The following is a 72,089-nucleotide window of genomic DNA, read 5'->3' as shown; positions in this document are numbered from 1 at the left end:
CTTCAGAAAATACATTTTCTGCTTTATTAAGGTCCGGTTACAGCCAACTGAAGTTGGCTGTAATCACCAAACAGCCCCCTGTTTTCAGCCTTTAACATTCTAAAGCGAGTTATATTGGTTCCGTTAACATGCTTAGTGATCAAAAACATTTCTAGTACTCAATATTAACAAGTAAATCAGCAATAGTGATCAAAAACATTTCTAGTACTCAATATTAACAAGTAAATCAGCAAATAATCAGCAACATATCCAAACAACTTCATACTAACATTATTACATCATGTTTCATCTTTTTAATGTTCTTGTTTCTTTAGTGATTTGAACATACTAAACATACTACAACTTGTAACCAAGAAACAAGATGAACAAGGGTTTGTCAAGAGCTTACTACTAGCACAAGGCTAGGGTAGAATCTAGTGAGGATGATGAGAAAAAGATGATGGAAAAAGCAAGAACAAAGCCCTTTTTAAGCTCCACAAGCTTGCACTCTCTTGAATCACCTTAGATGCTAGAATGTAACTCAAAGATGGATGAATGTGGTGGACTTGGGGTGGTGATGGTGGCGGTTTGGGGGTGAGCCGAAAGAGGGAGAGAGAGGTGAGGGAGTGATGGTGATCTTTGAGTGTTTTAGTGAGAAAGATGATATGGTAAGATTTTATAAGGATTGCACCATACTTGTAATCTTTCATATCTAATATTTTGTATATAGGATCAAGCAAGTATCAAATCAAATATATGGAGATCTCATGAGATATGGTGATCTTGGTGGTGGGTCCCTTGGACCGATTTCTAGCATGGGGGGGGGGGTTAGTTGTCAAATTTCATGGTAGATGGTAAGTACTAGTTAATTTCCAAGTAGGTGTTTACATATGTTAGTTACTAGAGAATTTAGTGGGTGTTATGGTGTACGGGGACCATGACCAGCCCAAAAGTAATTAAATAATGTGTTTGACAAATATTTGGTGTCCCGGGTAAAGTCCGGTTGTTCGGTCGGATAATGTTCCGTTAAAGTGTTTAATTATTCCGTAAAGTGTCTTATATATATATATATATATATATATATATTTTTGTAACACAATTAATTCCTAACACTTAGGAAAATATTCAGGACCTTTTAGTAAATTTTCTGCACAAGACTAGTGTCTTAACAAGCACATGTAAGTATGTCACAGTAATCAGGAAACAGTTAAGTAATTCAACACATTCACCAAGCACTTTAATTATCATTAATAAATTGTACGGATACATGGAATTATGAGGGTTGTCACATTCTCCCCTTGTTAAGAAAATTTCGTCCTGAAATTTAGCATGTGGTTACTGAGGAAGCTAGTTAAGTTAAGTTGGTTTCCTGGTTTTCCTGGGGTGTCACATCATCCCCCCGTTGATTTGGAGTTTCGTCCCGAAATTCTGCAGTAGCTTCAGTCTCAGTAGTGGTCGCACTTTTCTTGAGTTTCATTTGGTCTTCTCGTTCCCAGGTATACTCTGGGCCACGACGGAAATCCCAACGGACTCGAACGAGAGGTATCCTGGTACGCTTGAGAATCTTAACATCTCGATCCGTAATCTCTACTGGTTCTTCGACGAATCGCAGCTGGTCGTCGATAGTGAGCTCCTTTAAGGAAACTATGAGGGTCTCATCTGACAGACACTTCTTCAGATTCGACACATGGAAAACGTTGTGGACTCCGCTGAGTTCGGCCTGTAGATTCAGCTTGTAGGCGACTTTGCCAATTTTCTCAATGATTTCGAACGGTCCGACATAACGCGGATTAAGGTTGCCTCGTTTGCCAAAACGAACTACACCTTTCCAATGTGAGACTTTGAGTAGCACCCGATCCCAAACCTGGAACTCGAGTGGTTTTTTTCTTTTCTCAGCATAGCTTTTCTGACGGTCACGAGCTGCCGCCATTCGCTGTCGTATCTGAGCAATCCTTTCTGTTGTATCTACTACGAGTTCTGGGTCAGTGATTTGACTGTCACCAACTTCTGCCCAACACAGAGGTGATCGGCATTTACGTCCGTACAATGCCTCAAACGGAGCGGCCTGGATGCTGGTGTGGTAGCTGTTGTTATACGAAAACTCCACTAACGGGAGATGCTTTTCCCAGCCGTTACCAAAGTCGATTACGCATGCCCTAAGCATGTCTTCAAGAGTTTGGATGGTGCATTCAGATTGCCCATCCGTCTGTGGATGATAAGCGGTGCTCATATCTAAACGTGAGCCAAAAGACTTGTGCATAGCTTGCCACAGTTCAGAAGTAAAACGTGCATCACGATCAGAAATGATGGAAGTTGGCACTCCGTGCCTTGATACCACTTCTTTTAGGTAGATGTCTGCTAGAGTAGAAAACTTATCCGTTTCCTTGATAGCCAGAAAATGTGCAAACTTGGTCAGTCGATCCACAATCACCCAAATGGTATCGTTTCCGCGTTGAGATCTGGGCAGGCCAGTAACGAAATCCATGGAAATTGGCTCCCATTTCCACTTAGGTATCTCTGGTTGCTGAAGTGGGCCTGATGGTTTCTGATATTCGACCTTGACCCTAGCACAAGTCAAGCATTTACTGACGTAGGTTGCTATGCTGACTTTCATACCAGGCCACCAGTATGTAGTCTTTAGGTCGTGGTACATCTTATCCGAACCAGGATGTACTGAATATCGAGACTTATGTGCTTCATCCATCACAAGCTCGCGTAAGCCTCCATAAAATGGAACCCAGATGCGTCCGTTAACATAGTAGGCGCCGTTTTCTTTTTGTTCTAGTCGTTGCCTCGATCCTCGTAAGGACTCATCCTTGCTGTTCTCTGCCTTCAATGCTTCAACCTGAGCATCGCAAATCTGAGCGGGAAGGTTAGATTGGATGGTAAGCTGTAACGCACGTACACGCTTAGGTATAGTATCCTTTCGACTGAGGACGTCAGCCACAACATTGACCTTGCCCGGATGGTACTTGATAGCGCATTCGTAATCATTCAAGAGCTCGACCCATCGACGTTGTCGCATGTTTAACTCCTTTTGCTTGAAGATATGCTCGAGACTCCTGTGATCGGTGTAAATGGTGCACTTGGTATCGTACAGGTAATGTCTCCATATCTTAAGCGCGAAAACAACTGCTCCCAGTTCCAAGTCGTGCGTAGTGTAGTTCCTTTCGTGAACTTTAAGTTGGCGCGATGTGTAAGCAATGACCTTGTCACGTTGCATTAACACGCAACCAAGTCCTTGGATGGAAGCGTCGCAATAAACCACAAAATCATATGTGCCTTCAGGCAATGAGAGGATAGGTGCGCTACAAAGCCTATCTTTCAAGTGTTGGAACGCAGATTCCCGTGCATCACCCCAGCGATAGGTGACACCCTTCTGAGTCAGTGAAGTGAGAGGTTGCGCCATCTTGGAGAAATCCTTGATGAATCTCCTGTAACACCCTGCCAATCCCAAGAATTGGCGGATTTCTGTTGGTGTGCGGGGTGCCGGCCAGTTCTTGATCGAGTCAACCTTGGATGGATCTACATGAATCCCATCGTTGTTTACTACATGGCCTAGAAAGTGGACTTCGCGAAGCCAGAAGTCACATTTCGAAAACTTGGCATACAACTGCTCTTTTCAAAGAAGTTCCAGAATAAGCCTTAGATGTTGCTCGTGTTCCTCCTGACTCTTAGAATAGATCAGGACGTCGTCGATGAACACTATGACAAACTTATCCAAGTAAGGCTTGCACACTCGGTTCATGAGATCCATGAAGACCGCAGGTGCATTCGCTAATCCAAAAGGCATAACCAGAAACTCATAATGGTTGTAACGAGTTCTGAATGCTGTTTTGGAGACGTCTTCCTCTCGGACTCTCAACTGATGGTAGCCCGATCTCAAATCAATCTTAAAGTAATAAATCGACCCTTGCAATTGGTCGAACAAATCATCAATGCGTGGAAGAGGATAATGATTCTTCACGGTCACCTTGTTGAGTTCGCGGTAGTCAATACACATTCTGAAGGTACCGTCTTTCTTCTTCACAAATAACATTGGAGCTCCCCAAGGCGAAGAGCTAGGTCGTATGAAACCCTTTTCCAGGAGTTCTTGTAGTTGCGTGGACAGTTCTTCAAGTTCTGACGGAGCAAGTTGATAAGGTGCACGAGCTATTGGTGCTGCTCCAGGAGCTAGCTCGATTTGAAACTCGACTTGTCGATGAGGCAGAAGACCAGGTAATTCCTCAGGAAATACATCACGCACAATAGGAATGTCTTCAATTCTCTTCCCTTCCATTGATGCGTCAGTAACGAGTGCTAGAATGGCAGTGTGGCCCTTTCGTAAACACTTCTGGGCCTTAAGGAAAGAGATAATGCCTACGACAGCACCACTCTTATCGCCATGAATCACGAGAGGTTCTTCACCAGAACGAGGAATGCGGACGATTTTCTCCTTGCAAATAATCTCCGCTTGATGATGAGATTGTGACACCCCAGGAAAACCAGGAAACCAACGCAACATAACTAGCTTCCTCAGTAACCACGTGCTAAATTTCGGGACGAAATTTTCTTAACAAGGGGAGAATGTGACAACCCTCAAAATTCTATGTATTCCATACAACTGTTTCCTGCTACTGTGTCATACTTACATGTGTGTGTTAACATACTAGTAGTATACAGAAAAGTTACTAAATAGTCCGGTATGCTTTCCTGAGTGTTAGGAATTAGTTGTGTTACAAAATATATGTATAAGACGCCTTACGGAATAATTAAACACTTTAACGAACCGGTATCTAACCGAACAACCGGACATTACCCGGGACACCAAAATATTGCTAGAAACATTGTTGTATTATTTTTGGACTAGTCATGATCCCCGTACACCATAACACCCACTAGAATATCCACTAACTAACACATGTAACCATATACTTGGATTTGAACTATTATTTACCCACTTACTATTACAAGTTACAATTAACCCCCCCCCCATCATAATTTTCGGCCCATATAGGGGACCCACACCGTAATCATGATTATTGCTTAAGCCAATAGTAACTTGCTTGTAATCTTGAACAAAATATTTACAAATCTCTATATTTATGAGTTCCAAGACACTAAATCATTACATATCCTTATCATATCTTCCCAAATCCACCCTACTCTCTCACTTCACTCCTCTCTCTCTCCCTCTCGGCCACCCACAACCGCCCCCATCACCACCACTAAACCACCATCATCTTCATCCTTTATTCAAGTCCCATTCAAGTGTAGAAGGTGGATACAAGGGACTTGCAACTTGTGGAGCTTCAAGGAGCTTTCTTTCTTGTTTGTTCATCACCATTTCTTCATCATCTTCACTAGATCCTACCCTAGCCTTGTGCTAAGTAGTAAGTTCCTTATGTCACCTTTGTACATCTCGTTTCATGATTAAAAGATGTAATATGTTAAATCTACAAGAACACTAAAAAGGGTTTAAACAAGAAGATGAAACATGATGTATTTATGATGTTATCTTGAGATGTTACTGATTTCTTGCTGATTTACTTGTTAATATTGATGTTTGATGTTTTTGTAATAGCTAAACATGTTAACGGAATCAATCGAACATGCACTAGAAAGTTAAAAGCTGAAACAGAATGCTGGTTGGTTTTTACAGCCAACTTCAGTTGGCTGTAACCAGACCATAACTTAACGAAAAATGTATCTTCTGAAGCCTAGACTTGTGTATTAGGAAATACGGTTCTAATGGCACTGGAATCGAAATTTTTGGACTTCGTTTACTATTTTTAAAGGGTCATTTTGTAACAGCAGCTCAAGCTGTATTTTTGCTGCTGAAAATAGGTGTTATATTTTTAGTCATAACTTGAGTTCTGTGTCGAATCAGCCCATGAAATCTGTACAGTAGATGGAAACTGATGTGTTAGTAATTGTCCCACTGGAATTTCGTCAATCCGACTTACAATGAATTTTTAATGAATTATTCCGTAGACTGCAGTCAGAAAAAGATAAATCTGAGTGCAGTCCGGTAAATAAATTTTTATAAAATATTGGTAATGAATTGGATCCCGAGATTTTTACACCATCTTCTGTAACAAGTTGGAAATTTTTGAAATAAGATAACTATTTTATTAAAATCCCCGAAAACAGCCCAGTTCTAAGTATAAAAGCTGAAACGACATAAGTAGTGATTTGCGTGTCTAAATGTCGGGTAGGTTATCCGAGAGTAATATAACATGTTATATGTCTATAAAAGTGTTATGTGCAATGTCGTATGTTTTTTTATGAGTGGGGAATAGATGGGAAGTTTATGTGGGCATAAACCGTTAAAGTGATGCATGTTATGTGTTAGATGCGTATAGGGATTTTGTGCTTATTTGAAGTCACTAATAAATTAAGTGGTAATCATACCAGGACGTGATTGACCGACCTTGACTGTTAGCTATCTTTGAGAATCTAACCGAGCAAACCGAGGTGAGTTCACACACTTCTAAGGTATGGGATTCCCGATGGTTTGGGAATGGGTTAAAGAATTTAAAACCAAATCTACATATCCTCCTTGGGTAGGATATGTACGGCCATCCTCCTTGGGTAGGATGCCGGTATTACTCCTGCGTATTCTCCTTGGGTAGAACTACGTACGTTCGTCCTCCTTGGGTAGGACAACAACCTTAAAACTTACTAGACAAAACTCTATCATAAGTCCCTCCTTTTTATATCGACTTAATCGCCGAGGCCAATGGCGAGCGGGTTATTAGTTAATAGCGCTATTAGGTTTAACAAACCTCACACCGTGCCAGTCGGACGGGCGTGTACTAATGGACTATGGCAAACCGTCAGTGATGATAGACACTGATGTAGGGCACAACTTATTTGCGTTAGTAGTCGATATGGTACAGTCTAGTGGTTCACATGGGGAAGCCCCCACTAATCATGGAAATGGTTTGGGTAATAAAGAATGAACTGGTTAATCTTACTTTCAACTACGGGGTAACCCCCATGGAAATTACGCCAACAAAAGACAAACCACGTTTTCGGAAACAAGTTAAAACTAAATAACCAAACGTGAACTCACTCAACTTTGTTGTTGACTCGTTGTTACATGCCTTACAGGTCGTTAAATGCTTGGAGCTTGCACGAGGAAGGAGTCGTTGTGGTGTACGGACTGTTATGTTCCGTGCTTAATATTTAAATCCTTATGAACTTATTAAACTTGCATTTTGGACTTTAAACTTATGGACTATGAACTTATATTTTGATATCACGTATTATGCTTTCGCTGTTTAATTTAAAACTTGGTTAACTGGCTTTTGGTCACTAATTGTATTGTGGTTGGTTTTATTTACTTAAATACGTTGTTCAGTATGATTGGTGGCTCGATCCTGGTCACGTCACGCCTCCAAGCGGTGGTACTCCGCATGGTGGATTTTGGGGGTGTGACAGATTGGTATTAGAGCCATTGGTTATAGTGAACTCGGTTTTAAAAAGAGAAAAGCTTTTTGATAAAACCAGACTATAACCTGTACAGTGCTCAACAATCCAAAACGACGCTTCGCTCCACGTGCAAGACTCGACACAATAGGTGGTATGGTTTATGTTATATTGTCGGTTAGATAGTTCACATTGTGCATTTAGTTACCGTGATAACTGCCATTTGAACTTTGTGTGCTTGCTCTCTTCTGTCATCTCACTCTTACGCACTTTTGCGACACTTCCCTCACTTATGTTGCTTCGTTATGAAGATCATGAACGGACGCGGAGGACGTATCAACCTAACTCAAGCCCAGTTGACAGCTTTGATCAACGAACGAGTTGCTGAGGCACTCGCAGCTGTTCCTACAGGAGGTATAACCTGCTATTTCGACCTATCCTAGGATGTTTAGATCCTACTCTCGCGAACCAACTCTTGTAGGGCTGTAAACGAACCGAACGAACACGAACAAGGCTATGTTCGTGTTCGTTCGTTAAGGAAATTTGGATGTTCGTGAACTGTTCGCGAACACATGACGAACAGAAGTTTGTGTTCGTGTTTGTTCGTTAAGGAATTTTGGTTGTTCGCGAACAGTTCGTGAACACTAACCACGAACGTAAACGAACACAAACAAACACAAATGAACTTTAATTTTGAAAATAAAAAAAAGGCACCCTTAATCTTAAACATTGTACACAACGAAAGTAGTTAAATATAACCATTTAAAGATTGAAGGGATGGATAATATTGGGTTCAATCGATTGGAGATAAGCAAGTAGCGTGATATCAAAAAAGGGAGAGGGCCAGAGAGAGGAAAATAATACATATGGGGAAAGTAAAAAATTAATAAAACATTAAAAACTTTTAGAAAAATAAACATAAAAAACCGAACACGAACAGACATAAACGAACGAACATAAACGAACATATTACCGAACGTTCACGAACACAGTCGAACGAACGAGACCTTTGTTCGTGTTCGTTCGTTAAGCTTATCGAACGAAATTTTTTGTTCGTGTTCGTTCGTTAAGCTAATTGAACGAACATAAGCGAACTTCCCGCCGAACGGTTCACGAACTGTTCACTGAACGTTCAGTTCGTTTACAGCCCTAAACTCTTGTGCTTAACCTTGTCTTTTATTCTCGCGCAATAGGTCAACATGCTCAGCCTCCTGTGTGTACGTTCAAAACATTCATGGACTGCCGACCTACTACTTTCAGCGGCACAGAAGGAGCTGTAGGCCTTCTTCACTGGTTCGAGAAGCTTGAGTCTGTTTTTGAGATGTGTGAATGCCCCGAAGATCGAAGGGTGAAATATGTTACTAGAACCCTCGAAGGAGCTGCATTAACCTGGTGGAAAGCACAGGTTCAATTGCTTGGGTTGGCGGTTGCTAACGCCACCCCATGGAACGGTTTCAAGGAACTGATTAGAGAAGAGTACTGCCGTCGTGACGACATCCACAAGCTGGAGGTAGAATTTTTCAATCTAAAGATGATGGGATCTGAAATTGAGGCATACACGAAGAGGTCAAATGAGCTAGCCATCTTGTGCCCTACTATGGTGGACCCTCCCTACAAACGCATTGAGCTGTACCTTAAGGGCTTGGTGCCAGAAATTCAAAGCCACGTAACCTCAGCTAACCTTGGCACTATACAACAAATCGTCAAGTTGGCTCATCGTCTCACTGATCAGGCAGTTGAGCAGAACAAACTGCCCAAACGTATTAGCGCCACTACTCCTGATGCTCCCAATGACAATAAGCGCAAGTGGGATGGAAATTTGGGCAAGGGTTCTACTTCGGCTCAATCTCAGCAGCGAAAGACAGACGAGTACAGGAGCCCCGGTCAGCAGCCTTCTGGGAATCAAGGTCAGGGTGGGTCACGAAGCCAATGATTGCAGGAGCCCACGTGCTGTGAACCAGAATCTCCAACAACAACAACAACAACAACAACAACAACAACAACAACAACAAGCTCCACAGAACCACCAGCAGCAGCATCAGCAGGGCAATAAAGGATGCTTTCAGTGTGGCGCTGAAGGCCACTTTAAGAGGAACTGCCCCCAACTGAACCAGAATCAGAACAACAACCAAAGGAATGGGAACCACAATGGAAACAACAACGGAGGCAACAACGGAGGGAACAATAATGGCAATGGCGCCCAGGGTCGGGTGTTCGTGATTGGTCAAGGAGAAGCAAGGAACGATCCCAACGTGGTAATAGGTAAGTTTCTTCTGGATGATTTCTTTGTTACTGTTTTATTTGATTCGGGTGCCGATACTAGCTACGTGTCCTTAAAAGTTAGCCAAATGCTTAAGCGCACTCCAACACTTTTGAACACCAAACACACGGTAGAAATAGCAAACGGTAAAAGTCTTGAAGCCACACACATAGTTAAGGGCTGTAACCTCGTCCTAGCTGGTCAGACCTTCTCCATCAATCTTATTCCTATCGTTCTGGGTAGTTTCGACGTTGTCATTGGAATGGATTGGTTATCTCGACACCAAGCGGAGATTATTTGCCAGGAGAAAATCGTTTGTATCCCTCGTTCTGGTAAAGAACCCCTAGTGATTCGTGGCGATATGAGTGGTGCTGTTGTAGGCATCATCTCTTTCCTTAAGGTCCAGAAGTGTTTGCGAAAGGGCCACACCGCTATCCTAGCCCTCGTTACTGATGCATCCGCGGAAGAAAGGAAGATAGAAGACATACCTATTGTACGTGACTATTCCGAGGTATTTCCTGAGGAATTACCTGGTCTCCCGCCTCATCGCCAAGTCGAGTTTCAAATCGAGCTAGCTCCTGGAGCAGCCCCAATAGCTCGTGCACCTTATCGACTTGCTCCGTCAGAACTTGAAGAGCTGTCCACGCAACTACAAGAACTCTTGGAAAAGGGTTTCATACGTCCTAGCTCTTCGCCTTGGGGAGCTCCAGTGTTATTCGTGAAGAAGAAGGACGGTACCTTCAGGATGTGTATAGACTATCGCGAACTTAACAAGGTGACTGTGAAGAATCGGTATCCTCTTCCACGCATTGACGATTTGTTCGACCAGTTGCAAGGATTGAGTTATTACTCTAAGATTGCTTTGAGATCGGGATACCATCAGCTGAGAGTCCGAGAGGAGGACGTCTCCAAAACAGCATTCAGAACTCGTTACGGCCATTACGAGTTTCTAGTTATGCCTTTCGGATTAACGAATGCACCTACACTCTTCATGGACCTCATGAACCGAGTGTGCAAACCTTACTTGGATAAGTTTGTCATAGTGTTCATCGACGACATCCTGATCTATTCGAAGAGTCAGGAAGAACACGAGCAACATCTGAGGCTTATTCTGGAACTTCTTCGAAAAGAGCAGTTGTATGCCAAGTTTTTGAAATGTGACTTTTGGCTTCGCGAGGTCCACTTTCTAGGCCATGTGGTAAACAAGGATGGGATCCATGTTGATCCATCCAAGGTTGACTCGATCAAGAACTGGCCTGCACCCCGCACACCAACAGAAATCCGCCAATTCTTGGGTTTGGTAGGATACTACCGAAGATTCATCAAATATTTCTCCAAGATTGCGCAACCTCTCACTTCACTGACTCAGAAGGGCGTCACCTATCGTTGGGGTGATGCACAGGAGTCCGCTTTTCAGCACCTAAAGGGGTGTAGCGCGCCTATCCTCTCATTGCCTGAAGGCACGGAAGATTTTGTGGTCTACTGCGATGCTTCCATCCAAGGACTTGGTTGTGTGTTTATACAACGAGACAAGGTCATTGCCTACGCATCACGCCAACTTAAAGTTCACGAAAGGAACTACACTACGCACGACTTGGAATTGGGAGCAGTTGTTTTCGCACTTAAGATATGGAGACATTACCTGTACGGTACCAAGTGCACCATTTACACCGATCACAGGAGTCTCGAGCATATCTTCAAGCAAAAGGAGTTAAACATGCGTCAACGCCGATGGGTCGACCTCTTGAACGATTATGAATGCGCTATCAAATACCATCCGGGCAAAGCCAATGTTGTGGCCGACGCCCTCAGCCGAAATGATACTATACCTAAGCGTGTACGTGCGTTACAGCTTACCATCCAATCTAACCTTCCGGCTCAGATTCGCGATGCTCAGATTGAAGCATTGAAAACAGAGAACATCAGGGCTGAGTCCCTACGAGGATCGAGGCAACGGCTAGAACAAAAGGAAACCGGCGCCTACTATGTTAACGGACGCATCTGGGTTCCACTTTATGGAGACTTACGTGAGCTTGTGATGGATGAAGCACATAAGTCTCTGTTGGGATTGAACCCTATCAGAGGAACAGATAATTAAAGCCAAAACTGGATCAGAACAGTGGATTCTGAATAAGCAGATGCTGATATACAAATCACTCCCCTTGAAAGTGATTACAACTACTGATGACCTCCTATCTGCTGATCTTACCAAACTGCTGACTCATAACTGCTGCTCAACTAAAGATCTGATGGAAGACTAAAGTCCTGCTGATTCAATCTACTGCCTTGAGTCAAGCACTGCTGATCCGGACAAGTGCTGCTGGGTTCACAGCAGTAGAAGGTTGCAGCAGCTGTTCTAAAGTCTGTTTTGTAATAGAATGTATTAGCAGTAGTTAACACAAGCAGTGTCTGTATAGATCAGAGGTTAGAGTTTGTTAGGAGGTTAGATGTCACTTTCATGGTGACGTCAGCAAAGATGCTCAGTAGTTTGCAAGTGCCTATAAATAGTTCAGTACTTTGTACTGTTCTATTAGCTCTTTACATCATTCGTCTTCTTTGCACGAACAAACTACTGAGCTCGGGCTGAGGGGGAGTTTGCATTCATACATCTATCTTTGTAATCGTTGTTGAAATTAAATTCAATCATTCGGTTCATTGTGTAAAAGATGTTTGATTAAAGTATTACTCTCATTTGATTGTATGTAAAGTTTGTTTTCATTTTAATTCCGATGCACAACTCATCCATTTTCATCTTAATTTCAAACACAAAATACAATCAAAAAGAAACTCAGATCCATCAATTGGTATCAGAGCTTGGACAGTCAAATTTGATTTAACAATCATTTTGACGTAAATAGTTCAGCTCAAAACAGTTGATACTGATCGTTTGTTCGTCATTGAAAAACAGAGTAAGGATTAATCACCACTAAAACAAGATTGACGTCACAATCTCAGGACGATAAAAACAACATTGGTTCTCTCTTTAAACCACCTATGCTAAAAAGAAATGAGTACAACATCTGGCAGAGGAGGATGGGTCACATCCTCGCTCAACAAAGCACAGGTTGTTGGAAGTCTGTCATCTTTGGTCCTCATGTTCCTACAGTGCGAAGCGCTGAAGATGCTAAAAAACAAGTTCCAAAACCTGTTGAAAATTATACTGAAATGGATTATCAAAAGTTTGAACTAGATGCTAAAGCATTTAGTATCATAGCATCAGCGCTGCCCAACGAAATATATGCTGGATTGTTACATTGTGACAATGCCAAAGAGTTGTGGGACGCGCTTAAGGAACAGTTTGGAGGTACCGAAGAGGTCATAGAAAACAATAGGGAAATCCTGAACCAACAGTATGAAACATTTTGTCATGTTAAAGGTGAATCATCGACGCAACAATTTGAGCGGTTCAGTTGTCTCATCAGTGAACTGAGGCTTGTTAAAACCACTTTTACAAACTCAACTCAAAACAGTAGGTTCCTCAGGTCACTGCCAGATAAATGGGACACAATAGTGTTTGTCACCCGAAATTCACCTGAGTTCAAGGATCTGACCTTGACCCAACTCCATGGTCGACTCCTGACCTACGAAAGGGAGTTGAACCAGAAAAGGAAGTTACAAGAGTCAGGGAAAACCGTTGATGATTATTCATTCGGTAACACTGCTCTTCTGGGTCAAGAAGAATCTGGTGGTAATGGTAAGGATCAGGGTTATGATCACTTCATTGACATAACTGCTGGTGCAAATTTTAACAACTCTGATCCTCACTCTACAGGTTATGCATTCACTGCAAATGAAAACCAGATGTCAGACAATTTAAGCTTTGAACTAAATGATCTACAGCATTTTGACCCCACTGATCTAGAGGAAATGGACATCCTGCACCAACTGGCCTTGCTAAGTGTTAGAACTAGCAAGTTTTATAAAAGAACAGGGCGAAAATTCCCAGGGTTGCATGGGAATCTAAGGGTTGGGTTGGATAAATCGAAAATCAAGTGCTATAAGTGTAACAGGTTAGGACATTTTGCTAGAGAGTGTAGGAGTCAAACAACTGGTCCCATAATCACTCACCCTAGTTCAAATCCTATACCTCAAAATCAAAACACTGTGCACTATGCCCAATATGCCCCAGCAGCACATGTGAACACTACTCACTATGCTGTTGCTCCTGTGCCAGTGCATTATGTCTAAACAGCTGCTCCACAGATTCAATATGTTCAAACCCCTGCTCCCCAGGCACAAGTGCAACCTGCACCACAAACCACTGCTCCAGTAGCAACACAACCAGATCAACAAAGTTTCTTTACTCAAGAGTTTGTTGACTGGAGCAGTATGCCTGAAGACCTCAGTGATGAAAACTTTGCACTCTATGCTTCTAATGTTTCTTCTCATGATGAATTTTCTTTAATGGCATTAGAGTAAATACAGGAGGGTGTTGAATCTGAAGAGAAACAGCTGGTCTCTGAAACAGTGGATGAGGTGATTGAAGCAGTGGTTACTGTTGTGGCTAATGAAGTACTGTTGGAGGAAAGTTCAGGTACTCAGTGTGATTGTGCAATGATGGCTGCTGCCAAGGTATCACCTCAAGTTCTAGAAAAACTATGTTCTGACAATTGCATTATTGCTTTTGCTAACATCAAAGAGGTGAATGAAAACCTTAGGAACAAAATCTTAACTGATGAAGTCAAATTTGAAAGATCTTTAAAAGAACTTAAAAATAAATTGGCTGAAAAAGAGAAAGAGATTAGCAGCATGAAAGAAGAGCAAAGCATAACCAAAACCCAACTCCAAACTATGGTAGAAAAATACCAAGTTTGCAAAAAGGAGTTAGAATCCACCCAGATCACATGTGAGAAATGGGTGGAATCATGCAAAGGGTATGAGGTTATGCTTGAGAAACAGATAAAAAGCAATGTGAAATTTGGGGTTGGTTATAGAAAACATGATGATGAAAACACTGCTTTTGACAAATCTGTTTCAACCACTGATGTAACTGCTGAGTACATCCCCACAAACAAGAATGGCCAAGAAGTGAAAATCACTGACAAACTTGGTAACAAAATCACACTTGACAGACCAATGGGCCCCTCTGCTTTTGAGGAGGTTGAAAATCATCAATTTAAACCAAAATGGTCTGATGAGTGTGATATTCTTGAAAATTTCAAGCCAATGGACTTTACATCAACTGATGGTGTTAAAGCTCCAAAAGCTAAACCTCTTAAGGACATCCCAGCAGTGGTCAAAACCTCTGCTGCAAAGGAGTCTGAAAAGAGGAAGAAGAAAGAAAAAATTGATAACTTGTTTTGTGAATTTTGTGAGAAAAGGAACCATCTAACAAAATATTGTTTCCACTTAAAAGCTTATGATATAAACAAAACAAGTGTCATAGTTTCAGCTAAAAGCTGCATTGTTTGTGGTAAAACAAACCACAAAACTCAAGCATGTGTGTATCTGAAAAACTTTGACATCAAAAAGAATGAGTACCTTGCTAAAACATCCTTGAGTCCATCAGCATCACCATCTGTCAAATTCACAAAGAAACAACCACTGTTTGTGCCAGTTCAAACAGCTGTCACAAAACAGTTGAACCAAACATCTGTTAAAAGAAATGTTCAGGTTACTGATGCACCTCCTGCCAATCAGTTCAGAAAAGGCAAGGAAAAACAGTCTTACCAAAGGATTCCACACGTTTATGAGGTCTACAAAAAGCCCTCTAAACCCAGAGTGAATAGGCATCCTTTCGGTTACCAGCAGGTGATTGGGCAAGACCCTCAACAGTGGTTAGCAAGGAACAGTACTAAAACTGTCCAAACCCCTGACTTAACCACTGTCCATCACACTGCATCCATGCCAGACACTGTTGAGACTCCATCCAAAGCCCTGCTGGCTTTGGAGTCCTTAATGAACTAATCCTTTTACTTCATGTGCAGGGAGCTTCTGCATGCTTTGATAGTCTTTGGTATGTAGATAGTGGAGGCTCCAGGCACATGACAGGATGTAAAGCCCTCCTCAAAGACTTTAAAATCCATGGTGGGGGTGATATATCCTTTGGAAATAATAGTAAAGGGAAGGTTCTGGGGTCTGGAACAGTGCAATCTGGCAATGTAAAATTTGAAAATGTCAATCTAATAGACAATCTAAAATTCAACCTTCTGAGTGTATCTCAAATGAGTAACAAAGGGTTTGGGTCATTCTTCACAAAAGATTGTTGTAGGATTGTTGGACCAGAAATGGTCAAAAAGATTGAAGCAATAATCAAAAATGGTCAAACTAAACTTGTTGCTCAAAGAAGTGGCAATGTTTATGTTGTTGACATGTCAAAAGAGTGTCCCAGAGCTGATGCCTTTCTGTTCTCAGCTGCCTCTAACAAAGAGACAGAACTTTGGCACAAAAGACTGGGGCACACAAATCTTAAGACAATAACAGAAATTTCAAAAAATGGTTTGGTGAGAGGCCTACCACAAAAATTGTTTTCATGTCCTGAACATTGCATTTCCTGTTTAAAAGGAAAATAGCATAAAAGTTCCTACAAGTCCATTGAAGAGTCCAAAACAACCCAGTGTTTGCAAATGCCACACATGGATTTGTTTGGCCCAGTTCAAGTCATGAGCCTCAAAAAGAAAAGATATTGTTTAGTTATAGTTGATGACTTTTCTAGGTTTACATGGACCTTCTTTTTGCACTCTAAAGATGAAACTGCAGGCATTTTGCAAGACTTTGTGACATAGGTTGAAAAGCAATTTGACCTTCCAGTGAAAAGCTTTAGGAGTGACAATGGCACAGAATTTAAAAATAGGGAGTTGGATGCCTTCTGTGTGAAGAAAGGGATTGTAAGGCAGTACAGCATCCCTAGAACACCAGAGCAAAATGGGGTTGTTGAAAGAAAGAACAGAACTTTGATTGAGGTTGCCAGAACCATGCTTGCAGATTCAGGTTTGCCATTAACTTTCTGGGCAGAGGCAGTAAACACTGCTTGCTATGTCCAGAACAGAGTTTTAATAAACCCCAGGCAAAAAGACTGCCTATGAAATTCTGTATAAAATCAAACCACTAATCTCATACTTTAAGGTATTTGGCTGCCCATGCTTTATTTTGAATTTAAAAGATTCCATTTCAAAATTTGCAGCCAAAATTGATTGTGGTTATTTTCTGGGATACTCAACCACTGCCAAGGCCTACAAAGTGTTCAATGCACGGACCAAGGTAGTGGAGGAGACTTTGGATGTAAAGTTCAATGAACTTTCATCAATGAAAATCCCAGCAAATCCTGCTGAACTGTTTGATCTTGAAAAATTCACTTTTGAAAATACTGCTGTCAAGACTAACAGTGCAGGTCCATCAGAGGATACAACACCAGACTATGGGTATGAAGTCATCATCCCTCAAAGGTCTGCCACAAAGGGAAAAGCACCAGTTGTTCAAAACAGCTGCCAAAGCTCAACCACTGCTATATCAACAGTTGTTGACCAAAGTAGCCCATTCACCACTGCTTCCACATCCTCAAACACTGCTGACAAAAGTCCTCAAACAGTGGATAAAAGTCAGCAGTGGTCCACTTCATTACCACCCATTCCACCACCTTTTGAAGCCACTGCTGGGTCATCAAAGTCATCAGCAGTGGTTAGCTCAGATGATACACATTTACAGCCTTCACCAACAAATGCCATCATACCATACCAAGGAGATTTAATCTTCTTGAGATCTCATCCATCTGATCAAATCATTGGCAACATCAATGAAGGGGTGCTCACAAGAAGCCAAACCCAAAACATTTGTCTTTTTGCTGGTTTTCTATCACTTCATCAGCCAGTCAAGTACCAAGAGGCACTAAAAGACAACAGCTGGGTAGAAGCCATGCAAGAGGAGCTCCAACAGTTTAAGAGACAACAAGTATGGGAGCTTGTACCACTGCCAAAAGAGGTTAGTCCCATTGGCACAAAGTGGGTCTTCAAGAACAAAACAGATGAAAGGGGCATTGTTGTCAAGAACAAAGCCAGGCTTGTGGTTCAAGGCTACAGACAGGAAGAGGGGATTGATTATGATGAAACATTCGCCCCTGTTGCAAGATTGGAAGCTATCAGACTGTTCCTGGCCTTTGCTGTCAACCACAACATGAAGGTGTTTCAGATGGATATCAAAAGTGCTTTCCTCTATGGTACATTTCAAGAAGAGGTATATGTATGTCAACCTCCAGGCTTTGAGGATCCATTTTATCCTGATCATGTCTACAGGCTAAACAAAGCCTTGTATGGCCTGAAACAAGCACCTAGAGCCTGGTATGAAACTCTTTCCAACTTTCTACTCTCAAATGGTTTCAAAAGAGGTACCATTGATAAAACACTGTTTCTTAAATGGAGAGGGAAAGATTTAATGATTGCCCAAATTTATGTGGATGACATTATTTTTGGAAGCACATGTACCAAAATGTGTGAAGAGTTTAGAGAACTCATGACAGCTGAGTTTGAAATGAGTGCAATGGGTGAGCTGCAATGCTTTCTTGGTCTCCAAGTACAGCAGTTGCAAAATGGAACTTTCATTCATCAAAGCAAATATGCTAAAGAACTTTTAACCAAATTTGATATGAATGATTGTAAACCATGCAGCACACCCATGGCCACAAATAAGCTGGTCATGTTTGATGAAAAGGATGAGCTGATTGACCAAACACTCTATAGAAGCATGATTGGGTCCTTATTGTACCTAACTGCATCTAGACCAGACATCATGTTTGCAACATGTGTCTGTGCAAGAAGTCAATCAGCTCCCAGAAAATCAAATCTCATTGCTGTAAAAAGGATTCTCGGATACATAAAAGGTGCTCCCACACTTGGTATCTGGTATCCAGCTAATGGGAATATCAAGCTTTCAGGTTTTTCAGACAGTGACTTTGCTGGATGTCACACCACAAGGAAGTCCACTTCAGGAGGGTGCCAGTTTCTAGGTGATTGCTTAGTCTCTTGGCAAAGCAAAAAGCAAGCAGCAGTTTCAACATCCACTGCTGAGGCTGAATACATTGTTGCTGCAAGCTGCACAGCCCAACTCATGTGGCTTCAAAATCAGTTACTGGATTTTGGTATCACTGCCTTAAAGACACCACTCATGTTGGACAGCCAGGCAGCAGAAAATATCATCAAAAATCCAGTTTCCCATTCTACCACAAATCACATCGACATCAGACATCACTTTGTGAGGGATTGCTATGAAAAAGGTTTGATTTCTCTGTATCATGTCCCAACTAAAGACCAGCTGGCAGATGTGCTTACAAAAGCACTTGATACAGCCACTTTTGAAAGCTTGGTCTCTAGGATTGGGATGCTAAACATGGAATAACAAGCAACATCTTGTTTTTCTATGAATAAAAGCAACAAAATGTTTTCAGAAAATCAAAAATCCATCCTTAAAAGTAGCTTAAAAATGAAAATTTCATTAACAACCTTAAAAGTCTGCCATAACCACTGATTGTTCAAAAGTCTGCTCTACTTCAAAAAGTCTGCCCACTGCTGAAAGGCAACCTCTGTTCTCTCATTCCTTGATAACCACTGTTGTTCAAAAGCAGTGTCTTATCCACTGATATGCTATCCACTGATAGTGAAAATCATCCACTGCCCCCTTTCCACTGCTTTCATCAGTTGCTTTCACCAAAAGTACTGTCCTTCATTTTCACCAGTGGTTGTCACGTGGGCAGTACATAGCAGTCAGACCTTTTTGTAACGGCTGCCACGTCAGCATTCATTCTCTTTCCTATAACATCCCCACTCACCATCATAACAGGGTTTTACTGTCGAATTGAATTCTTAAAAATTCTCTTCTCAAAGCAGTTTTTCTTCTCATTTCTCACAAATTTCTTCGATCGTTTCATTTCAAAAATGACAAAATCGAAGCTCTCTGCAAAACCCTCATCAACATCATCGAAAACAGCCTCTCAAAAGGCAACTACCACTGAAATTCCATTAAAAAAATCTCACAATCTCCTGGGTCTTCTCACAAAACCAGGAACCACAGATGTTTTCGATTCCATTATCACCATCATGGCAAAATCAAAGTACAAAACTTTGCTCACCGCCGACGCACCCATCTACTTGGCGACCCAAAGGGAATTTTGGACAAATGCAACCCTTGAAAAACAAGGAGACATTGCAACTGCAATCCAATCTTCCATAAAAGGTAAAGCTGCCCACATTACACCACAATCCATCTCCGAAGTCTTTCAACTCGATGACCAGGCAGGTAAAACTTCCTTCACTAAAAACGAGTTGCACATTGACTTCATTGAAAGAGGGTATGAAGCCACAATGATGAAGAAACTAACCTTAGAAAAAGGTTATTTTCTTCCTGCACCAAGATTTCTATTTCATACCCTCCTCCTATGTGTTTCAAACAAAACCACTTCTTTTAATGAGATCCCTATAAAGATTCAAAATCTGGGATATGCAATTCTTCAAGAAAAAAATTATAATTATTCTCAGGAAATCTTTAAAGATTTGGTTAATAATGTTGAAAGAAAATCATTCTTACTATTCCCAAGGTTTTTAAGCTACTATTTTGAAAAGAAATTCAGTAAGGATGATTTAGCTTTAATAAACCAAGGTGAAATAACTGCAATAAACTGCCTAACATCTGAAACTTTTTCACGAATGTTAGCACCTTGCAAAACACAAGCAGGGGTACCTGAGCAGAATTTAGCAGTTACCACTGCTCCTCAGGTATCTGCTGCTGAGCCTACTGCTCGAGGTGATCAAAGCAGCAGAACAACTGTTTTGAAACCCACACCTACCAAACCCAAAAGGCCATTCAAAAAGAAAAATCAAAAACCCCCCAACCCAATCAAAAAGGCAACTCTGGAGGATGAGATACCAGAGTTAATGCCTGTGACAACACAAATGTCACAAGAAACCACTGCTACTACTTCCTCACAGCAGTTGGTACAAATATCTCAACCCATAACCATACCTCCTCCTGCTTCTTCACAAAAAGAACAGGTTGTACACAAAGGGCCACCACATTATGATGCTCTGGATACACTCGTTTCCATCATCCACAGCTCAATGCCCAGAGCAAATCCGCTTCCTACACCCACCATCACATCCTCAATTCCACCAAAAACACAACTACTGTTGGATGCAATTGATTTGAACCAGGCATTACACAGTCCTTCTCAATCACCTATCAATGAGAATATGCCTCAACAAATGATTGAGTCTGCTGTATCATTCATTGCTAACCCACCAACACAACCTGAGGAGGTTACACCCATTGAGTTACAAGTAACTCTTTGTGGTAATCCAAGTGAAGCAGCCACTACAACTGTTGAACCTACAGGTTTACAGTTGGACAATGGTTACATCAATAAGACTTATAGCACCTCTGCCAACCACCAGTGGATTTATTTATCCTACTGGCAACATCAAAAGGTTGTCAAGTGTTGAAGGAAGAAGACCCCAGTACCAAGAAAAAGGGGCATCAGTGGTTAAGGTTTGGAGTAAACTCCCTACTTCTACCACTGATAAAACCACTGTTAGTGGGAAATCAGATGATCCCATTAAATTGGGTGATGGTTTAAAGTACCAGAAATTGACGGCTCGTGTTGAAAAACTTGATAACTCTGTTGCAGAACTTAACGATATGCTACAACAGTTGTTACAAGTACAAAAGGTACAATCCACTGTTGTTCCACCTCACGCACCTGCTCTCCAACAGGCACCTGCTACAAATGAGCTCTGGAATCTATTTCAACCTTTTCTCCATCATCAAGCACAAATAGCAGATCAGCAACATGAAAAACATGTTCAACAATTGAGAAATGCTATGGAGTCTAGGTACAAAGACACTCAGGCTGATCTAAAGGCTCTCAAAACTCAGATCTTGCACTCCACTGGCACTGCTCCTCCACCAGTGTTCTTCATTGATCAACTCCCCGAAGATAATGCCAAAAAGGGGGAGAAAATTCAAGAATGGAGAAGGAAAGGAATAACAGATGGTCTCTACCTCGCACCAGAAAATTCCAATATGACCAAACAGATTCCTTTGCCAAATGGGAGTAAGAAAATAGATGTGACCACAAATGCACTTGCAGAAGCACTTGCATGTGTAAAAAGGGATAGAGAGGCCAAAAAGAAAGCCAAGGTGGATTATCCGGATCAGGGTACTTCAGGGTCAAGAGATGATGAAAATCTCAGTGATGAAAAGAAGAAGCCTACTAGAAAAGTAAGGCTACCCAAATCCATTCCGGTCAGACGTTTAAAGTCTGCTCAAAAACCACCACCTAAAACAGCTGTTGTAACTCCTGTTGTATCAGCTGCTGTTGGTACTTCAGTAGTTTCAACATCTGTTCCCACTTCAACACACACCACCTCAACACACACTACATCCACTGCTTTACCTCCATCACCACCAAAATCACAATCACCTCCTGTCAAAAGGCAGAAGATCGCAGTTGTTATAACTTCTGCTGTAAAGACAACAGTAGTTGGAACACCAGTTGTTTCAACAACTGTTAGTCTATCACAAACCACTGCCACTACAACCACCTATCCATCCAAAACATCATCAGTCCCTCCTCAAATAAAGAGGAGAATGCTAATTCCTAAAGATGATGTCACTTCACCATCCCCAACATCTTCAAAACCTTTAGCTCTTGTTAATATACCAAAACCAGTTCCACTTTCTTCAGTTCCAATGCACAAACCCTTACCCCCTGCAGGTGTTCAATTTCCTCTTGAACTAGAAGCTGTCAGAGAAGAGATAAAATCCTTCTATACTGAGGATGACCCTGCCAAAAGGAGTTTGCCTTCAATCAAAGGATATCCCTGGCCCAAAAACATTGAAGAATTTGAAGATAAAGGCCAAGCAAGCAGAGGATATCTCGAAAAGAAACACACAAGGGAAATCTGACAAAGAAGTATCAAGATACTACCAATATCTGCTCACACAAGTCAATTCCCTAGAACATTTTGCTAAAAATGTCAGTCAACAAATTTCAGAAAGAGCAGCTGAAACTTTGAAGAAAGACTACATTGAAAGCATTATGTTTTACAAGAAATACAAAGGAGAGAGACACATGTACAAAGAGTGGACTGTTCCTGAACTTGAAGTTGAAGCTGCAAGAATTCAAGATATGATAAAAAGGAAAGTCACTCACACTCCTCCTGATTGGGCAAGGTTCAAAAAGAATATACCTGAAAAGCAGTTGGAACTAAAAAGAATGAAAGAAGAATTGGTTGTTGCTGAATTTTGCACCAAAAGACAAGTTGCTAGATGGAAAGAAGATGTGGTCAGGTCAACCTACAAAAGGTTGGAGGAATTAAGAAAGAAAGATCCAAAAATTCCTCAAAAACCTGACTACCCTGAAGCAGCGGTTTCAAAAGGACCATCAAAGCTGCAAATCAGGAGATCTACTGCTCCAGCTGGTAATACCATCTACAAAAGAAGGACACAAAGCCAGTTAGGAGCTGAAACTGTTCAAGAAATTCTTGCTGGAAATGCTGTTTTAAAAGAAGGCTTGTTAAGAACGATAAAAGAAGAACTTGAATAGGAAACTCTGCTACCACTGCTCAGCCAGTGATGAACAGGCCAGCCTCACCAAATACTTCTGCAAATAAACATCTCCCAAGAAACCCACCAGGCTCAAAAATACAAAAGTGGGCAACTGACAAACAGACCTGCGTATTGACTTTGCTCAGGTCTGGTGGAGAAGTGGAAAAAATATCAAGGGAACAAGCTCTTGGCCTGAGTCTTGAAGATTTACAGGATCTCCTTGATCTTCCACTTAGCAGGGATGATGAAGATACAGATGCCCTTGACTTTGAATTACAATTTAAAGGTCAGATAAGGGAGCTGTTAATGAGGCAATAAAATATCCACAAATAATGAAGGGTTTTGGCATTATCTGTTCCAGGGGGAGATTGTTGGGATTAAACCCTATCAGAGGAACAGATAATTAAAGCCAAAACTGGATCAGAACAGTGGATTCTGAATAAGCAGATGCTGATATACAAATCTCTCCCCTTGAAAGTGATTACAACTACTGATGACCTCCTATCTACTGATCTTACCAAACTGCTGACTCATAACTGCTGCTCAACTAAAGATCTGATGGAAGACTAAAGTCCTGCTGATTCAATCTACTGCCTTGAGTCAAGCACTGCTGATCCGGACAAGTGCTGCTGGGTTCACAGTAGTAGAAGGTTGCAGCAGCTGTTCTAAAGTCTGTTTTGTAATAGAATGTATTAGCAGTAGTTAACACAAGAAGTGTCTGTATAGATCAGAGGTTAGAGTTTGTTAAGAGGTTAGATTTCACTTTCATGGTGACGTCAGCAAAGATGCTCAGTAGTTTGCAAGTGCCTATAAATAGTTCAGTACTTTGTACTGTTCTATTAGCTCTTTACATCATTCGTCTTCATTGCACGAACAAACTACTGAGCTCGGGCTGAGGGGGAGTTTGCATTCATACATCTATCTTTGTAATCGTTGTTGAAATTAAATTCAATCATTCGGTTTATTGTGTAAAAGATGTTTGATTAAAGTATTACTCTCATTTGATTGTATGCAAAGTTTGTTTTCATTTTAATTCCGCTGCACAACTCATCCATTTTCATCTTAATTTCAAACACAAAATACAATCAAAAAGAAAATCAGATCCAACATTCTCGTTATTCAGTACATCCTGGTTCGGATAAGATGTACCATGACCTAAAGACTACATACTCGTGGCCTGGTATGAAAGCCAGCATACCGACCTACGTCAGCAAATGTTTGACTTGTGTGAGGGTCAAGGTCGAATACCAGAAACCATCAGGCCCACTCCAACAACCAGAGATACCTAAATGGAAATGGGAGCAAATTGCCATGGATTTCGTTACTGGCCTGCCCAGATCTCAACGCGGAAATGATACCATTTGGGTGATCGTGGATCGACTGACCAAGTCTGCACATTTTCTGCCTATCAAAGAAACGGATAAGTTTTCTACTCTAGCAGACATCTACCTAAAAGAAGTGGTATCAAGGCACGGAGTGCCAACCTCCATCATTTTTGATCGTGACGCTCGTTTTACCTCTGAACTATGGCAAGCTATGCATAAGTCTTTTGGCTCACGATTAGACATGAGCACCGCTTATCATCCACAGACGGATGGGCAATCTGAACGCACCTTTTGTTGGTGCATATTTGTGACAACAGCTTAGATTTGGTCTTTGGATATCTTGTAATTAGTTTAACGATAAACAGTTAGCGGGTTTAGCTTTGTATTAGTGAGATTATAGAGTTTGGGCTAAACAAAACCCATTTGGGTCAAGGGGAAACGAATTGGGCTTGCCCATGTTGCAAACCCTAGCCCAAATAGCAAACCGTATGTTATATAAACAAGGTTAGGCTTTAGGGTTTAGGTTAATCAGTTAATCAGCCAAAACAGTTGTTAGAGAGAATTTCGTGATAGCTTTACTGCTTGGACGAATTTAAGAGAGTTTGTTAGGGTTTGGATTGATTGTAATTCCTTGTGATTGATAATCAATAGAAACCCAGTTTGATTGGAATTGCTGTTTCTGTTTCCTACACGTTTTCTGCTTATTCTGATCAAGAGGATTCCGCACTCTTGATCAGATTGACAATTCTGTGAAGATCCATACACATCAAGGGGACCTACAATTGGTATCAGAGCATTAGGCTCTTGAAGGCTCGGTTCAGAATTGTGTTCTGCATAAATAGGGAGTTTTTAGAATTCTTGAAAATTAGGGTTTACAATTTTCGAAGTTTTGAAACCTGAAACTAGGGTTTCGAAATTTTTTTTAATTCTGATGATTTTCTGCGAATTTGTTGGTGTTTGATCAGTTTGTTTGTTTGATTTGGCTGATTTGCAGGTTTTCGGGATAGTATTTGGTTGTTTTTGAAGAATATTTGGCTGGAATTCGAAGACCGTTCTTCGTGTTCTTCATAATTTTCGAAATATTTTGCTGTTTAGGTCGTTTGATTTTGCAGGATTGTGTTGGAGAGGAGATAAGATCTTCAAAATTTCAAAAAAATTGAATTTCCGTATTTACTGGCTGGCGAATTTAACAATTTCGCTGACTGGCCCAGCATAATTAACTGACCTGCGAATTTGGGACGTAATATCTCGGTGATCGGCGAATTTAAAATCCAAAGGCGACTTTGGTAACCGTGTAATTTTCCACAGCAAAATTATCACGGTTTCAGCGATTTTATCAGTCGTCGTAATAGCGAACTGGTTCCACAGTGAAATTAACCAGCTCAGCGATATAACCAGCGAATTTAAGCAGTTTAGCGAAATACCCAGCGAATTTAACTAGACCAAAAAAAAAACCAGCGAATTTAAGTGGTGGAACTTTCGTTGGCAAGCGTCGGAAAAATTTCAGTGTTTTGCAAATAGAAATTGATCCGTAGCTCATTTGACTAAACAGTTTGCGCCGTTAGATTCCTTGCGTTTTTAGGACAAAAAAATGGATTCGTCTTTTCGAGACGATTCTAAAGGTGTAATTTGGTAACCACTGTTTTCGGAAATATTTTGTACGGTTTTCTCAGTCTGCAACGTTTAAAATGTCAAACATGACCAACTTGAATGCTCCTAAGATGATGAAGGTGGAGAATTATCTTACATGGAAAGACAGTTTCAAATCCTTCATTAAATCTCAGGATGCACGCATGTGGATATGTATTGAAGATGGGTACATAAACCCAGTACATGATTTTGAGGGCAGACCACGAGTAACAGCCTATGTGAACATGAAAGAGGCTGATAAGAAAATGTATGAAGCTGAAAAGAGAGTCTTGGCTGCAATAAAGATGTCGTTACCTGATAGCATCAAGCATACCTTCAAAAGGTACACAAATTCAAATGATATGTGGGATGCATTACAGAATCGATATCAGGGAAATGAGAGTGCCACTCAGGCATTCATGGCAGAGATAGTGCCAGTTGATGAGGCTGAAACTACTGTGAGTAATGCTGAATCTCAAGTGGAGAATGCTGAAGCAAAAGTGGATGCTGAAGTAGAGAAGGAGAGTGAAGCTGAACAGGTTGTTGCTGATGAAACCACAGAAGTTCATGAGAAAGAGATAAATCTAATTCTGTATGTTTAAGATGTCGTGCATTACAGGGTGAAGTTGACAGGTTGTCAGCACAAAACCAAAGTCTGGTGAGTGAGATGTCTAGCATAAAAGAGTCAAACCTTTTTTCTAAAAGAAATGTATCTCTATACTTGAAGAAGATAAAAGGTTATGAAAGTGAAATCGAAGCTTTAACATGCAACTTAAATGAAAAACTTCAAGTAATAGACTTAGCTCATGAAATGATGGCTGAGAAAACAAAAGAGAATTCGGAAAAATGCAAAGAGTTGTCAGATGCACAACTCAAAATTATTGAACTTGAACAGAAATTAAGTCAATTCAGAGATTCGTCTTTTGTTATGAAACACATGATGGGTGGGTTAAAGAAAAGTAATGACAAGACCACTGTGGGCTTCCAGGGCCTTAATGAAGTCCCACCTCCTCTTAGTCATGACTATTCTTTCCTCCCTGATGAAGATGAGCTAGCAGCCTGTATGTCAACTGCACCAAGTAATTTCGCATCTACATCAAGTCAAGGTGAGGGATCTGGAAGTGATGATGCTAAGAAGAACAATAACAGGCAACATTTGAAAAAGCAAAATTCACCTCCAAAGGGCAAAAATCAAACTTTTGTTAAAAAGATTAATTTTGTTCAAGGTAGTGATATGAAAAGTGAAACCGCTGTTATTGAAAAAGAATCAAATGTAGAGTTTGCAAAAAATAAGAACATAGAAAAATCTGAAATTAAGAAAACTGAACAAAATTCTTCCAAGGCATCATCACCATCTGATAAGGGATCTACCTCAGAGACTCCAGCTAAAAAGTCTTTGAAAAGGAGATCGTGCTTCCGGTGTCACATAAAGGGACATGTAGCTAGATGTTGTCCTAACAAAAAGAGTGAAGCACACGTGAGTGAGAGAAAGAGAGAGAAGTCACCAGAGAAGAGTGGTGATACAAAGGAGAGAGAGTCCAATTCTCCAAAGAAATCTGCTCCCAAGCAACCAGAAAATGTTGCTGTTGGTGTAGATAAGGCTGGAACAGGAACTCCACAAGTTCCACGTTTTCAAAGAAATCAACAAAGATTTCAGCCTAGATCTCCACCAGGCAGATATCAGAGACCTAGAAGCAGTTCACCAAGAATGAACAATCATTATACAAGTAATTTCAGAAGTCAAGGTCAATATCAAAATCGATACCAAAATAATGGTTGTCGAACTTTTTATAACAATGGCTTTAGAAATTACAAAAATAATGGCTTGGAATCAAAATTCAAGGTTTCAAATCAAAATTTCCAAAGGTCAAATTGTCCAAATGTATACAGGAACCCTCAGGACCAAAGACCTAGTGGAAATCAAAACCCATTTCCATCAACAGGTCTGAGATCCAAGACTCCAGTTAGGAGTAATGGATATTGGATGGATGTTCCAGTTGTTGGTGAATTTGGACGACCCAAGACCATTAAGGCTTGGGTCCCCCAGTCTAACTAATTTCTTAAGTTAGTGTGTGCAGGAGCTGCTAAAGAGGATTATTATCTGCTCTAGGCACATGACGGGGGATGTGAGATTGTTGATATGTATATATATTTTAAATGATTTAATTTGAAGTTCAAAGTGCTGAGTCGACACAGAAGATAACCTGACAGATCTTTATACTAAAGCATTTGACAGGGCTTGCTTTGAACACTTAGTTGAACTCAACGGGATGAGGAATCCTGAATAACTGGTTTTTCATAAGAATTTTGTAAATAGTTTACTGCTTTTCATAAAAATAAAAAACATAAAAAAAATTGAAAAATCAAAAACATAAAAAAAATAGAAAATCAAAAATGAGATTTCACTGTGTGAAAAAGAAGAAATGATAGTACATCAGCAAGTTAGACTATCACACTAAAATTGAACCAAAATTGCTTAAGTGTGATAGCAGCTTCATTATATGATGTACCTGTAGGCAAAAAGCATGAAATAATCAACTTACCAATGTGATATAAACTTAAATGAACTAAATATGAGTGGGGAACACATCAGTGGTGTATGGTTTAATGACCTTAATTCTTGCGTTGATAGATTGCCAAAATCTGAAGTTTTGGGTCTTTATACTGTTATTTTATCTGGGATATCTTGGATGTCTTTCTATACAGAACTAAAATTGTACATCACCCTAGGAAAGAAAGTCACTTGGAATTAGCTCATTTCTATTTGAATGTCTGTATGTGTCCCGATACACACAATTTTGATCTGATTCTGAAATCTTCTCTGAAAAAAGTCATGTACCTCCTCTGCTGCATCCAGATATATGCTGACCTGGAGGTGCTAGGCAACGACAGCTTCTGCTGCATCCAGATACATGCTGACCTAGCTGTACGTTGTCGTGCTATAGATCTAATACACCCGAAAGAGGCCCTCAAGTGCCCAAAAGAAACCCAATAAACCTATATCAAATTGAGAAAATCTCATTTGATCTGTATTTTATACCATCTCTACTAAAGATCTATTCTGTTCTCTTCTCAACCTATTCCCAGTTAAGATTTCAGAAATCTGGATTGGACTTGTGAAATATGTGGTAGGGAAGATACTTGCATGATAGAGTGTGTTGTTTATATTTCCAGGATTTGATTAGTATTTATTTGGGTGTTCATTGTTAAGCAAACAAAACATGATAAAAGAGATTATATGCAGACCTAGGCATGTTCAGGATATCTTAAAGGATGGCATCAGTATACTCACCTACTACGATGAATCTTTGTGCATACCTTGATCGCGGGGGTATATCCTGAAGTGGGACACGCTAATATTTCAGTATAATAAAATTACCTTAACGTATCATACGGTAATGGTACTTGAAATGTTCATGCATTTTGTTTAAGTGGACAAACATACTGGTAATCGTCTTGAACTGTTTTTCACTAAAACATTAAATAAAGAATAATCTAATTGTGTGAAATAGTTTTATTGTGCTGATATGATCTTCTTACCAGTGATTCTCACAAAAATATAGTGTTTATTGTTTTCGTTATTTACTTGCTTTCAGAAAAATATAAAAATCCAAAAATAGTGTCTTTTTCTGTTTAAAATTCTTAACGTACATGTTATTCTTGGAGGAATTGTTACTGATAGGGGGAGACGGTGTTAGAAAGTGAGTTCAAAATTTTAAATCAGACAGGTTCTTGTGTGTTGAACAAAAAGTTTTGCGTGTTGGTGCTAAGTTGAAAACGCTTAATCTGTGATACAGTTTAACTAATCTCTTGAAAAATAATAATTTATTTAACTTATGTTGAAAAATTCTTATGGTTTCTCGAGATGTTTGTTTTATAGTATACAGATTGAAGCAGTGTGTTGCTGAGAAGTTGCTGTGAAGTGTGAAGATGAGAGTTTGATTGGATGCATGGTAGAACCTCCTTTCTATATTGCAGACAAAGTTGAAGAGATTGAAGATTGCTTTGCAAATGCTAAACTGGAGTTTACTCAAGTGCTAACGTGTTGAAGATTTGGTGATTGGATGCATCAGCTTAGGGGGAGTCTGTTGCTGACAGTCTGTTGCTCACAGAAGCTATTGAAGCTGAAGCTATCCAAAGACCAAAGACAGTACAAGACTACTTGAAGATTGCAAGAAGACCGAAGACAAAGTTTAAGAAGACTGAAGACAATGTTTTTATGAAGCTATTGTCAAGGGGGGGTTTGTTGGTGCATATTTGTGACAACAGCTTAGATTTGGTCTTTGGATATCTTGTAATTAGTTTAACGATAAACAGTTAGCGGGTTTAGCTTTGTATTAGAGAGATTATAGAGTTTGGGCTAAACAAAACCCATTTGGGTCAAGGGGAAACGAATTGGGCTTGCCCATGTTGCAAACCCTAGCCCAAATAGCAAACCTTATGTTATATAAACAAGGTTAGGCTTTAGGGTTTAGGTTAATCAGTTAATCAGCCAAAACAGTTGTTAGAGAGAATTTCGTGAGAGCTTTACTGCTTGGACGAATTTAAGAGAGTTTGTTAGGGTTTGGATTGATTGTAATTCCTTGTGATTGATAATCAATAGAAACCCAGTTTGATTAGAATTGTTGTTTCTGTTTCCTACACGTTTTCTGCTTATTCTGATCAAGAGGATTCCGCACTCTTGATCAGATTGACAATTCTGTGAAGATCCATACACATCAAGGGGACCTACACCATTCAGACTCTCGAAGACATGTTTAGGGCATGCGTAATCGACTTTGGTAACGGCTGGGAAAAGCATCTCCCGTTAGTGGAGTTTTCATATAACAGCAGCTACCACACCAGCATCCAAGCCGCTCCATTTGAGGCATTGTATGGACGGAAATGCCGTTCACCTCTCTGTTGGGCAGAAGTTGGCGACAGCCAAATCACTGGCCCAGAACTAGTAGTAGATACAACAGAAAAGATTGCTCAGACACAACAACGAATGGCGGCAGCTCGTGACCGTCAGAAAAGTTATGCCGATAAGCGAAGAAAACCACTCGAGTTCCAGGTTGGGGATCGAGTGCTACTCAAAGTCTCACCATGGAAAGGTGTAGTTCGTTTTGGCAAACGAGGCAAACTCAATACGCGTTACGTCGGACCATTCGAGATCTTTGAGAAAATTGGCAAAGTCGCTTACAGGCTGAACCTACCTGAAGAACTCAGTGGAGTTCACAACGTATTCCATGTGTCAAATCTGAAGAAGTGTCTGTCAGATGAGACCCTCGTAGTTCCTCTCAAGGAGCTCACAATCGACGACAACCTGCGATTCGTCGAGGAACCAGTAGAGATCACGGATCAAGACGTTAAGATTCTCAAGCACACCAGAATACCTCTCGTCCGAGTTCGTTGGAATTCCCGTCGTGGCCCAGAGTATACCTGGGAATGAGAAGACCAAATGAAACTCAAGTATCCCCAGTTGTTTAAGAAAAGTACAACCACTACTGAGACTGAAGCTACTGCAGAATTTCGAGACAAAATTCCAAATCAACGGGGGGATGATGTGACACCCCAGGAAAACCAGGAAACCAACGCAACATAACTAGCTTCCTCAGTATCCACGTGCTAAATTTCGGGACGAAATTTTCTTAACAAGGGGAGAGTGTGACAACCCTCCAAATTCTATGTATTCTGTACAATTTATTTATGATAATTGAAGTGCTTAGTGGCTGTGTTGAATTACTCAACTGTTTCCTGCTACTGTGTCATACTTACATGTGCGTGTTAACATACTAGTAGTATACATAAAAGTTACTAAATAGTCCGGTATGCTTTCCTGAGTGTTAGGAATTAATTGTGTTACAAAATATATGTATAAGACGCCTTACGGAATAATTAAACACTTTAACGAACCGGTTTCTAACCGAACAACCAGACATTACCCGGGACACCAAAATATTGCTAGAAACATTGTTGTATTATTTTTGGACTAGTCATGATCCCCGTACACCATAACACCCACTAGAATATCCACTAACTAACACATGTAACCATATACTTGGATTTGAACTATTATTTACCCACTTACTATTACAAGTTACAATTAACCCCCCCCCCCATCATAATTTTCGGCCCATATAGGGGACCCACACCCTAATCGTGATTATTGCTTAAGCCAATAGTAACTTGCTTGTAATCTTGAACAAAATATTTACAAATCTCTATATTTATGAGTTCCAAGACACTAAATCATTACATATCCTTATCATATCTTCCCAAATCCACCCTACTCTCTCACTTCACTCCTCTCTCTCTCCCTCTCGGCCACCCACAACCGCCCCCATCACCACCACTAAGCCACCATCATCTTCATCCTTTATTCAAGTCCCATTCAAGTGTAGAAGGTGGATACAAGGGACTTGCAACTTGTGGAGCTTCAAGGAGCTTTCTTTCTTGTTTGTTCATCACCATTTCTTCATCATCTTCACTAGATCCTACCCTAGTCTTGTGCTAAGTAGTAAGTTCCTTATGTCACCTTTGTACATCTCGTTTCATGATTAAAAGATGTAATATGTTAAATCTACAAGAACACTAAAAAGGGTTTAAACAAGAAGATGAAACATGATGTATTTATGATGTTATATTGAGATGTTACTGATTTCTTGCTGAGTTACTTGTTAATATTGATGTTCGATGTTGTTGTAATAGCTAAACATGTTAACGGAATCAATCGAACATGCACTAGAAAGTTAAAAGCTGAAACAGAATGTTGGTTGGTTTTTACAGCCAACTTCAGTTGGCTGTAACCAGACCATAACTTAACGAAAAATGTAATTTCTAAAGCCTAGACTTATGTATTAGGAAATACGGTTCTAATGGCACTGGAATCGAAATTTTTGGACTTCGTTTACTATTTTTAAAGGGTCATTTTGTAACAGCAGCTCAAGCTGCATTTTTGCTGCTGAAAATAGGTGTTATATTTTTAGTCATAACTTGAGTTCTGTGTCGAATCAGCCCATGAAATCTGTACAGTAGATGGACACTGATGTCGTAGTAATTGTCCCACTAGAATTTTGTCAATCCGACTTACAATGAATTCTTAATGAATTATTCCGTAGACTGCAGTCAGAAAAAGATAAATCTGAGTGCAGTCCGGTAAATAAATTCTTATTAAATATTGGTAATGAATTGGATCCCGAGATTTTTACACAATAATATTTGGGTCGTTTAGCATCTTCTGTAAAAAGTTGGGAATTTTTGAAATAAGATAACTATTTTATTAAATTCCCCGAAAACAGCCCAGTTCTGAGTATAAAAGCTGAAACGACATAAGTAGTGATTTGCGTGTCTAAATGTCGGGTAGGTTATCCGAGAGTAATATAACATGTTATATGTCTATAAAAGGGTTATGTGCAATGTCGTATGTTTGTTTATGAGTGGGGAATAGATGGGAAATTTATATGGGCATAAACCGTTAAAGTGATGCATGTTATGTGTTAGATGCGTATAGGGATTTTGTGCTTATTTGAAGTCACTAATAAATTAAGGAGTTAAATGCCATTTTAGTCTCTGTGGTTTAGGTCATTTTGCCAGTTTAGTCCAAAGGTTTCATTTTTAACCTGTGGGTCCAAAAAGGTTTCACAGTTGCCATTTTAGTCCACTGGGTTAACTTCATCCATTTTTTCTATTAACGAGAAGGCCAATTCGGTCATTTTATATGGTTGAATTGCCCTTTTAGTTAACAGAATTACATACAAAATGACCAAATTGGCCTTCTCATTAACAGAAAAAATGGATGAAGTTAACTCAATGGACTAAAATGGCAATTGTGAAACCTTTTTGGACCCACATGTTAAAAATGAAACCTTTGGACTAAACTGGCAAAATGACCCAAACCACATGGACTAAAATGGCATTTAACTCTAAGTTAAGTGGTAATCATACTAGGACGTGATTGACCGACCTTGACTATTAGCTATCTTTGAGAATCTAACCGAGCAAACCGAGGTGAGTTCACACACTTCTAAGGCATGGGATTCTCGGTGGTTTGGGAATGGGTTAAAGAATTTAAAACCAAATCTACATATCCTCCTTGGGTAGGATATGTACGGCCATCCTCCTTGGGTAGGATGCCAGTATTACTCCTGCATATTCTCCTTGGGTAGAACTACGTACGTTCGTCCTCCTTGGGTAGGACAACAACCTTAAAACTTACTAGACAAAACTCTATCATAAGTCCCTCATTTTTATATCGACTTAATCGCCGAGGCCAATGGCGAGCGGGTCATTAGTTAATAGCGCTATTAGGTTTAACAAACCTCACACCGTGCCAGTCGGACGGGCGTGTACTAATGGACTATGGCAAACCGTCAGTGATGATAGACACTGATGTAGGGCACAACTTATTTGCGTTAGTAGTCGATATGGTACAGTCTAGTGGTTCACATGGGGAAGCCCCCACTAATCATGGAAATGGTTTGGGTAATAAAGAATGAACTGGTTAATCTTACTTTCAACTACGGGGTAACCCCCACGGCAATTACGCCAACGAAAGACAAACCACGTTTTCGGAAACAACTTAAAACTAAACAACCAAACGTGAACTCACTCAACTTTGTTGTTGACTCGTTGTTACATGCCTTACAGGTCGTTAAATGCTTGGAGCTTGCACGAGGAAGGAGTCGTTGTGGTGTACGGACTGTTATGTTCCGTGCTTAATATTTAAATCCTTATGAACTTATTAAACTTGTGTTTTGGACTTTAAACTTATGGACTATGAACTTATATTTTGATATCACGTATTATGCTTCCGCTGTTTAATTTAAAACTTGGTTAACTGGCTTTTGGTCACCAACTGTATTGTGGTTGGTTTTATTTACTTAAATACGTTGTTCAATATGATTGGTGGCTCGATCCTGGTCACGTCACGCCTCCAAGCGGTGGTACTCCACATGGTGGATTTTAGGGGTATGACAGAGATAGCCAATCCATCCCAATAACGACGTCGAAACTAACCAGTACAATAGGAATAAGGTCGATAGAGAAGGTCTGACCAACTAAGACGAGGTTACAACCCTTAACTATGTGCGTGGCCTCGAGACTTTTACTGTTTGCTAGCTCTACCGTGTGTTTGGTGGTCAAAAGTGTTGGAGTGCGTTTAAGCATTTGGCTAACTTTTAAGGACACATAACTAGTATCGGCACCCGAATCAAATAAAACAGTAACACAGAAATCATCCAGAAGAAACTTACCCATCACAACGTTGGGATCGTTCCTTGCATCACCCTGACTTAGCACGAAAACACGTCCCCTGGCTCCATTGCCATTATTGTTACCCCTGTTGTTGCCTCCATTGTTCTTCCCGTTTCCTTGGTTGTTGTTGTTCTGATTCTGGTTCAGCTGAGGACTGTTCCTCTTAAAGTGGCCTTCAGCGCCACACTGAAAACATCCTTTATTGCCCAGCTGTTGTTGCTGCTGGTGGTTCTGTGGAGCTTGTTGCTGTTGTTGGCGATTCTGATTTGCTGGTCGTGCGCTCCTGCAATCCTTTGCTTCGTGACCAAACTTGTTACACCTCAGGCAACGACCCTTGTTGCACTGCCCGCTATGATGCTTGTGGCACCGGTTGCACTTGGGGTGTTCCCTCGGTATCCACCATGTCCTTGACTACCAGAAGATTGCTGACCAGGACTCTGGTAGTCATCAGTCTTTCGCTGCTGAGATTGAACTGAAGTAGAACCCTTACTGGAATTCCCATCCCATTTTCGCTTGTTGTCGCTAGGTGCATCGGGAGTAGCTGTGGCACTGATAAGTTTGGGCAGTCTATTCTGTTCAACTGCTTGATCGGTGAGACGATGGGCCAACTTAATGATTTGCTGAATGGTACCCAGGTTAGCTGAAGTCACGTGACTCTGAATCTCTGGTACAAGACCCTTGAGGTACAGCTCAATACGTTTAATGGGAGGGTCTACCATAGTAGGACACAAGATGGCCAGCTCGTTTGACCTCTTCGTGTATGCCTCGATCTCAGACCCCGTCATCTTCAGATTGAAAAATTCCACCTCCAGCTTATGGAAGTCGTCACGACTGCAGTACTCTTCTTTAATCAGTTCTTTGAAACCGTTCCATGGGGTGGCGTTAGCAACCGCCAGCCCTAGTAGTTGAACCTGTGCTTTCCACCAAGTTAACGCAGCACCTTCGAGCGTTCCAGTAGCATATTTCACCCTACGATCCTCTGGGCATTCACACATTTCAAAGACAGATTCGAGCTTCTCGAACTAGTGAAGGAGACCTACCGCTCCTTCTGTGCCGCTGAAGGTACTGGGTCGGCAATCCATGAAGGTTTTGAATGTACATACGGGAGGTTGAGCATGCTGACCTATTGCGCGAGAATAAAATACAAGGTTAAACACAAGAGTTGGCTCGCGAGTGTAGGATCTAAATATCCTAGGATAGGTCGAAATGGCAGGTTATACCTCCTGCTGGAATTGCTGCAAGTGCCTCAGCAACTCGTTCGTTGATCAAAGCTGTCAACTGGGCTTGAGTTAGGTTGATACCACCACGTGCTCCGCGTCCGTTCATGATCTTCACACGAAGCAACGTAAGTGAGAAAAGTGTCGTGAGAGTGCGTAAGTGTGGGACGACAGCAGAGAGTAAGCACACAAGGTTCAAATAGCAGTTATCACGTTAGCTAATGCACAGTGTGGACTATCTAACCGACAATATAACATAAATCATACCACCTATGGTGTCAAGTCTTGCACGTGGAGCGAAGCGTCGTTGTGGATCGTTGAGCAATGTACCGGTTATAGTCTGGTTTTATCAAAAAGCTTTTCCCCTTTTAAAACCAAGTTCACTATAACCAATTGCTCTGATACCAATCTGTCACACCCCCAAAATCCACCATGCGGAGTACCACCGCTTGGAGGCGTGACATGACCAGGATTGAGCCACCAATCATATTGAACAACGTCATTAAGTAAATAAAACCAACCACAATACAATTGGTGACCAAAAGCTAGTTATCCAAGTTTAAATTAAACAGCGGAAGCATAAACGTGATTCCCAAAAATATAAGTCCATAGTTCATAAGTTTAAAGTCCAAAGCGTAAGTTCAATAAGTTCATAAGGATTTAAATATTAAACACGGAACATAACAGTCAGTATCCCACAACGACTCCTTCCTCGTGCAAGCTCCAAGCATTTAACGACCTATAAGGCATGTAACAACGAGTCAACAACAAAGTTGAGTGAGTTCACGTTTGGTTGTTTAGTTTTAAGTTGTTTCTGAAAACGTGTTTGTCTTTCGTTGGCGTAATTGCCGTGGGGGTTACCCCGTAGTTGAAAGTAAAATTAACCAGTTCATTCTTTATTACCCAAACCATATCCATGATCAGTGGGGGCTTCCCCATGTGAACCACTAGACTGATATCGACAACTGACGAACAATAGTTGTGCCCTACGTCAATGTTCTATCATCATTGACAGTTTGCCATAGTCCATTAGTACACGCCCGTCCGACTAGCACGGTGTGAGGTTTGTTAAACCTAATAGCGCTATTAACTAATGACCCGCTCGCCATTGGCCTTGGCGATTAAGTCGATATAAATTGAGGGACTTCATGATAGAGTTTTGTCTAGTAAGTTTTAAGGTTATTGTCCTACCCAAGGAGGACAAACGTACGTATTCTACCCAAGGAGAATACGCAGGATTGATATTGGCATCCTACCTATGGAGGATGGCCGTACATATCCTACCCAAGGAGGATATGTAGATTTTGTTTTAATTCTTTAACCCATTCACAAACCACCGGGAATCCCATGCCTTGTAGAAAGTGTGAACTTACCTCGGTTGCTCGGTTTGACTCTCAAAAATAGCTAACAGTCAAGGTCGGTCAATCACGTCCTAGTATAATTACCACTTAGTTTATTAGTGACTTCAAATAAGCACAAAGTTCCTACACGCATCTACCACATAACATGCATCACTTTAACGGTTTATGCCCATATAAGCTTCCCATCTATTCCCGTTCATAAGCAAACATACGACATTGCACATAACACATATAACATGTTATATCATTCACAGATAACCTACCCGACATTTAGACACGCAAATTACTACTTATGTCGTTTCAGCTTTTATATTCAAAACTGGGCTGTTTTCGGGGTTTTTAATAAAATAGTTAACTTGTTCCAAAAATTCCCAACCTTTTACAGAAGGTCTTAAACGATCCAAATATTATTTTGTAAAAATCTCGGGATCTAATTCATCACCAATATTTTATAAAAAAATCATTTTCCGGACTGCAATCAGATTCATCTTTTTCTGATTGCAGTCCACGGAATAGTTTATTGAAAATTCATTGTGCATCCGATTTACGAAATTCCAGTGGGAGAATTACAAATACATCAGTGGTAATCTACTATAAAAATTTCATGAGCTGGTTCAAGATAGATTTCCAGTTATGACTAAAAACATATCACCCATTTACTGCAGCAAAAACTAAGCTTCTGCTGCTGTTTTTAAAAGCGTCTTTAAAAATAGTAAACGAAGTCAAAAAATTATGATTCTAGTGTCATTAGAACCGTATTTTATAATACATAAATCTAGACTTCAGAAAATACATTTTCTGCTTTATTAAGGTCCGGTTACAGCCAACTGAAGTTGGCTGTAATCCCCAAACAGCCCCCTGTTTTCAGCCTTTAACATTCTAAGGGGGTGTTTGGCCAAGCTTTTATTCTGTGGCTTATGCTTATATTTTAAAGTAGCTTTTAGCTTATTTTCTATTATTTGATAAGCTCTTTTTAAGTGTTTGGATTAGCTTATAGCTTATTTTATATAATTTGCTCTTACACAAAGAAGTTTGTTCAAATAAGCTAGAAAACCATCTTCATATAAGCTTATTAAAATTAGCTTATATAAGCTAAAAAGCATAACCTTAAAAAGCTAAACCAAACACCAACTTAAGCTTATTTTGTAAAAAAAGCTAAAAAAGCTATAAGCTTTCTTTAAAAAGCTAGGCCAAACACCCCCTAAAGCGAGTTATATTGGTTCCGTTAACATGCTTAGTGATCAACATTTCTAGTACTCAATATTAACAAGTAAATCAGCAAATAATCAGCAACGTATCCAAACAACTTCATACTAACATTATTACATCATGTTTCATCTTTTTAATGTTCTTGTTTCTTTAGTGATTTGAACATACTAAACATACTACAACTTGTAACCAAGAAACAAGATGAACAAGGGTTTGTCAAGAGCTTACTACTAGCACAAGGCTAGGGTAGAATCTAGTGAGGATGATGAGAAAAGATGATGGAAAAAGCAAGAACAAAGCCCTTTTTAAGCTCCACAAGCTTGCACTTTCTTGAATCACCTTAGATGCTAGAATGTAACTCAAAGATGGATGAATGTGGTGGACTTGGGGTGGTGATGGTGGCGGTTTGGGGGTGAGCCGAAAGAGGGAGAGAGAGGTGAGGGAGTGATGGTGATCTTTGTGTGTTTTAGTGAGAAAGATGATATGGTAAGATTTTATAAAGATTGCACCATACTTGTAATCTTTCATATCTAATATTTTGTATATAGGATCAAGCAAGTATCAAATCAAATATATGTAGATCTCATGAGATATGGTGATCTTGGTGGTGGGTCCCTTGGACCGAGTTCTAGCATGGGGGGGGGGTTAGTTGTAAAATTTCATGGTAGATGGTAAGTACTAGTTAATTTCCTAGTAGGTGTTTACATATGTTAGTTACTAGAGAACTTAGTGGGTGTTATGGTGTACGGGGACCATGACCAGCCCAAAAGTAATTAAATAATGTGTTTGACAAATATTTGGTGTCCCGGGTAAAGTCCGGTTGTTCGGTCAGATACTGTTCCGTTAAAGTGTTTAATTATTCCGTATAGTGTCTTATATATATATATATATATATATATATATTTAACACAATTAATTCCTAACACTTAGGAAAATATTCAGGACCTTTTAGTAAATTTTCTACACAAGACTAGTGTGTTAACAAGCACATGTAAGTATGTCACAGTAATCAGAAAACAGTTAAGTAATTCAACACAGTCACCAAGCACTTTAATTATCATTAATAAATTGTACGGATACATGGAATTATGAGGGTTGTCACACTACGCGCCCCGCGACATTCCTCAATTTCGGTTAAACAACTTTCAAATATTGCACTTTCAGTCCCTGGTCCTTTATAACTTAAAATATCTTTCATTTATTGCACTATTGACCCCCATAGTTAACTTTTAAGTATCTTGGGACATATAATAAACATCGTTAGGCTTCCGATCAGTTACGAGATCACCCGAAAGGTACTATTTTCAAGCGTTGACGCTTTTAACCCTTTTTCTTGAAATCTTGCACAATTATTAAATATTGATATCGAAACCATATACTTTTTATCACTTGGCATTTTTGGAAGTATAATTGAACATTACGAAGCTCCGGGTTCGTTAAAAGGTCACTCAGAGGTAAGAATTAACATGTTGACACATTTAACCCCTTCATCTTATAAGTTTCACTTGTTTTTCACAAATGGCTTCTCACGTCCAATATTTCAACCGTTTAATGATACGAACACCGTATATGGTTATTTAGAAACATAGTTTTCATATGTTGGCACCTTTTGTCCTTCCACACACATCTTTTCACTATTTGTCAACTTAAGTCCTTCAAAGTCAACTTTTTACATGTTTAGGGTTTATGACACGTGTCTTCACTTTATTGGTCATGATTTTACGAGGTGTTACAGGTATACACGTCGATCCCATGAAGATTGAAGTGGTTAAGAGTTGGGTTACACCAAAATCACCGTCCGAAGTTCGTTCGTTCCTCGGATTGGCGGGCTATTACCGTCGATTCATCGCTGACTTCTCAAAAATCTCCATTCCGCTCACTTCTCTGACACATAAAGACAAGCCTTTTGTTTGGGGAACTGAACAAGAGACTGCCTTTCAAACTCTCAAGCTTATGCTCTGCAATGCTCCTATCCTCACCTTACCTGACGAAAACGATGATTTCGTAGTCTATTGCGATGTCTCTAACCTTGGTCTCGGTCCTTTTCCTTATGCAACGAGACAAGGTTATCGCGTACGCCTCTCGTCAGCTCAAAATCCACGAGAAGAACTATACAACCCACAATCTCAAGCTTGGTGCAGTTGTTTTTGCGTTAAAGATTTGGCGACACTACCTTTACGGTACCAAGTGTACGGTCTTCACCGACCATAAGAGCCTACAACACATCTTGAACCAGAAGGAACTGAATATGCGCCAACGCCGATGGGTTGAACTTCTCAACGATTACGACTGTGAGATTCGTTACCACCCAGGCAAGGAAAATGCTATTATCGATGCTCTCAACAGACGAAGCTATTTACATAGCGTTCGCAAATCTCAACCCGCGAACAACCTCGAAGCTCTAATCCGTGATGCTCAGCACGCCTGCTTTACCGAACGCACCTTGAAAGAAGAATGAATTCTTGGTTCCGAGAACCAATTGGAAAGCAAATCAAATGGTATCCTCTACTATCTCGATCGCATCTGGATTCCAAGTCGCAATAACCTTCGGGAGATATTGTTGACTAAAGCCCACAGGTCTCGATATTCCATTCAACCCGGTGCCGACAAGATGTACCATGACCTTCTTCTACGGTATTGGTGGCCTGGAATGAAGAAGGATATCGCTATCTATGTTTTGAAGTGCCTGACTTGTTCTAAAGTCAAGGCTGAGCAACAGCGACTCTCTGGCTTACTCGTGCAACCCGAGATCCCTATGTGGAAATGGGAGAGTATAGCTATGGACTCCATAACGAAACTTCCCCGCACGCATCAAGTCACGATAGCATCTGGGTTATCATTGATCGTCTTACTAAATCTGCTCATTTTCTACCGATACGAGAAGACTTTAAGGTAGAACGATTAGCACGGATCTACACCGACGAAATTATATGTCGACATGGGATGCCTCGTGATATCATCTCTGACCGTGATGTTCGGTTTACCTCGCGCCTTTGGGAAACGTTTCAATCTGCTCGCGGTACTACTCTCAATCTAAGTACCGCTTTCCATCCCCAAACCGACGGTCAGATTGAACGCACGATTCGTACCCTAGAAGACATGCTTCGCTCGTGTGTGGTAGATTTCGGTGGTAATTGGGATTTGCATTTACCTTTAGTCGAATTCTTGCACAATAACACTTATCATTCTAGCATTCAAATGGAACCATTTGAGGCACTATATGGAAGAAAATGTCGATCGCCTATTGTATGGCACGAGATCGGAGATGCGCAAATTACCGGTCCTGAGTTACTACAAGAAACGACTGACAAGATCCTCCAAATTCGAGACAATCTCCTGAAAGCTCGGAGTCGTCAAAAGGGTTTGTAACACCCCAAAACCCGAATGTTTATATTCGTTAGATGTTATGATATGGTACATCAAGAAATAAATGACTAGGTTATTTAACCTAGTTAAGAGTATGGTAGAAACAATTAAAGGATGAGAGTTGTGCCAATTATAATTAGTGGCAAACTTGAGGGACTTAAGTGGGGTAAATGAAAGTTGAATTTATAAAAAAAAATACACACATACACACACATGATGGTGTGTTCTGGAAGAAGCCAGGAGCTCCTTGAGAGCTCAAGAACCCTAATCATGAAGACCATCAAATTGGAAGGCTAAACGAAGCTCAAATTCATAACCGAGCATGTATTAATGATCACCTTCACAAGGGGATCGTAAGGTATGTCTTAAAAGTTAGACTGGTGATCTTTCACGAAGTGGGTTATGATGTAGATTGCGAATTTGTATGAAATTGAGAATGGGTGTGTGTTAGAATCATCATATAGAACATGGATTATGCATGGTTTAGGTTAATTTGATGTTTAATGGTGAAACCCGTTTGTTATGGTGAAGATGATGAAATCGGTAAATCATCTATGTCTAAATTCTTGCTTAATATTGATGTATTTTGATATGTATGGTAGATTCTTGTTAGAGGAATTGAAAGAAATGTGATACTAGTATGTTTGATGTTATGCATGAATGATCCATGTTGATTAGAAGGATAATTTGATGATTTATGTATGAGTTTAGAAGAATATGCATGAATTGGTTGTACATTATGCATAAATTGTGGTATGCACACCAAGTGTTTGATGAAATGCTTAAGTGACAATTCTATGTGGAATTATAGGCAAGTTGTGGGAATATATGTATAGAAAGTGATAATGATGTAATTGTTAGCTAACTAATATGTGAAGTGTGATTTAGATGGAGTCCATGTGGAAATTTGAATGGTTAGTATGATGTGGTAGAAGCGTGCATTAGAAGTTTGTACGCTATGCTTGAAGATATGGTACACCTTATGCCTTTAGTTGATTTTGTGGTAGGGATCAAGGGGTGAAAGTGGTGTCCTTGTATGGTATGTGGATTTCTAGTAAGGATAATGTCGGGTTCAAGGATAGTGTTAAATTAGTTAATCTTGAATGATGTTGTTAGTTGTGGAATTATAAGAAGACTAGTATGGAAGCAATTGTTTATGTTGTGTACATATATGATCTTGTGGTTGTATGTGTGTTTTACTATGTGAGTAGGGAATGTATATGATGTCCGTAGTATAATCGACTATAATGATGTGGATGTATGAGTTTAGATTGATAATTCATAAGATAGACAGTTGACTTTCTGAAAGTCAACTGTGCATAAATAATGTAATAAGGCTTTTGCCACAAGTGTTATGTTAGATAAATCATTAAGTACATGCTATATCAATATGTGCTATTTGTGACGACATGAAGAATTATGTGGAATGAAAAGATGCGACTTCTAGCTTATACTTTGTGTTGTTGGAATTTGACGAGTAAAGTTTAATGTAGGATATGAATGTGAAATGAATGCAATATTAGAATGTACATTTATACTAATGAAGTGGTAACCATGATGACATGAAAGTATAGGATCATGTCAAGATGGGGGAAAGCATAGAAGGCTAACGGAAAGGATATGAGGAAGCATGTACGAAACGGGCACTCGGGGTAAGTGATTTCCGAAATCACTTCTTATTTATAAATGAAGTTTGGTATGTTGTATATAGGGAAACCAAGTAAGAATTTACGGGTAAGGGTAAGTACCAAGGTAAGTTCATATGAACTTCGTCTATCCTTAATGTAAATTAAGATGATAGTTTCATCGTGTTAATGGAATGTGCATTATGTTGCTGAATGTTCATTGTGTTAATGGAATGTGCATTATGTTGCTGAATGTTCATCGTGTTAAGGGAATGAGCATTTTGTTGCTGAATGTTCATTGTGTTAATGGAATGTTCATTAAGTTGCTGAATGTTCATCGTGTTAAGGGAATGCGCATTTTGTTGCTGAATGTTCATTGTGTTAATGGAATGTTCATTATGTTGCTGAATGTTCATCGTGTTAATGGAATGTGCATTATGTTGCTGAATGTTCATCGTGTTAATGGAACGTGCATTTTGTTGTTGATTGTTCATTGTGTTAATGAAATGTTCATTATGTTGCTGAATGTTCATCGTGTTAATGGAATGTGCATTATGTTGCTGAATGTTCATTGTGTTAATGGAATGCTCATTATGTTGCTGAATGTTCATCGTGTTAATGGAATGTGCATTATGTTGCTGAATGTTCATCGTGTTAATGGAATGTGCATTTTGTTGCTGATTGTTCATTGTGTTAAGGAAATGTTCATTATGTTGATGAATGTTCATCGTGTTAATGGAATGTTCATTATGTTGCTGAATGTTCATCGTGTTAATGGAATGTTCATTATGTTGCTGAATGTTCATCGTGTTAATGGGATGTTCATTATGTTGCTGAATGTTCATCATGTTTGTTGGAAGTTAGTCGGTTATGTTTGTTTGTAATTGCATTGATTTGTGTTGATATGTTTGCAGTTAAGGCTCAACTTACAAATAAGTGAATGTGACTTGTATGTATGTATGTATGTGAGTAGGTATGTATGTGTGTAGTTATGTATGTATGTATGTATGTAAGTACGTATGTGAAGACGTAATCATGTATGTATGTAAGTAGATGCGTATGTATGCAAGTAAAGGTATGTATGTATGTACGTAGTTATGTATGTATTGTATACGTGGTTTCAATACATTTAAGTATTGACATTATTAACAGTGTGCCTCGAGAATGAAATGTAATGCAGGTACATTCTTGAAGTTTCGCCAAGGATTAGACACCCGGATGGAACGATTAAATCTAGAAAGATAACGGGATGGAAAGTATATGTGGATAGAACGTAACGAGACTACATGATTGAGAATCTTGTTCGTATATAATGTATGCTAATGTTGCGAATGTATGTGGTGGGTGCAGGTTGTACGAATCACAGATTATCATCACGAGGAGTAGCGATCAAAGGCCGAGTCACAAGATAGATTGTACGGGAATGCTTGAGTATGTAATTTGATAAACATAAGTTATGCTTTTATTTTACTAAATGAGTATGGAGGATGCATATATTGTAAAAGAGTTATTTTAAATTGAACTTTCAAGTAAGTCAAAACGTTTATAATGAAAGAAATTTTATGGTACGTATTTCCGCTGCGTCTTTTCAGTTAAAACGTGTTAGGGTCTTACAGGGTTACGCCTTGAATTTGACGTTGGTGATCATGTACTCCTAAAGGTTTCACCTTGGAAGGGGGTGATCCGATTCGGCAAGAAAGGAAAGCTCGCGCCTCGATATGTTGGACCCTTTAAAATTCTGGAAATAATTGGTAAAGTGGCCTACAGACTTGAACTACCGGAGGAACTTAGCAACGTCCACCCGACTTTCCATGTCTCGAACCTCAAAAAGTGTCTTGCCGAGCAGAATTTACATGTACCACTTGAGGATCTACAAGTGGAAGAAACATTACACTTCGTGGAAAAGCCAGTCGAGATCATGGACCGAGAGACCAAGAAGCTCTGATGCTCACGCATTCCCATAGTGAAAGTTCGCTGGGAAGGCAAACGCGGCGCCGAGTTCACCTGGGAACTCGAGAGTGACATGAAGGCTAAGTATCCACAGCTATTCATTACGCCTGCGCCTTAATTTCGGGACGAAATTCCCTAAAGTAGGGGAGGCTGTAACAACCCGACTTTTTGAAGTCAAAGTACAAGTCAAAGTCAAAGGAAGAAAAGATTGCTAATCTGATCTGACATTTCTTGCTTGATTATTGCTTGTACTCTCGAACCTCGATAATCGATGTATGTTAGTTACCGCTATTTTGTCTACGATCTGTAACTTGTGAAGTAACAATGCGATAAACGCAATTAAACGCTAATCTACATAACGCTATCTCATTGCTATCGCATCGCAACTTGAATCGCGATTATGGATATTGTTTTACGTGTGTGTAATTATGTGCTTTACTTGTATGTGCTGATGATATGTTTGAAGGTGTTATCCGCAAAACACAATCGCAACTCTATTGCAACGCAATCTCATCGTGAACTGGAAACGCAAGGTTACTTACGTTGTTGTATGTTAGTTATGTTATTTATGTAACTAGTATTTAAAACTATCGCATCGCTTACTCGTAACTCGCTAAAATGCAACGCAACGCTCAATGCACGAAATGAAAAGTCGGAAACCAACTCACTCGAGCCATCCGATCGAAGGACCATTCGATCGAATGGTCATCCGACCGGATGACCATCCGGTCGGATGGCCATTCGATCGAAAGGCCCTCCGACCCACTAACTCGCACCGCCTTTCTTCTTCTCTCACTATAAATACCCTACCTGTCACATCGTTGTTCATGATGTGACATTTCCCTCCGACCCAGTGCATTCTCGGGCTATTTTCTCTCGATTCCTCACGATTCTTGTAAGTTTTCACTCAAATATTGTACTTCTATCATCTACACACACTTTCTCATCAAATTCACCATCAAATCACAACTTTTAACCATGAAATCACCTGATTTCGGGCTGTTCAATGATGACGTCATCACGGGTTCGTATGAACTTCAGAGAATGACTTCATCCCAGCAAGAACGGTCCGAATCTAATAAATTTCTACAATGTTTAAACACTGATTTCACCAAAATCTAAACATTTTTCAAGTTCTCTAAACTTTTCTTCAAACATTCTTCATTTTTCACTCAAAACCGTTAGAATCTGGACTCATTCGGGTGTTCTACTTATTCCTTGGAGGAGAACTGGTCTGAGAATGGATTCTACCGAACAAGACGACCGATTCATGAGTTGAACGTGAAATTTCATCACGAACAGCTGGTTCGGATCGAACGGGGTGATTCCCGTCCGAACGGATGAGTGGGACTTGATGAGATTTCTATTGTTTAACATGTTGTCGTGTCATCTCGGTCAAACCGCAAACTTTCTAAGCTGATTTTACAAGTTTTCAAACGAACAGGTTGCCCAGCCAGATAGTCGTCCGATCGGATCACCATCCGACCGAACGACTATTCGTCTAGGTGGCTTGTAGTTTCAAACACCTAAACAAATTTTGCAAAACTTCAAAGAATGTCAGTTTCAAACGAAGCGCCATCCGACCGAACGGTCATCCGTCCGGATGACCATCCGACCGGATGACCTGATATGTAGAAACACTTCTTATTTTCACAAGTGCTACAACGAAAACTTCAAAGTTCAAGCAATACACAAACACATCCCTCCCAAATAGACGACCCTTCGACCGAATGGTCATCCGTCCGGATGGTCCTCCGTTCGGATCACTATCCGTCCTTCACCTCACTCGACACTGTTTAACGCACCGTTCAACGCTTATACTGTCGTTATCTGATCAAGATAACTCTCCAGCGCTCCCTTCAATCTAAGCTTGTGTTTAGTTATTAAACACGAACTCTGAGTATACTCAGTCCCTTTTTGCTTAATGCACTTTTGGGTGTTACATACGTTACTTTTATCAAATCACATCGACACACAACACAAACACTTTTTATACGCATACCGTTATCGCATGTTATACGTGTTATTCGATGAATGCTTGTATGTAAGTCCCGTGAAACGGATCTTTCAATGATATCAAACCTAATCTTGTGAGAGTGCGGAATCCAATCACAAGATTATTCAAGATAAACCGAAAAAAATATGAAACACGAAAAACAAACCGAATCACCTTTCAAACTTGCACACGATTCTATTACTATCAACTAGCAAAACCGTCTGGTACAAGTTCCTACACCACAATCGCCTCTCTCTAGCTTCTTTAGAACTTTTGTAACAAAGAGGTTCCAACCCTAAAACAAGTTAGAAACTTGTTTATATACTAAGTCAAGCCCACTTCCCTACATGGGCTCCCCTTGGGCCTGCTTGGCCCACATGGCCTAAAGCTTGGCCCAAATGACCTATAAAGGTCCACAACCTAATATAAACTAACCCGGTAAAGCCCAGTTCGTAACCATAACCCGTTGTGTTAATTTGATGCGTCAGTCTCACACTTTAGGGCCTAACAATCTCCCCCTGGACTGATGCCATCAAATTGTCTTCATAACTTGAATTCAGCAACGTCTTCAACGAAATCTATGGTTGATGCTATGCTGTAGATGTTGTGGAAGTTCTTGACTTCTGAACTCTCAGCACTGGGTCTCTTTCTTCAGATTTTGTGGTTAGCTTCATATCAGGATCTCTATCAGCATTGCTTGAAAATCTTTGTCAAAAAGAATGTGAGAGGAGGATTCTCAGCAGCTCTTTTCTTCTTCAGTCTTTGTCTTTCAAGCAGGTTCACGGTACTTCTTCAAATGCACTTTCATTGTCAGACGACGTCTCGTATCCGGTTCTTCTGACTCAGGTACATCTTGTTGTTGTGATGCTTTGGGCTTCTTCAGCAACTAACAGCATCTCAGTCTTCATCAACCCCTGTTCTTGATTGAAATCAAGTTCTGCACATGCTCACAAACTCATAAGCAAACATTTCTTATGCAACAGGGAGAGTACCACATGAACACTTGGTACATGAAATTTCACAATTTAAATTCTTTTAACTTTTGATGATCAGTCAAATCTTCAAGAACGGTTACATTTTTAATTTTTAAGAGAAACAAATAAACACACTATTTTTGGATTTTTGAATTTTTCTATTTTTTTTTAATTTTTAATTTCAAGAACTAAAACAAATAAAAACTCAAAATATAAACAACTACCAAAATATACAATTACAATTGCAATGGGATCAAAATTCGTTCTCAGGCCGACTAAGGAACACTTTTCAGTACGAGCCTAGTCAAACTGGTCTATGCGATTGCCAATATGTTTGTCCACTTAAACTTTAATGCTCAACTTTCAATTTTTCAACTTCGTGATATGATTAAGGTAATATTATACTATAATACCCGTGTGTCCCATTCCAAGACATACCCCCGCGATCAAGGTAAGCACAACGATTCATCGTAGCAGGTGAGTATACTGATGTCATCCTTTAAGATATCCTGACTGTGCAGTCTGCATATAATCTGTTTTATCATGTTTTGATTTCTTAACAATGAACACCCAAATAAATACTAATCAAATCCTGGAAATATAAACAGCACACTCTATCATGCAAGTATCTTCCCTACCACATATTTCACAAGTCCAATCCAGATTTCTGAAATCTTAACTGGGAATAGGTTGAGAAGAGAACAGAATAGATCTTTTGCAGAGATGGTATAATATACAGATCAAATGAGTTTTTCTCAATTTGATATAGGTTTCTTGGGGTTTCTTTTGGGCACTTGAGGGCCTCTTTCGGGTGTATTAGATCTACAGCGCGACAACGTACAGCTAGGTCAGCATGTATCTGGATGCAGCAGAAGCTGTCGTTGCCTAGCACCTCCAGGTCAGCATATATCTGGATGCAGCAGAGGAGGTACACGACTTTTTTCAGAGAAGATTTCAGAATCAGATCAAAATTGTGTGTATCGGGAAAACATACAGACATTCAAATAGAAATGAGCTAATTCCAAGTGACTTTCTTTCCTGGGGTCATGTACAATTTTAGTTCTAAGCAGAAGGACAACCAAGATATCCCCGGATGATTCAACAATATAAAGACCCGAAACCTCAGATATTGGCTATCTATCAACGCAAGATTTAAGACCATAAAATCATACGCCGTTGGTATGTTACCCACATGGTACATAGTTCGTTATGTTTATATCACTTAGTATCTTTTATCATGTTGAGCGTCAAGCCTATCGACATATCACAGTAGATCCTAGTCTTTTCAGCTATGGCACCTTACATGTGTTAGTCAAACCCTTTAACACGAACATTTATTTCACTTCCCATATCATGCAATTTTTCTTTTTGGCTTTTTCATTTTTCTAATGTTTTTGTATTTTTCTCTTTTTCTCCCCCTAAACACTATATATGTCTCTCTCTCCCCCTAAATTTGTGCATAAATCTTTGATTTTTGCGCAAATTTACCATTTACAAGAGAAAGGACACTTTATATACAAGGTTATAAACTAAGAAAAAGAGAAAATATTTTTGTTTAACCGTTCTGTCATCAGATTGAAGACTAATCAAATTCAAATCAAAGTACTGAATTTAAACGGTACCTTTTGCTGATCATTTCTTACTTCTTTTATCTCCTCCAAAGGAAACATATCATCTGTAAAAAAAATTTGAACTTTTTGCAACAGTGAAATGTTACCCGTTTTATCTCTGGAACAACCGCTATCAACATTCCAGAGATTGTCAACAGCTCCTCCTTGGTTGTTCCTGAAAAGTAAGGAGATTAGTAAGACATGGGTACCCAGGCCATCGTGGTCCTGGGATTTCCTGAAGCATCAAAATAAGACACTTCTTTTAAACATAAGTCCCCTTTAATTTCAAGGATTGAAGACATTACTGCCTTGGATTTAGGTTTCCAAATTTGTTTCGGCTTAGCAAACGCATTTGTTGCCTTCGATTGAGCAACTTTAGCTGTTTCAGACTTGTTAGTTTTAGAAAAACGTTTTTGTTCCTGAAAAGCTTTGCGTTTGTTTTTGGCAGCGTTCCAATCCCCATCAGAAGGTTTAACCTTGGGATTCACATTCTTCATTGCCTTAGGTGAAGATACCTTCATCGGCTTAGAATGGTAGTTATCCTTTGATGTAACCCTCTGATTTTGCATATAGTACGGTACATAGGGACGATGTTTGCAATTTCGAGCAATGTGACCAGCAATGCCGCAATTGAAGCATGTTTGTCTCTTTACGTAGAATGCATTCTGATCAGCTGGATTTGCTCTTGAAGACCCTGAAGGACGAACCGGTCCTTTCTGTGCTTGATTTTGTTGCACATTTCTTGCAGACGACGATGAATTTGGATGCCTATACTTGTCGTTTGCAGGGGCCTTCTGTGGTGGAGATTTCTTCTGAGTTTTCTTGTTTTGAGTAGACTGCACGTCATGTTCAGAAATCTCACCAGTCTTTCCGAAAGCTTTGTTAGCACAGTCAAATGCATATTTTTCACATTTGCCATTACTGACTGGCTTAACAAAGGCATTTTTCACATCACGGGCCTTTTGATGACTATTGCTGCCCGTTGAGGACTGTGGAGAGCCTGCTTGTCTTTGATGTTTAGGCTTCTTATTTCCGCGTCCTTTTCCTGCTTGCTTTGGCTCTTGTTGCTTGATCTGAACCTTTTCATCACGAATAGAAGGTTCAGACTGTTCAGCTTACGCACTTGGAGCCTTGGTTACGTCAATCTTCACTTTTTCCTGCATGTCGTCAGCTTTGACAGAATCGGAGAGTTCTGGTTTGTTGGATGAAATACCAGAAACTGTAGCAGAAATTTCAGCTGAAACCTTTGACGAATTTTCAGCACAAGTCGGTTCTGCACATGACATCCTTGAGCTGAATTCACCAGGATCAACTGATTCCAATTTCTCAGAATCGGCTGCTTCAGGTGATTCGCGTTTGGAATTAGACGGTTCAGCCGGCTCATTCGTTTTGTTTGCCGATTCAGTCTCTCTAACACAAGCATCAACGTTTTCACCCAAACCATCAGGCCTGACATTCTTCAACATAGATTGCAAAAATGAGCCAAAAATGTCACACACATGAGAACTTGACGCTTGTTCATTTTCAACGACACCTTCAACTTTAACTTCATCTGCAAGAGAAGACGAAGCATTAGGATCAAAAGTACCCTTGGAAACAAGATTTATCGAAGGAGTCGCTTCTTTATCAACAGGTCTGCTGTTGATTGATGACTTATCAGTTTTAGGACCGTAAGTCATTTTACTTTCATTCATTAACTCCTCTTCCGTGAAAGGCATATAAGTATAATTATGATTGTATGGAGGAGGAGTTTTAGTGTATCCCAAACCAGCCCCTTTCTTTTCTTTGTACTCTAGTTGTATGTCACAAATGTTCTTGACCAAATTACTGGAAGTGTCAAATTTTTTAATATTAATTTCATTTACCTGATATTTGACCTTTAAATCTTCTAGTTCTTTGGTCAAGTCACTAATTGTTGCTAGAGCATCTAAAAAATTACAGTTCTTGGCGCTGAGATCTTCTTTTAATTGAACGATATCTTTTCTTTGGGCCTCAATTTTTTCTTTGTAAAGTTTTTCATTTTTGGCCAAAGTAAAGTTTTTATTTTTAATATCTTTGTAATCTTGAATCAACTCAGCGTTGTGTAACTGATATGCCTCATTTCTTTCTCTACACTCAGGAGTGCAAAAGACAGAAATTATCTCTTCACGTTCTTTAGTAATTTCTCGAGCCAGGGGTTTGTTAAACATAAATGCTGAATTTTGTGATGAGTCAGCATTGCCATAGGATTTGATTAGTGAGATCAGCTCATCTGACTTCATTTTGTAACAGTGGCCGTCGGTTGTCACTATTATCTGATGAACATTTCGAAACCAACTACAGTTCGCCTGATCTGGAATCTCTTGTATAGCCTCCAGAAGCTTTCTGTTGCTCATGCGATTAGACACCACCATTTCTGCTTTTTCCATTTCAGAGAGCAGTTCAGCGAACCGGCCTGTAAGTGCTTCTATGGATTCACCATATGAGTATTTGAACCCTTCAAGTTCCTGTTTAAGCACCTCTCCTTTAGAAGACATTTTAAGATATGATTCCCAAAAATGTGTTCGTTTAACAATTTGCTCAATACAAGCTCAAAAACGAGAACCCGTGTACTTGCTAACTCAAACTCGTTGCACGCGAAGGAACGAACCCGCTTTCGAAATCACACCTCAAAAACCTGTCAAAACCGTTTTCACAAACAAACAATCCCCTTTTTTTATTTTTATTTTTATTTTTAATTTTGTTTTTTTTGTTTTGTTTTTTTTTTTTAATAAATTTTTTTTTAATATAAAGAAATACTATATTATTATTAATAATATTATAATTATTATTATAATTAATGATTGTGTAATAATGACCTAATGATTATGTTTTTATTAAACAAAACAATTATATTAACAACGTAAGTTCTGTCTCCTTCGTTTTGAAAACGAAACAACCGAAAACCCTAAACTTTTAACTCCGCCGCCACACCGATATCAGTGATGAATGGCGTGAAGAATATGACCGGAGAGGAATGATTGGATGTAATGACGATGGTGGCGGAAGACGGTGACAGTGCGGTGGTGCGGTTCAAGAAGAACGGATGATGATGATAGCCGGAGGAGGTTAGCGATGATGGTGATTAACAATGGTGATTGTTTGAGATGGTGAAGATGATGACGTGGTGGAGAAGTGATATATGGTGATGCGGAACGGGTTGGTCGGAGACGAAGTACAGATCGGAGAAGACAACCGGAGGTGATCGGAAATATGATGCCGAGGATGAGAGGTGGTGGTTCAGTGTTTATCGTTGGTGATGCTACGGTGGTGATGGAGATGATCAGTAATGGTCCGACGGTGACGAGAAGGTTGCTATGAACGTGATAGTTGTCACTGGTTGTTTTGAGATGATGAACGGATACTTCGGATGATTATCAAGCAGTGATTCCGAAAGCTCTTTTCTACCTGAACAGTGAATGATAACCAATGAATATGATTGCTAGACGGAGATGATGGAGACGGTGGTTGCCAGCGGTGATGCTCGGAGATGGAGTTTGCGAGTCGAAAATGTGGGACTCGGAACCGTCGTTGCGACTGAAATGATGATGATTGTTGCAGGTTGCGAGTGGACAAGTCGGAACGGTGATTGCGACTTCAATGGAGATTGCGACTGGAGGTGGTGAACGTTGCGACTCGAGAACTCGGTTGCGACTCGGAACTAAGATTGCTACTCGAGACTAGTGATTATATGGTGATGATTGAAGGTGCGAGTCGGAACAATACCGTGAAGAGCCGAAACCTTGATTGCGACTGTGGAGCGATGGACTCGAAACCGTGGTTGCGACAATGGAGGTTGCGACTCAAGACGGGATAACTCGAAACCGTGTAGGTGGTTGCGAGTCAGAGATGAGATGATGGGCTGGTTGCTAGTCGGAACGATGGATGCGGTTGCGACTCGGACAGAACGACTCGAGAACTCCAACAAGCCCTAAAATCTTGGGATTTTCAGAAATCCTTTTAAAATTTTAAAAACATTTGAAATGTCAAAGAGTGGATGTAAGCTGTTGATAGAATTTTTTAATTAGGAAATTGTTGAAAATTTTGAAAAATATTGAATTGGAAACAGTTGTTTCGAAAATAATGGATTTTCAAATCAAATTTCAATTTCAAATCTTTTCAAAAATAAAACAATATCCCTAATCATTTAACAACTTCCAAAATGATCAAAACACCAAAATATACCGATTTTCGATAAAAAACCGATGAACAAACGAAGAACGCGAAGAACACGAAGAACACCGAACAAAAATATCGGAAAAACTTGAATCTTTGATATCAAACCGAGCCTAGAATAGGTTCTAAAGGCTCTGATACCACTTGTAAGTCCCGTGAAACGGATCTTTCAATGATATCAAACCTAATCTTGTGAGAGTGCGGAATCCAATCACAAGATTATTCAAGATAAACCGAAAAAAATATGAAACACGAAAAACAAACCGAATCACCTTTCAAACTTGCACACGATTCTATTACTATCAACTAGCAAAACCGTCTGGTACAAGTTCCTACACCACAATCGCCTCTCTCTAGCTTCTTTAGAACTTTTGTAACAAAGAGGTTCCAACCCTAAAACAAGTTAGAAACTTGTTTATATACTAAGTCAAGCCCACTTCCCTACATGGGCTCCCCTTGGGCCTGCTTGGCCCACATGGCCTAAAGCTTGGCCCAAATGACCTATAAAGGTCCACAACCTAATATAAACTAACCCGGTAAAGCCCAGTTCGTAACCATAACCTGTTGTGTTAATTTGATGCGTCAGTCTCACACTTTAGGGCCTAACAATCTCCCCCTGGACTGATGCCATCAAATTGTCTTCATAACTTGAATTCAGCAACGTCTTCAACGAAATCTATGGTTGATGCTATGCTGTAGATGTTGTGGAAGTTCTTGACTTCTGAACTCTCAGCACTGGGTCTCTTTCTTCAGATTTTGTGGTTAGCTTCATATCAGGATCTCTATCAGCATTGCTTGAAAATCTTTGTCAAAAAGAATGTGAGAGGAGGATTCTCAGCAGCTCTTTTCTTCTTCAGTCTTTGTCTTTCAAGCAGGTTCACGGTACTTCTTCAAATGCACTTTCATTGTCAGACGACGTCTCGTATCCGGTTCTTCTGACTCAGGTACATCTTGTTGTTGTGATGCTTTGGGCTTCTTCAGCAACTAACAGCATCTCAGTCTTCATCAACCCCTGTTCTTGATTGAAATCAAGTTCTGCACATGCTCACAAACTCATAAGCAAACATTTCTTATGCAACAGGGAGAGTACCACATGAACACTTGGTACATGAAATTTCACAATTTAAATTCTTTTAACTTTTGATGATCAGTCAAATCTTCAAGAACGGTTACATTTTTAATTTTTAAGAGAAACAAATAAACACACTATTTTTGGATTTTTGAATTTTTCTATTTTTTTTTTTAATTTTTAATTTCAAGAACTAAAACAAATAAAAACTCAAAATATAAACAACTACCAAAATATACAATTACAATTGCAATGGGATCAAAATTCGTTCTCAGGCCGACTAAGGAACACTTTTCAGTACGAGCCTAGTCAAACTGGTCTATGCGATTGCCAATATGTTTGTCCACTTAAACTTTAATGCTCAACTTTCAATTTTTCAACTTCGTGATATGATTAAGGTAATATTATACTATAATACCCGTGTGTCCCATTCCAAGACATACCCCCACGATCAAGGTAAGCACAACGATTCATCGTAGCAGGTGAGTATACTGATGTCATCCTTTAAGATATCCTGACTGTGCAGTCTGCATATAATCTGTTTTATCATGTTTTGATTTCTTAACAATGAACACCCAAATAAATACTAATCAAATCCTGGAAATATAAACAGCACACTCTATCATGCAAGTATCTTCCCTACCACATATTTCACAAGTCCAATCCAGATTTCTGAAATCTTAACTGGGAATAGGTTGAGAAGAGAACAGAATAGATCTTTTGCAGAGATGGTATAATATACAGATCAAATGAGTTTTTCTCAATTTGATATAGGTTTCTTGGGGTTTCTTTTGGGCACTTGAGGGCCTCTTTCGGGTGTATTAGATCTACAGCGCGACAACGTACAGCTAGGTCAGCATGTATCTGGATGCAGCAGAAGCTGTCGTTGCCTAGCACCTCCAGGTCAGCATATATCTGGATGCAGCAGAGGAGGTACACGACTTTTTTCAGAGAAGATTTCAGAATCAGATCAAAATTGTGTGTATCGGGAAAACATACAGACATTCAAATAGAAATGAGCTAATTCCAAGTGACTTTCTTTCCTGGGGTCATGTACAATTTTAGTTCTAAGCAGAAGGACAACCAAGATATCCCCGGATGATTCAACAATATAAAGACCCGAAACCTCAGATATTGGCTATCTATCAACGCAAGATTTAAGACCATAAAATCATACGCCGTTGGTATGTTACCCACATGGTACATAGTTCGTTATGTTTATATCACTTAGTATCTTTTATCATGTTGAGCGTCAAGCCTATCGACATATCACAGTAGATCCTAGTCTTTTCAGCTATGGCACCTTACATGTGTTAGTCAAACCCTTTAACACGAACATTTATTTCACTTCCCATATCATGCAATTTTTCTTTTTGGCTTTTTCATTTTTCTAATGTTTTTGTATTTTTCTCTTTTTCTCCCCCTAAACACTATATATGTCTCTCTCTCCCCCTAAATTTGTGCATAAATCTTTGATTTTTGCGCAAATTTACCATTTACAAGAGAAAGGACACTTTATATACAAGGTTATAAACTAAGAAAAAGAGAAAATATTTTTGTTTAACCGTTCTGTCATCAGATTGAAGACTAATCAAATTCAAATCAAAGTACTGAATTTAAACGGTACCTTTTGCTGATCATTTCTTACTTCTTTTATCTCCTCCAAAGGAAACATATCATCTGTAAAAAAAATTTGAACTTTTTGCAACAGTGAAATGTTACCCGTTTTATCTCTGGAACAACCGCTATCAACATTCCAGAGATTGTCAACAGCTCCTCCTTGGTTGTTCCTGAAAAGTAAGGAGATTAGTAAGACATGGGTACCCAGGCCATCGTGGTCCTGGGATTTCCTGAAGCATCAAAATAAGACACTTCTTTTAAACATAAGTCCCCTTTAATTTCAAGGATTGAAGACATTACTGCCTTGGATTTAGGTTTCCAAATTTGTTTCGGCTTAGCAAACGCATTTGTTGCCTTCGATTGAGCAACTTTAGCTGTTTCAGACTTGTTAGTTTTAGAAAAACGTTTTTGTTCCTGAAAAGCTTTGCGTTTGTTTTTGGCAGCGTTCCAATCCCCATCAGAAGGTTTAACCTTGGGATTCACATTCTTCATTGCCTTAGGTGAAGATACCTTCATCGGCTTAGAATGGTAGTTATCCTTTGATGTAACCCTCTGATTTTGCATATAGTACGGTACATAGGGACGATGTTTGCAATTTCGAGCAATGTGACCAGCAATGCCGCAATTGAAGCATGTTTGTCTCTTTACGTAGAATGCATTCTGATCAGCTGGATTTGCTCTTGAAGACCCTGAAGGACGAACCGGTCCTTTCTGTGCTTGATTTTGTTGCACATTTCTTGCAGACGACGATGAATTTGGATGCCTATACTTGTCGTTTGCAGGGGCCTTCTGTGGTGGAGATTTCTTCTGAGTTTTCTTGTTTTGAGTAGACTGCACGTCATGTTCAGAAATCTCACCAGTCTTTCCGAAAGCTTTGTTAGCACAGTCAAATGCATATTTTTCACATTTGCCATTACTGACTGGCTTAACAAAGGCATTTTTCACATCACGGGCCTTTTGATGACTATTGCTGCCCGTTGAGGACTGTGGAGAGCCTGCTTGTCTTTGATGTTTAGGCTTCTTATTTCCGCGTCCTTTTCCTGCTTGCTTTGGCTCTTGTTGCTTGATCTGAACCTTTTCATCACGAATAGAAGGTTCAGACTGTTCAGCTTACGCACTTGGAGCCTTGGTTACGTCAATCTTCACTTTTTCCTGCATGTCGTCAGCTTTGACAGAATCGGAGAGTTCTGGTTTGTTGGATGAAATACCAGAAACTGTAGCAGAAATTTCAGCTGAAACCTTTGACGAATTTTCAGCACAAGTCGGTTCTGCACATGACATCCTTGAGCTGAATTCACCAGGATCAACTGATTCCAATTTCTCAGAATCGGCTGCTTCAGGTGATTCGCGTTTGGAATTAGACGGTTCAGCCGGCTCATTCGTTTTGTTTGCCGATTCAGTCTCTCTAACACAAGCATCAACGTTTTCACCCAAACCATCAGGCCTGACATTCTTCAACATAGATTGCAAAAATGAGCCAAAAATGTCACACACATGAGAACTTGACGCTTGTTCATTTTCAACGACACCTTCAACTTTAACTTCATCTGCAAGAGAAGACGAAGCATTAGGATCAAAAGTACCCTTGGAAACAAGATTTATCGAAGGAGTCGCTTCTTTATCAACAGGTCTGCTGTTGATTGATGACTTATCAGTTTTAGGACCGTAAGTCATTTTACTTTCATTCATTAACTCCTCTTCCGTGAAAGGCATATAAGTATAATTATGATTGTATGGAGGAGGAGTTTTAGTGTATCCCAAACCAGCCCCTTTCTTTTCTTTGTACTCTAGTTGTATGTCACAAATGTTCTTGACCAAATTACTGGAAGTGTCAAATTTTTTAATATTAATTTCATTTACCTGATATTTGACCTTTAAATCTTCTAGTTCTTTGGTCAAGTCACTAATTGTTGCTAGAGCATCTAAAAAATTACAGTTCTTGGCGCTGAGATCTTCTTTTAATTGAACGATATCTTTTCTTTGGGCCTCAATTTTTTCTTTGTAAAGTTTTTCATTTTTGGCCAAAGTAAAGTTTTTATTTTTAATATCTTTGTAATCTTGAATCAACTCAGCGTTGTGTAACTGATATGCCTCATTTCTTTCTCTACACTCAGGAGTGCAAAAGACAGAAATTATCTCTTCACGTTCTTTAGTAATTTCTCGAGCCAGGGGTTTGTTAAACATAAATGCTGAATTTTGTGATGAGTCAGCATTGCCATAGGATTTGATTAGTGAGATCAGCTCATCTGACTTCATTTTGTAACAGTGGCCGTCGGTTGTCACTATTATCTGATGAACATTTCGAAACCAACTACAGTTCGCCTGATCTGGAATCTCTTGTATAGCCTCCAGAAGCTTTCTGTTGCTCATGCGATTAGACACCACCATTTCTGCTTTTTCCATTTCAGAGAGCAGTTCAGCGAACCGGCCTGTAAGTGCTTCTATGGATTCACCATATGAGTATTTGAACCCTTCAAGTTCCTGTTTAAGCACCTCTCCTTTAGAAGACATTTTAAGATATGATTCCCAAAAATGTGTTCGTTTAACAATTTGCTCAATACAAGCTCAAAAACGAGAACCCGTGTACTTGCTAACTCAAACTCGTTGCACGCGAAGGAACGAACCCGCTTTCGAAATCACACCTCAAAAACCTGTCAAAACCGTTTTCACAAACAAACAATCCCCTTTTTTTATTTTTATTTTTATTTTTAATTTTGTTTTTTTTGTTTTGTTTTTTTTTTTTTAATAAATTTTTTTTTTAATATAAAGAAATACTATATTATTATTAATAATATTATAATTATTATTATAATTAATGATTGTGTAATAATGACCTAATGATTATGTTTTTATTAAACAAAACAATTATATTAACAACGTAAGTTCTGTCTCCTTCGTTTTGAAAACGAAACAACCGAAAACCCTAAACTTTTAACTCCGCCGCCACACCGATATCAGTGATGAATGGCGTGAAGAATATGACCGGAGAGGAATGATTGGATGTAATGACGATGGTGGCGGAAGACGGTGACAGTGCGGTGGTGCGGTTCAAGAAGAACGGATGATGATGATAGCCGGAGGAGGTTAGCGATGATGGTGATTAACAATGGTGATTGTTTGAGATGGTGAAGATGATGACGTGGTGGAGAAGTGATATATGGTGATGCGGAACGGGTTGGTCGGAGACGAAGTACAGATCGGAGAAGACAACCGGAGGTGATCGGAAATATGATGCCGAGGATGAGAGGTGGTGGTTCAGTGTTTATCGTTGGTGATGCTACGGTGGTGATGGAGATGATCAGTAATGGTCCGACGGTGACGAGAAGGTTGCTATGAACGTGATAGTTGTCACTGGTTGTTTTGAGATGATGAACGGATACTTCGGATGATTATCAAGCAGTGATTCCGAAAGCTCTTTTCTACCTGAACAGTGAATGATAACCAATGAATATGATTGCTAGACGGAGATGATGGAGACGGTGGTTGCCAGCGGTGATGCTCGGAGATGGAGTTTGCGAGTCGAAAATGTGGGACTCGGAACCGTCGTTGCGACTGAAATGATGATGATTGTTGCAGGTTGCGAGTGGACAAGTCGGAACGGTGATTGCGACTTCAATGGAGATTGCGACTGGAGGTGGTGAACGTTGCGACTCGAGAACTCGGTTGCGACTCGGAACTAAGATTGCTACTCGAGACTAGTGATTATATGGTGATGATTGAAGGTGCGAGTCGGAACAATACCGTGAAGAGCCGAAACCTTGATTGCGACTGTGGAGCGATGGACTCGAAACCGTGGTTGCGACAATGGAGGTTGCGACTCAAGACGGGATAACTCGAAACCGTGTAGGTGGTTGCGAGTCAGAGATGAGATGATGGGCTGGTTGCTAGTCGGAACGATGGATGCGGTTGCGACTCGGACAGAACGACTCGAGAACTCCAACAAGCCCTAAAATCTTGGGATTTTCAGAAATCCTTTTAAAATTTTAAAAACATTTGAAATGTCAAAGAGTGGATGTAAGCTGTTGATAGAATTTTTTAATTAGGAAATTGTTGAAAATTTTGAAAAATATTGAATTGGAAACAGTTGTTTCGAAAATAATGGATTTTCAAATCAAATTTCAATTTCAAATCTTTTCAAAAATAAAACAATATCCCTAATCATTTAACAACTTCCAAAATGATCAAAACACCAAAATATACCGATTTTCGATAAAAAAACCGATGAACAAACGAAGAACGCGAAGAACACGAAGAACACCGAACAAAAATATCGGAAAAACTTGAATCTTTGATATCAAACCGAGCCTAGAATAGGTTCTAAAGGCTCTGATACCACTTGTAAGTCCCGTGAAACGGATCTTTCAATGATATCAAACCTAATCTTGTGAGAGTGCGGAATCCAATCACAAGATTATTCAAGATAAACCGAAAAAAATATGAAACACGAAAAACAAACCGAATCACCTTTCAAACTTGCACACGATTCTATTACTATCAACTAGCAAAACCGTCTGGTACAAGTTCCTACACCACAATCGCCTCTCTCTAGCTTCTTTAGAACTTTTGTAACAAAGAGGTTCCAACCCTAAAACAAGTTAGAAACTTGTTTATATACTAAGTCAAGCCCACTTCCCTACATGGGCTCCCCTTGGGCCTGCTTGGCCCACATGGCCTAAAGCTTGGCCCAAATGACCTATAAAGGTCCACAACCTAATATAAACTAACCCGGTAAAGCCCAGTTCGTAACCATAACCCGTTGTGTTAATTTGATGCGTCAGTCTCACACTTTAGGGCCTAACATTGTATGTTATGTTTACACAGTGATTGTTGCCTGACACTTTAGCAACGATAGTGATGTTTACGCGAAAAGTGTTTACGCATAACCAGCATGTAACACGTAGAAATGTGAATCGAGTAAGCTATCGACAATGACGCATGCAACCGACATGACTGCGAGTTGTTGAATGTGCAACACATTTTCACCATTGTGAACATGTGAAGTAAGGCCCTTAACAACCCCTGAACAAACAGGTGCTGAGTCCAAACTATAGTACTATCGTTGCTTAGGTGTCAGGCAAACAATCATTGTGTAAACATAACATACAAGCATTCATCAAGTCACGTATAACATGCGAGAGCGGTTAGCGTTTATAAAAGAGTTTGCGTATTGTGTGTGTTGTATGTTGATATAGAGAATGTATGTAACACCCAAAAGTGCCTTAAGCGAAAAAGGGTTTGAGTATACTCACAGTATGTGTTTAATAAATAAACACAGCCTTGAATTGGATTGAAGGGAGTGCGTTGGAGTTAGCCTGAGCATAGAACAGTAGCGTAAGCGTTGAATGGTGCGTAACAGAGTGTCGGATGAGATAAGTGTCGAATGGTGAGGCGAACGAGCGAATATCCATTCGAGCGGATGGTCATCCGAGCAGATGACCATTCGAACGGATGGTCATTCGAATGAAATGTGGGTGTTTGTAAATCGTTTGAAAACTTTGAAGTTTTTGTTATAGCATTTAAATAAGTCATCCGGTCGGATGGTCATCCGGACGGATGGCCATTCGATCGGATGGCTATTTGATCGAGAGTTTGGTAGTTTGAAGTTTAACTAAATCGTTTCGAACAAGGATTAGTATAAAAGACAAGTCACCTGGTCGAATGGTCATTCGATCGGATGGTCGTCCGATCGGATGGCCACTCGAGTGGGCAACCTGTTTGTTTTGAAAACTTTATAAAATTTTCTAAGTTAGAAAGTTTGAAGTTTAACGGAGACAGCGTGACAACGCGTCAAACAACGGAAACCACACCAAGTCCAGCTCACTTCGATCGGATGGGAATCACCCCATTCGATCAGATTCACCGTTCTTGACGGAGTTTCATGCTCAACCTGAAAATCGGTCATCTCTCCAGTGGAAATCTGTTTTCAACCTGCTCTTAAATAGGAAATGAGTAGAATGTTGAAGTAAAGTTGAAGAAAAGTAGAAAACAGTTGAAAATAGTTGAAATCTTGTTGAGATTCGTGTTGAATAGTGTGGAAATCCTTTAGATCTGAACAAATCTTGATGAGATGATGTCACACAACAGTTTGCTTATGCAACCGAGTGAGAACCACCTTCAAGGAGTCCAAATCAGGTGATTTCATAATGAAAACCAGTGATTTTGATGGAGAAGATGATGTAGAAGTGTGTAGTGATGATGGAAGTACAAGTTTTAGGGAGAAATACTTACGAAATGGCCTTGAATCGAGGGAAAAGTGCCTGAGAATGAACTGGGAGCGAGTTGGTCGAATGGAGCTGTCACATCAGTGAACAGTAGTGTACGGCGGGTATTTATAAAGTGAGAGAGGAGAAAAGGCGGTGGAGTGAAGGCGAGGTGTCGGATGGCCTGCCGGTCGAATAACCATCCGATCGGATGGCCATCCGAGCGGATGGTCATTCGGACGGTAATCCATTCGATCGGTTGTTTATCCAGACAACCTAGTTATGTGAGTTAGTTTTCCAACTTTCGTTTCGTGCGTTAAGCGTTGCGTTGCATTTAAGCGAGTAGCGAGTGAGCGTTGCGTTGAGATAACCACATAACATATGTTGGTGCATATTTGTGACAACAGCTTAGATTTGATCTTTGGATATCTTGTAATTAGTTAAACGATAAACAGTTAGCGGGTTTAGCTTTGTATTAGTGAAATAATAGAGTTTGGGCTAAACTAAACCCAATTGGATATAGGGGGGACGAATTGGGCCTTGCCCATGTAGGAAACCCTAGCCCAAATAGCAAACCTTGTGTTATATAAACAAGGTTAGGCTTTAGGGTTTAGGATAATCAGTTAATCAGCCAAAAAAGTTGTGTGAGAGAGTATTTTCGTGAGAGCATAGGCTTGGACGAATTTGATAGTGGTTAGGGTTTTGGATTGATTGTAATTCCTTGTGATTGATAATCAATAGAAAACCCGGTTTGAAAGTGATTGCTGATTTCTGTTTCTACACGTTTTCTGCTTATTCTAATCAAGAGGATTCCGCACTCTTGATCGGATTGACAATTCTGTGAAGATCCATATACATCAAGGGGACCTACAATTGGTATCAGAGCATTAGGCTCTTGAAGAAGCTCGGTTCAGAATTTGTTGCTGCAGAAAAAGGTGGATTTTCGGGTTCTTTTGGAGATTTTCGAAAATTTTGAAGGTGGTAGACCTAGGGTTTCGAAATTTTGGAGGAAAATTTTTGAAATTTTTAAGGTTTTTGGTTGAAAATAGGCTGTTGTTGGTGTTCAGCGAGTTTAATTCTGCATATTTGGTGTTTTTGCTTGAAGGAAACTTGAAGATTTGAAGAACTGTTCTTCGTGTTCTTCGTGGTGTTCATCATAATTTGCAGAAAATTACTGATAATTTGCTGTGTTGATTTGCAGGAAACTGTTAGAAGAATCTGGAAAATCTGCTGAAAATTCGATCAGATTGAGTTTCCAAAATTTGCTAGCAAATTTAACAATTTCGCAGCAAATTTAACATCTACACTGACAAACCGGTGAAATTAAGTCCTAGCAACTCGGTGACCGGTGAAATTAAATCCTAGCAACTCGGTGACCGGCGAAATTAAAATCCAAAGGCGACTTTGGTGACCGTTTTAATTGTCCTCAGCGACATTATTACGGTGATCGGCGAAGTTACTAGACGTCGTGCTAGCGAAATTATTTACCAGCGAATTTGATCAGCTAGCATAATTACCCAGCGAATTTAATTGATCAGAGGAATTACCCAGCGAATTTAATTGATCAGAGGAATTACCCAGCGAATTTAAGTGATCAGAGGAATTACCCATCGAATTTAAGTGATCAGAGGAATTAATCAGCGAATTTGTTCCAGCGAATTTAAAAAGTCAGCATAATTATATCTACTCTACCAGCAAATTTATAATTTCTCTATCATCATATTTAACTTGGCTTGCCAGCATAATTAGCGTAACCCGGCGAAATTAACTTGGTTTGCCAGCAAAATTAGCTAGAGGAATTAAAAAAAAGACTCTGGAAAATCCCGAATTCGGTGTTTGACATTATATATCATTGGATTCGTTTTTTCGAGACGATTCTAGAGGTGTAATTTGGTAACCACTGTTTTCGGAGATATTTTGTACGGTTTTATCAGTCTGCAACGGTTAAAATGTCGAACATGAAGAGTTTGAATGCTCCTAAGATGATGAAGGTGGAGAATTATCTTACATGGAAGGACAGCTTCAAATCCTTCATTAAATCTCAGGATGCACACATGTGGACATGTATTGAAGATGGGTACATAAACCCAGTACATGATTTTGAGGGCAGACCACGAGTAACAGCCTATGTGAACATGAAAGAAGATGATAAGAAAATGTATGAAGCTGAAAAGAGCGCATTGGCTGGAATTAAAATGTTGTTACCTGATAGCATCAAGCATACATTCACAAAGTACACAAATTCAAAGGATGTGTGGGATGCATTACAAAAGCGATATCAGGGAAATGAGAGTGCCACTCAGGCATTCATGGCAGAGATAGTGCCAGTAGATGTGGCTGAAACTACTGTGAGTGATGCTGAATCTGAAGTGGAAAATGCTGAATCAAAAGTGGATGCTGAAGTAGAGAATGAGAGTGAAGCTGAACAGGTTAGTGATGATCAAACTACAGAAGTTCATGAGAAAGAGGTACAATCTAATTCTGTGTGTTTGAGATGTCGTGAACTACAGGGTGAGGTTGACAGGTTGTCAATACAAAATCAAAGTCTGGTGAGTGAGATGTCTAGCATAAAAGAGTCAAACTTTTTTGCTAAAAGAAATGAATCTCTATACTTGAAGAAGATAAAAGGTTATGAAAGTGAAATCGAAGCTTTAACATGCAACTTAAACGAAAAACTTCAAGTAATAGACTTAGCTCACGAAATGATGGCTGAGAAAACAAAAGAGAATTCTGAAAAATGCAAAGAGTTGTCAGTTGCACTACTCAAAATTATTGAACTTGAACAGAAATTAAGTCAATTCAGAGATTCGTCTTTTGTCATGAAACACATGATGGGTGGGTTAAAGAAAAGTAATGACAAGACCACTATGGGCTTCCAGGGCTTTAATGAAGTCCCACCTCCTCTTAGTCATGACTATTCTTTCCTCCCTGATGAAGATGAGCTTACAAACTTTATGGCAACTGCACCAAGTAGTTTCGCATCTACATCAAGTCAAGGTGAAGGGTCTGAGAGCGATGATGCTAAGAAGAACAATAACAAGGAACATTTGAAAAAGCAAAATACACCTCCAAAGGGCAAAAATCAAACTTTTGTTAAAAAGATTAATTTTGTTCAAGGTAGTGATATGAAAAATGAAACCGCTGTTATTGAAAAAGAATCAAATGTAGAGTTTGCTAAAAATAAAAACAAAGAAATATCTGAATCAAAGCAAACTGAACAAAATTCTTCCAAGGCATCATCACCATCTGATAAGGGATCTACCTCAGAGACTCCAGCAAAGAAGTCTTTGAAAAGGAGATCGTGCTTTAGGTGTCACATAAAGGGACATGTAGCTAGCTGCTGTCCTAACAAAAAGACTGAAGCACAAGTGAGTGAGAGAAAGAAAGAGAAGTCACCAGAGAAGAGTGGTGATAGTGAGGAGAAAGGCTCAAATTCTCCAAAGAAATCTGCTCCTAAGCAACCACAAAATGTTGCTGTTGGTGTAGATAAGGCTGGAACAGGAACTCCACAAGTTCCACATTTTCAAAGAAATCAACCAAAATTTCAGCCTAGATCTCCACCAGGCAGATATCAGAGACCTAGAAGCAGTTCACCAAGAATGAACAATTTTAATTCAAATAATTTTAGAAGTCAATGTCAATATCAAAATCGATACCAGAATATTGGTGGTCGAACTTTTTATAACAATGGCTTTAGAAATTATAACAATAATGCTTCTTGGAATCAAAATTCAAGGTTTCAAAATCAAAGTTTCCAAAGGTCAAATAGTCCAAATGTATATAGGAACCCTCAGGACCAGAGACCTTATGGAAATCAAAATCAAATTCTAACAGGTCTAAGATCCAAGACTCCAGTTAGGAGTAATGGATATTGGATGGATGTTCCGGTAGTTGGTGAATTTGGACGACCCAAGACCATTAAGGCTTGGGTCCCCCAATCTAACTAATTTCTTAAGTTAGTGTGTGCAGGAGCTGCTAAGAAGGATTATCAACTTATGTTGATAGTGGCTGCTCTAGGCACATGACGGGGGATGTGAGATTGTTGATATATGTATATTAAACGATTTAAATTAAAGTTCAAAGTGCTGAGTCGACACAGAAGATAACCTGGCAGATCTTTATACTAAAGCATTTGACAGGGCTCGCTTTGAACATTTAGTCGAACTCAACGGGATGAGGAATCCTGAATAACTGGTTTTTCATAAGAATTTTGTAAATAGTTTACTGCTTTTCTTAAAAATCAAAAATAAAAAAAAATTGAAAAATCAAAAACATAAAAAAAAATAGAAAATCAAAAATGAGATTTCACTGTATGAAAAAGAAGAAATGATAGTACATCAGCAAGTTAGACTGTCACACTGAAATTGAACCATAAATTGCTTAAGTGTGATAGCAGCTTCATCATATGATGTACCAGTAGGCAAAAAGTATGAAATAATCAACTTACCAATGTGATATAAACTTAAATGAACTGAATATGAGTGGGGAACACATTATTGGTGTATGGTTTAATGACCTTAATTCTTGCGTTGATAGATTGCCAAAATCTGAAGTCTTGGGTCTTTATACTGTTATTTCATCTGGGGATATCTTGGCTGTCTTTCTATTCAGAACTAAAATTGTACATGACCCCAGGAAAGAAAGTCACTTGGAATTAGCTCATTTCTATTTGAATGTCTGTATGTGTCCCGATACACACAATTTTGATCTGATTCTGAAATCTTCTCTGAAAAAAGTCGTGTACCTCCTCTGCTGCATCCAGATATATGCTGACCTGGAGGTGCTAGGCAACGACAGCTTCTGCTGCATCCAGATACATGCTGACCTAGCTGTACGTTGTCGCGCTATAGATCTAATACACCCGAAAGAGGCCCTCAAGTGCCCAAAAGAAACCCAATAAACCTATATCAAACTGAGAAAATCTCATTTGATCTGTATATTATACCATCTCTACTAAAGATCTATTCTGTTCTCTTCTTAACCTATTCCCAGTTAAGATTTCAGAACTCTGGATTGGACTTGTGAAATATGTGGCTGGGAAGATACTTGCATGATAGAGTGTGTTGTTTATATTTCCAGGATTTGATTAGTATTTATTTGGGTGTTTATTATTAAGCAGTCAAAACATGATAAAACAGTTTATATGCAGACCTAGACACAGTCAGGATATCTTAAAGGATGACATCAGTATACTCACCTACTACGATGAATCTTTGTGCATACCTTGATCGCGGGGGTATATCCTGAAGTGGGACACACTAGTATATCAGTAAATAAAATTACCTTAACGTATCATACGGTAATGTTACTTGAAATGTTCATGCATTTTGTTTAAGTGGATAAACAATACTGGTAATCGTCTTGAACTGCTTTTCACTAAAACATTAAATAAAGAATTATCTCATTGTGTGAAACAGTTTGATTGTGCTGATATGATCTTCTTACCAGTGATTCTCACAAAAATAGAGTGTTTACTGCTTTTGTATTTACTTGCTTTCAGAAATTTAAAAATCCAAAAATAGTGTATTTTTCTGTTTAAAATTCTTAACGTACGAAAAACTGTTATTCTTGGAGGAATTGTTACCGATAGGGGGAGACGGTGTTAGAAAGTGAGTTCAAAATTTTCAGTCAGGCAGGATCTTCTGTGTTGGACAAAAGTTTTGCGTGTTGGTGATGATAAGTTGAAAATGCTTAATCTGTGATATAGTTTAACTATCTCTTGAAAAATAATAATTTATTTAACTTTGTTGAAAAATTCTTATGGTTTCTCGAGATGTTTGTTTTATAGTATACAGATTGAAGCGGTTTGTTGCTGAGAAGTTGCTGTGAAGTGTGAAGATGAGAGTTTGATTGGATGCATGGTAGAACCTCCTTTCTATATTGCAGACAAGATTGAAGAGTTTGTCGATTGCTGTGCAAATGCTAAACTGGAGTTTACTCAAGTGCTAACATGTTGAAGATTTGGTGATTGGATGCATCAGCTTAGGGGGAGTCATTCTGTAGCTGACAGAAGCTATTGAAGCTGAAGCTATCCAAAGACCAAAGACAGTGCAAGATTACTTGACGATTGCAAGAAGACTGAAGACAAAGTTTTTATGAAGCTATTGTCAAGGGGGAGTTTGTTGGTGCATATTTGTGACAACAGCTTAGATTTGGTCTTTGGATATCTTGTAATTAGTTAAACGATAAACAGTTAGCAGGTTTAGCTTTGTATTAGTGAAATAATATAGTTTGGGCTAAACTAAACCCAATTGGATATAGGGGGGACGAATTGGGCCTTGCCCATGTAGGAAACCCTAGCCCAAATAGCAAACCTTGTGTTATATAAACAAGGTTAGGCTTTAGGGTTTAGGATAATCAGTTAATCAGCCAAAACAGTTGTGTGAGAGAGTATTTTCGTGAGAGCATAGGCTTGGACGAATTTGATAGTGGTTAGGGTTTTGGATTGATTGTAATTCCTTGTGATTGATAATCAATAGAAAATCCGGTTTGAAAGTGATTGCTGATTTCTGTTTCTACACGTTTTCTGCTTATTCTGATCAAGAGGATTCCGCACACTTGATCGGATTGACAATTCTGTGAAGATCCATATACATCAAGGGGACCTACAACATAAAACAAATAATCACACAAATAACACATAAAATAACTAAGATGCATAAAAGTAAATCTGCATTTCGAGTTTGCGTTGAGATTGCGTTGCGTTAGCGTTTAGTCTAAACAAGCGATAAAATGCGTTAAATATCATGCGTTGTAAATAGTGATGTGTGTAAAATGCAACATATAAATTACATCAAATGAGGCATAAAACTAACCCTTTTTAAGTACTAATGTTGGAAAAAGAGTGTTTTTGTCTTCCTTTTGTATTTTCAGGATTAAATGAGCTCAAATTCACAAAAGAAGCAAAAAGACAGCTAAATCTAACATAAATACAAGAAAAGGAACAAAAGTGGATTGCCCGACCCCTTGACAGCATCCTCCCAAGCAAAATAGAGAAGGCAATAGACTGAACATGCCCCGTGCTCAGTCAGCACGGGGCCATGCCCAAGAAGCAGTAGAAAAGACAAACCTATAGAAGCTTCTATTGCCCACCACGGGGCCGTGTCCAGTGAACACGGGGGCGTGGCAAAAGTACAGCAGGCGCATTAATTGTAATTGAGAATTACAATTAATGAAGAGAGGGAGTGTCAGACGGGCACGGGGGCGTGTCCAGCGGACACGGGGCCGTGCCTAGCCTTCTGTTCAGCCTATAAATAGGAGTGCTTGGTTTCATTGCAACTCATCCCTTGGCACACCACCTCTCTCACACTTCATCCACCACCCACCACCACCATAACACCATCATCCACCACCATCATCCATCATAGAGTGTGTGAGTCGTCTCGGGATCCAAGATTGATCGTAAGATTTCTTGACAATCAAGGCCATGTTTGCCTAAGTCTCTTACATCACTTGGTGAAGACAAGTGTTTAGTATAAAACTTTTTATTTTTAATCTTTTGCACTTTTTATTTAGTTTTGTATTAATGACTTTAATAACTAGTTGCTTATGTTGAAGGTGATCTTTCCTTATCGTTTGTCCGTGGTGTCTTGGCATTATTTTACTGTCTATATAAAATAAAAGATTTTCACCATTCATATCTCCACGGTCTATATGGAGGTATGTTGGCTACCTGGTCGGGGGTTAAGGGAACGGTTTGGTAAGGGTCTTGCCCTTGTTCAGCGTTTAGAGGTCCTGCAAGGGACCTGGGTCAAATTTAGTAGGATCTCCTTCAATGCCCATAGGTATTGGATGGCGGGGATCCAAACTCTTTGACCCCCTCATAAGTTAACTACTATTAATACTATAACCCGGCTATTTAGGACTGTATCCCTGCTGACTCAGACTACTTAGTCGAGGGTAACGTCACCGCCAAAAGCGAGGCCTACCACAATTTGCATTAATAACTTAATTCATTATCTTCCAATAATCCAACCCTTTAGGATTGTATCCTTGCTGACTCAAACTACTGGGTTGAGGGTAACGTCGCCTTCAAAAGAGGGGCCTACTACAATAACTAAGATAATCTCTTAAACAAGTGCAAAAGTGCGAAAATAATCAAAGGTTATACAAATACACGAGTCGGATCCAAGTGATTCATCTTGTCTATCTGTTTTTATTTTATTTTTATTTTTCAGCATTTAGTTAGTTTTTATTTTCTTAGTTTAAAAATCTTTTCTAACATTTTGATTTGATTAGACGTTGAGGATAAACCGGTACTAAAAGCTCTTGTGTCCTTGGACGACCTCGGTATCTTACCAACACTGTACTACGTCCACGATGGGTGCA

This window comes from Helianthus annuus, chromosome 13 (assembly GCF_002127325.2).
Source record: "Helianthus annuus cultivar XRQ/B chromosome 13, HanXRQr2.0-SUNRISE, whole genome shotgun sequence".
NCBI classification, from domain to species: domain Eukaryota; kingdom Viridiplantae; phylum Streptophyta; class Magnoliopsida; order Asterales; family Asteraceae; genus Helianthus; species Helianthus annuus.
The sequence above is the reverse complement of the archived record's forward strand: the minus strand, read 5'-3'. Positions refer to the sequence as shown.